Consider the following 68,872-nt stretch of genomic DNA (forward strand, 5'->3'; position numbering starts at 1 on the left):
GGGCAAAATCTATCTTAAGGAAAGCGATTTCGCACCTTGAAGCAAACCGGTTACTATTCTTTATTCTCCAACAGATACAAATTATCTCCAACATAGGGTTTGACCATGGAGAAGCATTTATGGGTGCAACCCAGGTCGGCTTGAGGCCTACCCTAACCCAACCCGAGATAGCATTCCCCCAACCCAACCTGGGCCTCGGGTTGAGGATGGTCAACACTAACCCAACTGGCCTCTAAATTTCTCAACCCTAACCCAACCCATCTAAACAAAATCAGGTCGGGTTGGTTTGTGTTCACCTTGGGCCAAATAGATAAATACAATAACCCATAGAAAATGAAGATAAAATTAGAGGACAGAGGTTGGGTTGCGGAGCCCTCAACCTTAACCCAACCTGAAATTAAATCGGGTTGGTTTTTCCCAACTCAACCCGAGGAAATGCCAACCCGACCCGAGCCAAAATCGGGTTGAACCTGTCGGGTTCGGGTTGAACCCAACCCAAGTTGCACCCCTAAGAAGCAACCACGAAGCTCTCTCTCTCTCTCTCTCTCTCTCTCTCTCTCTCTCTCTCTCTCTCTCTCTCATGCACACATGATTCCAAATGCACTTGCAAACGTCAAGAAAGATCAAGCTGCTACTTATCTTGGTTTTGCACTCCTAAAAATATCCTGACCCCAAAATGAAAATCCGTCCTGCAAAAAAAAGACAGAAATCCTTTGTTGTGACGCAGGCACAAGAAGACAAGGGAGTACGAATCCCCAAAAAATGCCAAAATTCCACTTTCTTCTCTCTCTTTTTCTGACGAAATCCCATTTTACAAGTCTTTTAGCCATTTGGAATTAGTTACTACCATAATAAATGGAAATGACATGAACATTGAGATAATTACAAAAAATTAGCATTCCAAACTTTGTCAACTTAATGACTCCCCAAAGAACACCCATGTAGTCATTCAACCAACCCAACAAATACATGTGATGCAGCTCCAATAAAAAAACAACTCACAATAATAAGAAGCCATGGTGACGGATCAAAGAACTGGCCACATAAAGAGCACAACATGCCACACAAGCATCCCTTCTCTTCTTTCTTGACTGAAGACGGGCTCACATGATCATTCCAACACCATAAAACCCCTCTTTTACTCTGTACCAAGATCAATGAGGACAGAAAATAGAGGAGAGAACCAAAAAAAACACAAGGGAAATAGAGATGCTACAGAAAAGAGACAACTAAAAGAGGAGAACGTTCAAATCCTACTGTATCTCCTTCCTCTTTCGCAGACACGTAAGAAACTCACAAAACAATGTAATAAGCAAGAAAACCGGAAAAGCCCTTCCAACCGAGTCCACTGTTATCATCCGTACTTTTCTGCATGAACATGCAGGATGGTCCAGGTAAACGATAAAAGTAGCCGGGGTTGGGCTTCTAGCCCAATTGGTTGAGGCTTTATATCTCAACCAGAGGTCATACCTTCAATCCCAGCTTACCAACCCAAAGATAAATAAACAATAAAATTGGCATTCAAATAGAAGGAAATAAATAAATTGGATACAGAATACAATCCATTCAGATAAGGCATATTCCAGCATCACAGAAAAGAATAATGCAGGGTGAACAAGGGTCCCTCCCCACATTCCACAGCAGGCAAACAAAGCATGATTTGTAGTTCTGGTGCACAGAATCTTGCCCTCCAAAGAGTTTGTTGGTGACCCAGTTTTGCCAGCAGTTAGTACCAACATTTCTGTACTAGAGACACCAATCAATCAATGTTTCTATGAAGTATTTGCACATTAATTTCTTCTCGTATATGTTTCATCATCCTCAATTTAAGACAGCTGAGAAAGTTTCTTTCACAGTTTTCTTAAGTGCAAAGTATCAATATAAGATACAAACCCAACTATAACCTTTAGAAAGACGCTAGTGCTTTACAGTTGTATGAAGAGAGAATGCAAATTTTAAAAAACAAAAGAGGAGGAATTGATCCAACTGTAGCAGGCAAAGCCGGAGACCTAATTCATAGATGAGCATCCTCCTGCCCGTTGTTCTCAGGACCTGAAAGACCAGAACATACTTGAGCTACCAACACTTTGTGATTCTTATTATCAAAGAGCAATAGTCCAAAACCCATAAAGAAGTGTGAAGGGCGTTTACCATTAGCTGCTTCATTACGGCGGGCCCAACATTTGCAAAACCTACAGAGAGGAGCAAAAAACTCGGCGAGTGGTGTTTTAGGAACAGGTAGGAGTTTCCCGATAAGAGCCAGTGGCCAACTGATAAAATGTAGATAGAGAAGCATTTCTTTAGGCACATAAGAAGGCGAAAAAAATTTCAAAATTTTTTTTTTTTGGAATTTTTTTTTGTGCACAGTAAAATGTTTCAAATTTATTGTGCATCTAACATAAGAAACAGCCAACATCAGCGACTGCATAGCCTTTAACCAACCTGATGAAACCAATTACAATGGAAGCAAGCCAAAGCTTCCAATTGAGACGAACAGTTTTCGTGAACTTCCCCAGGAACTCGATCATTAAAATCTACAGCACGGAGCAGCCTTGTGATACCAGACAAGAAATAATAGGTATTTGAATGCCCAAAACATACCAATTTAGAGTTGCTCCTACCTGTAGTACAAGAGTAAATCCAACTATCCCCATAAAGAGATGGTTTTTAGTGACTCCAGTGAAGACGTTCTTTTCCTCGGGTTTTCGAGCATTGAATTCATTAAATATCTGCAAACTAAAAAATATTAGCTGCAATTTTAACACAACTACAGCTTCGCAGGTAAAGGTCGAGTCAGTTCTCTTCTAAGGGAGAGACGAAAAATGAATACCAACCTCATTACTAGAAACCCGGATAAAGGAAATAAAATTTCAGTATAAAATAATCACGCTTGATTAAACAAATTAGTAGACAGAAAAATAAACAAGAAAGCTCGGGTGTCTGGGTGCAATCGCTGAACCTACCTGGCACAGGACAAACGTATTGAATATGAAGGTATTCTTCACTTTGTCAGCGTGATCTACGCTACCATCCTTCAAACGAAGAATACTTTTACCCCCAAAGTTGAGAGAAAGGAGTACAACCACTTGATAAAGAGCCTGCAGTTACCCAAATTTTATTATGGAAAAACTGTAAGTGTCCTCTACAAACTACAACAAACAGAGATACCTACTTGTACAATTAAGTTTCTCCACATGATATTTGTAATGAGAGGTTCCCTGAGAGAAAATACAATAAATTCAGCTTAACGTTTGACAGTAAGGATAATCATAGTTTCATTAGAAACATTGAATTATAAACACATCTGAAAAAGATAAATGGAATATGAAGCTGCAGAGAATAGTGAATGGTGGGTATCTTGTCTCAGCTTAACGTTCGACAGTAAAAATGACCATAATTTCATAAAAAATACATTGAATTATAAACACACATTTGAAACAGGTAATGGAATACAAACCTACAAAAAATAGTGATTAAAAGACACTTTACGATAGCAGTGTGAAAAAATCTTCAGTCATGACTTTGCCAGTTTATAAACCCAACTGAGAGGTGAAAAAAGTGATGGGAGAAAAGAGGAGAAGATAAAGGGAGAGATGAGTTTAGGGATAGAAAAGTGACCTAATATGAAGCATCACACTTCAAAAGACATAACATCCACCAGAGAGAGAGAGAGAGAGAGAGAGGACTATATAATCTGCTCAATCAGTGTCTTAAAATACGAATACAATGACAGCACGGGATAAGAACAAGATATTGTTCGATGATGCGGAAGCGAAATTCAAAATTTTTTCTCCAAGACCTTCTAACCAAGCACATAATCAGGTAGAAGCCGCAATGAAAAGATGATTGCGAACCTTGAGGGGGTTTGTACGTACACCACTAGGGAGTTTGTAACTGTAGACCCGTTAGATCTCAGTCCGGGTGAAATCGAGAGTGGATGGAAAGATGTTAGGGAAAGAGGAGAGAGGAGAGAACTCTTGTATCTGTAGAATAAGCCCTAAGCTCACTTATATATATATATATATATATAGAGAGAGAGAGAGAGAGGAAACTTGGTAATTCCCAAATTACCCCCAAAACCTCTACACTCTGTCAAGGGCAAACAAACAGCCCTCCCACTTTGTCTTTATTACAGTTGCTCCATTAGTAACTTAAATCACCAAAAAGCCCTGCAGGCTCAATGATAATTACCAACATGCCAAACCATACATACAATCAAACCAATGGCACAAAACTAACCCTCTAGCAATCCTAACCATCCATGCCTGACCTCAATACTGAAACCTAACAGGTGAGACCATATATATATATATATATATATATATATATATATATATAGAGAGAGAGAGAGAGGAAACTTGGTATTTCCCAAATTACCCCCAAAATCTCTACACTCTGTCAAGGGCAAACAAACAGCCCTCCCACTTCGTCTTTATTACAGTTGCTCCATTAGTAACTTAAATCACCAAAAAGCCCTGCAAGCTCAATGATAATTACCAACATGCCAAACCATACATACAGTCAAACCAATGGCACAAAACTAACCCTCTAGCAATCCTAACCATCTATGCCTGACCTCAATACTGAAAACCTAACAGGTGAGACCTCAGGGACCAATCATCACCTCAACGAGAGCATGGTACCAAATCTCCACAAGTACGACGCAACACCATTGTCCCATCTAGCCTGCCTATTCCCGAATGATATACACCGAGATGAACTGCGGTAATCCCAAAGAGCCCATATCCACCTCAGCATGCACTTGTTCATTTGTCGAGTAAATCGATGCTTTGTAAAATCATTTTCCAAAATAAGCATATCTAATTTTTTTTTTTTTGAATGGTACAGCATATCTAATTATACAAATACATTTAGAAAATAAAAGGCTAGTCCTTTTCCTCATTCCATTAGGAAAATTAAAGAAGGGGGATGGAGGCGACGGAAAAGATTTCAACTAGATGGCCAGAGGATTGGCAGTGCCCCTATTGCCTCTATCACAATTTCGGATGGTGGAAAAGATGTAGAAGGTGCTCGCAAGTCAAAGTGAAATCGAACCCCTCACTTGTTAAGCTATTTATTTTATTTTTATTTTTTATTTTTTTTTTTGGGGGGGGGAGGGGGGGTCCAAAGGGAAACCTAAGCCAGGAGTAGGGTCTTGTTCTCCTTGTAAATACCTTAACTTCAGATGGCGGGATAAATGCCGTTGGTGTCAACGTGCCAAATACTCTTCAAAATGGGTATCCCGTGCCAACTCAACCCCTCGGCCAAAGGTTGATTGTGGTGAGGACGATCATTGGCCTGACTCTGGCAAAATTTTCCCACATAGGGGTTCAGGGAGCCCTTCTTTATCTATATCGGGTAGGAAGTGGATGTACGAATGGATACCCTAAAAGCCTGCCTGATAGGCAAAAAGAAAGATCATAATGGGACCCTATAGGAGCTCTGCAGTTGGGCACAAAAATCTTGGGACATTCCATCTTTACAAAGCCCTTCTATTTTGGCGGAGAACAAGATTCTTTTTATGTTTGAAACAGAAATGCAGACATCACAGATTCTCGCTAAGGGACCTGAGGCTTTGGGTAATCACTCTCTCTCTCTCTCTCTCTCTCTCTCTCTCACCGTGGAAAAAGGAGTTTCTTCAAGGTAAGGAAGCTCATTGAATTAATTGTTATGACATCCCATTGCATGCTTGGGTTGTTTCAACGGTGGAGGCTATAGGGAGTCTCTTTGGTGAGGTGGTGGAAACCAAGATGGAAGGCAACCACCAGAATTGTATGAATTTTATCTCGGCCAAAATCATAGCCCCCCGTTGGCATTTTCCCAATTCCTGTATTAAAATCAGGATTTTAGATCAGATCTATACCATCGAGGTTGATCTTCCGGAAACTAAAAAATGTGTTTGTTCATCCATCCCTGAGTCCTCTACCTCCTTGGGCCCTTCTGGTTTGGGTATCCGCTCGCCGGCTGCACGATCCCCGACGATTCAGGGGAGGCTTTTCAGTGAGCATTCGGATCCCATGATAAATTCAAATTTCAAATCTAACCAATCAAATCTTCCGGTTGTGCCGCCCAAGGATGGACCTAAGGTAGGACTCGGAAAAGGTGTGGTGGGACCTGAAAATAGGAACCCAAGTCAATCATGTCTGTCTTTGGCGGGTCCCGAGTCAGTCAAGCCAAAACCTATTGCCCCCGGGCGGAAAGTTGCCTGGCTGGATCTGCCCATTAAGAATATCAAGACAGATGGCCTCCACTCATAAGGCATACCTCCGATTATCGAGCCCATGGCGGCTGTCATCATGGTTTAAATCTCTTGGCCAGGGTGCCAAGACAAAAAGAAAATCTCCTTGTTAATATTTTGGAGAATCTTTTGATCGCAAATTTAGGGTCAAGAAAAAAGAACAGCAGGCTTTCAAATCTGCAAAAAATTTACTTCAAATCAGCCAGGATTGGATCCGTTTACGGCTAAATCATTAGCCTTTGCCCCCAGTCAATTGTAGATATTGGCTTTTAGGGTTGGGGGACCCTTTATCCAGTTCTTTCCTTAGACGGGAGGCCTTAGTGATTAAAGAATATGCTGATGTATCCTCTATCTTATCGCTTCTTGGTTGTTGGGAAGTGGTTTATAACTCCTATTTATTCAACACGCGTTTTTGAGTTCTCTGTTTTAGCACTCTCTTCTAGGAGCGGAAGTTTTTAGGGTTTAAGATTGGTATTAAAAGGTATCTCTAGTTCAGTATCTTGAAGAGGCACACAAACCACAAGGAAGACTCCATCGGATGTTCCTGATATTATTTGTCCTCACCATCAACAAAGGAGGAATGGAAAATCTCGGTAATACAGGAGTATCTTCCTCTTGCTCTAGAGGGCGCCGCAGACGGTTGTTCATGGAAATCATGGTATTAGAAAATATCCTTAAGAGGATGCAAATGACGATCTATAATAAAGAGAGGGCTTCCATCAATGCCCCAACTCACAAAGAGTTGTCGGGAGTCTCGAGACAGGCCGTTCACTTGGTATAGCCAATGTGGGTTTGCTACGGCCAAAGACACCCATTTGTCGCTGTACAAACACCCTTTCTTTAAACTACTCCTGATTGAATAAAGGATTGTGAGGAGACTAAACTGGGAAGCTAATAAGGCTGTGGGTATCCGGCTAGTGGAGAAAGGATTGCGAGCAGAAAAAATCCTGGATTTTTGGATCAAGCTCTGGAGGATCCCCTTCTTGATATGCCGGATTTCCAAATCCAGCATATTATGGAGGAGTTGGAAAAGTGTTTGGCTTAGGCGACTTGTCTAAAAGTACAAACTGAATGACTATTTAGATGGTGATGAAAGGTCTGTTTTGATGAATGCCACACCCCCCTCCCGATTTGCAGAAATGGGAGCGGGATCTCAAGGAATTAAAGATCTTGTTCAGGTTTCTAAAGGCTTTAGAAGGGGTTTGTTGCTAGGAGAAGACAATCTTTCTAAGGGTTTTGAAAAGGAATTGAGTGTTTGGTCTAGGGGTGGTGTAAGGTCTGCCCATAGCTTGGTGCAGGAAGAAAGGGTCTTGACTCCTGTTGTGTTTGTTCGACTTTTGACTCAGGGTATGTCCTGGCCAGCTTTGTCTAATACTATGTAATGACTGGAGGGACTCCTGGTCCCCAATGTAATTTTTAGAGTACTAATGAGAATTTGTCATCTTTAAAAAAATACATTTAGAAAATAATTTGCAAAATGACCGATAAAACTAGATAAAAATGATGCGGCCGATAAAGAGAAACAAGTGCACGCCATATAGCCCAGTCATAGTGTAAATATCACGGGATCTTCCCCAACCACTTATGTTAGTCTGTATCGATCCAACTGCTTTCCCAGAAATGCACCAGTAGGACGAATCGATCACAACCGCAGGTTAGCATGCCAAAGTAGCGTGCATCAGACCTCAACTTTTTAACAAAGGGAAGGGTACCTAAGGGCACCAAGGTTACCTATGGAACCAGCTCCTTACACGGTGTTGGGTAAAAAAGATTAATCCTGCACCTGTAGGTAGTGGTCTCAAGCACGTGTCGCACCCAGTGCACACACCATGGTGTAAATCTCGGAAGCGCGTTGCTATTCAGAACTAGATATCATGCAGTTACACCATGCAGGATCAGTCCTTGGCGACTATAAGGCTCATCCGACTCATCTTGGGAATACATCATCCTGACTCTAAAACAGGTCAATCATCCTGATCACCTGGGATCAGGGCGGCCCCTAATTACCTCCTCGCACATCCCAGATGTTGAGGCATCCAATAACCTCCTCGTGATCGCCCTCATCTCGCACATCCAAGATGTCGGGGTGGTAGATCGCCTTCTCGCAATCAACCTCATCCCACAAATCTCAGATGTTGGGGCCAGTCAATGCCATGTGAGTAGCAGGCCATACCTGTTGACGATCATTAATCAGTCTCAATGATAAATTAAATTCACCTAGTTACTTAACATGTATCTCTACAATAATGCAATGATAAGCTTCAACATATTAGGCAAAAATAATTACAATTATCATCATGCTTAAAATAGCGAGCATTCACTATATCCAAGTAAAATTGACTGAAAGACCACACAAATGTCAAACAGATACAGTAGGTAACATTCTGGCAGAACCTTATATTATATTGACGACCTGTGCAACCAGCTGATCAATTCTACATGGACGATTGAAATATTAAAATTCTGTTATAATATTGTGCCTAATCTATTCATGTATTCTAACCTTCGCCCAACAGGAGTCCTGTGCATCAGGTGATCTGTGGGTGGTTCAGTAGCCAATGCAAGAGCTCCAAGTGAGTCCATGATGAGGTTAACCCAAAGAAGCTGTAAATCATAAAATAAAAAAGATGAGATTTACATAAACAGAAATCAAATAAACCAGGGATAAGAAAAAAACGATGATACCATTCAAAAAAAAAAATAGAGAGAGAGAGAGAAACGATGCTCAACCTGCACTGCATTTAAAGGAACAGTGCCAGAGGACACAGCAGCCACAACATTTATTACAAGTGCAGCAACATTAACTGTCAATTGGAACTGGATAAATTTTTGGATATTTGCGTATACAGAACGCCCCCAACGGACAACCTGGATGCAATAAATAAAATCACTCCTTATACACATGCAAAAACTAATGTGAACTTCAATACGATGTACTCATTATCTTTAGACTAACCTTCACAACTGAAGCAAAATTATCATCTAATATAATAATATCGGAACTTTCTTTCGCAACTTCTGTTCCAGAAATACCCATTGCAAGACCTATATCTGCCTACAAACCAAATGAAGAAAAGAAAATGTCATCTAGAACACAGTGAACCACTTGAGAATATCGCAGAGGAATATGAAATGATAGCTAGCAAGATTAAACCTCGTGCAGTGCAGGAGCATCATTAGTCCCATCTCCGGTCACAGCAACAACATGACCTCTTTTGCGCAATGCTTGTACAAGTAGAAGTTTGTCACTAGGAGAAGACCTTCCCATTACCTGTACATTTTATTCTCAGTTAAATTATCTCTGCTATCTCTTTTTTGAATGGTAAAATTATCCCTGCTATATTGGGCCACATAAATATGAAATCTAATGTACCAGAGTCAAGGAATCAAATTTTAGTTTCAATCAATCTAATGTACCAGAGTCAAGGAATCAAACTTTGGTTTCGATCTGGGACTTTGGTTCCCATAGAAGTGAAAGTACTTCGTGGAAGTTTATGAAAGTTAATGGGTATCTTATAAAAACACAAAAAGTTTATGGAAGCCCGTGGAAACGATGGAAATTAAAGATGAAAGTTCAGAAAAGGCTACAATAAGAACAAGCACTAGCCTAGAAACCACCACATAAGCAAGTCAATCATCTTTAATGATTTAAGAAAATCAAATAACTAGTGACATGCATTGTCCCACATGTCTAGGATAGTAAGGTTTGTAAACAAAGATATTTCATGTTTTGAAAGTTGATCATGTCATTTTTTTTTTACTTTTCAACTTACTCATCTTATTAATGGAATGAACACTAATATTTCTTGGATATACGACATTTATTTATTACATTGGTGCATAACAAGGAATCAAACTTTGGACCCCACAGAAATTTACACATGTTGGTCAAAACTGACACATGGCAGTCAAAGTTTAAAACTGATCAAAGTATGGGCATGTGCAACAATGCACTACAGTCAATCAGTTTGATTTGATTCAAATCTCTCTCTCTCTCTCTCTCTCTCTCTCTCTCTCTCTCTCTCTCTCTCTCTCTCTCTCTCTCTCTCTCTCTCTCTCTGTGGTCCAATGATCCAGCTCCACGATAGCACACCTGGCACAGCTTAGGCATGTGGGACGCAACAACTAGATGGGACTCACCATGGTGGTCCAAGGCCCAAAGATCTCGCCAGCTGGTAAGATGTTATGTGTATGATAAACCATTGGCTATCAACAATTTACAGCTATTAATCCATTTATTGAACGGCTAGGGTCTTACCAAACACGGTGTATGGATCATGTTCCATTCATGTTATGGGCCAGCTGTAGGCGGGTCCCACATTACTAATATTTTCCATGCCTCAAAAATAGAAATCCAAACCAAATAAGGCCCTAGACCAAGTATCTCCATGCAGTGTGTGTGCATATATAAATGCACTTGCACGGCTCCACCATAATAAATATGATACAGGCAGCCTATGAAAGGAATGAGTCTACCAATCAAGCTCCACCCAAACATGTGGTGCCTGGTTTCCACCAAGCATGTAATACCCACGATGATTGATTTGCTTCATTCATGTGGTATACCCCATCTCCATTAGTTCATTGCAACAATATCATATATTGATGGGACAATCCTATTTATTCAAACAATAGCCACCATGAAGTGAAAAAAAATACATACATATATATCTTGAAAAACCTAAAAGGATATATCTTGGTATATCAAAGTAGGTATGGTGTGGAAACCTATAGTTTACGAGAAAATCCCTTCTTACAGTAAGAATTGCTTCAAGATTGGCCATGATATTCACAATTGCAAAGCTATAGCAAAGAAATCCTTGGTGGAAGAGAAAGGCAAGGTTGTTGCAGTGGATGGCGGTGAAAATAACCAGAAAAAAAGTAGGTTGAAAGGCTTTGCAAAAATAAAACTCATCTGTCCCTGGGAAGATTTCAGAACCAGAACACGATACTAGTGCTACAAAATATAAACCAAACACAACCATTAAAGAACCAATAAGGGGTTTGGAGGAACCCGAAGCTATTTAACAGATGTCTACTAAAATGACCAGGGGTGGAAAGATCTACCTAAAATGATCTATATATAACAGGCTTGCTACAAGATCTCTCTCTCTCTCTCTCTCTCTCTCTCTCTCTCTCTCTCTCTCTCTCTATATATATATATATATATATATATATATATATATATAGTGGCAGTGGAAAGATCTACCAAAAATGACTAGGGGTGCTATAACCTATAAGATGTATTTTGTGGGTATTCCTAGCATATGCTGTAAATAATTGTATTATTGCAATGGGATTTGAGGTAGGCTAGTAAGTAATCCTCTCCTAATTCCTTTTCCAATTAATAAAATTTCAGGTGCCAGCCCGGGTCCCTAGATAAATTCCGGGTTAAAAAAATAATGGTCCAAAATCAATGGATAAAAACATGGTTAGGATTGTCCTTTTGGGCCATGGGCAACCGGAGGTAGCCCACCACGTGGATGGTTCAAATGAATCAAAATGGGTCTCACATGTATTCTAGGACTACGCTCCACCATATCATCGTGGAGCCTAGTTCTACCATACAAGAGGGCCTCCAACTTGGAAAAGGTTATACAAACATGCATATTGTCAACAAAACTTCTAAGAAAAAAAAGAAGGAAAGAGAAATGGTTATGATAAATGCACTCAGCTTTAACCATGAACAACAAGTTTTATGACTAGTTAACTTTTTTCCTTTGTGGGCATAAAACCATTAAAAAAGGGGGAATTCTTGATAAACAAAGGGGGCTTCATTTATCTTCTCCCAAGGGAAAATCGGCCAACATGTAAAAGTAAAGAATACAAAGCACCAATGAGCAATGTAATTGCATTGTAACATGTGATGGAATGGATGTGGAAGTATCCAATAGTGAATTAACAATGTACATGTATTGAGTGTCACAACAACACAACTGTTTGTAACCAATGAGCAATATAATTCTATAGTCACATGTGATGGCATGCATGTGGAAGTATATGGTAAGAGGGATTATCCATAGAACATATCAAATTTTCAAGCTTCCAAAAGTTCATCAGTCTACCATTGACAAAAATTTGCAAGCCCAAGTTAGATAGCTACAAGTATATGGTAAGAGGGATTTGAATGTTTGAATCATACAGATATCCTATCAGCAATTTCCTCCCTTCCAGAAGCGGATAGTGCACGAAATACCCTTCCCTCAATAAGAGTTGGCTCTGTAGCATCAGTTTCTGAATCAATTATTCCGCATTCCAAAGCTATTGCTTTTGCTGTCTGAAGATTATCTCCCGTCACCATACGTACCTAGTAGTTCACAAAAGATAAAATAAAGAAGGGAATATAATATATGAGCAATCAACAATTGACATTGTTTCAAGTTTTTCAAATAGTGCATAGCAGAATTACCACACACGCACGCTCGCAAAGACACACACACACGCGCGCGCGCGCACACACAACGCAAGTAATGAAGTATCCAAATCAAGCGAACAAATAATTCCTACATTGCAATCGATCTCAATCATGAACAAAAGAGAATTCGATCGTTAACGTGCATAAAATATAATTGGAATATGATTGCTCGTCTCTCGGGAAATAAGGAAAGAAACAAAGATCCAAGCAAATGATAAATAATGCATCCAAACTATTGATAGAGATGGCAAATGATAAATAATGCATCCAAACTATTGATGGAGATGTCACATTTCCAAACAAATGACCTATATACCTGGATAGAGAACTAAGATGCATACACTAGAATATTTCATCAACAAAACAGTCCTTCAAGATGATGAGTAGGACTCATGAGAAGTCACTCTTTAGATTTTTAGATAGAAAAAAATACTATAATGGAGACTACCAAAAAAAAAAAAAATCATAACTCGACACTAAATAATGTTGCCACAAACAAGCATGCATGTTGTTACGCATTAAAGGCTGCAAAAGACTACCTTAACACCAGCACTTGTGCACAGTCGAACAGCATCTTCGACGCCTGGTCGGCAAGGATCCTACAACAGAACAACTTCATTTAACGGAGGAATTAATAGCAGAAACACAAAAAATGTGAACAAATAAAATAAAAGATAAAGAAAGATGATACTAAAACGGAAGCAGATGGTTGCGTCGACAAATAAAACAAAAGGTTGCAAAATTTTATAAGCTTGAAGAACACAATGTTATTGATGCTGCAGAAATCAGCCACAGATCCAAGGAGCACCGTCAAAGAAGAGAAGGAAAATTTGGTAAATTATGATGAATGTTATTTGAATCTTTGGATTTTTTTAAGTTTGATTTCAGGAAGTCCCTATTTGGAAATAGGTGGGACTATTTGAAACAAAAAAGTATTCTAATTTTCAATTACAAGATTTAAGCTAGTGTAGAATGTCATTTTAAATTTGTTTCAGGAATGTGATATATCCGCCCCTTAGGATTACTTGGGACACCCAGCAGCAGTGTACGTGGCAATCAGGCCCATTGAATCCTTCTGACGTGAAGTACATCAACCCCTCTACAGTCATTGATAAACTGCTGCTGGGTGTCCCAGGTAATCAAAAGGGGCGGAGATATCACTTCCCTTGTTTTAGGGCATGTTTGGCTGTAGGGATTTTTTATTCTTAAAAAAAAAAAAACAATCCATGGAATATGAGAAAGCAGTGGTTTGGATAGCTAGTTTGACGGGGATTTTGGAATTCGCACATCAAACTTTCACTAAAAATAACTGGTTTAACTAGTTTGGCTTTTATTGCTAATGGTCCCACTAAATCCTTGGTAGAGAAAATTGAAGGAAGCCAAACCATAGAATTTAAAATCCAAGAAAATTAGAGGGTGTAATCCAAACCGTAGAAAATGAAATTCAAGGGAAAAATCAATAAAAAAAATTCCAAGGAAGTTTTACTATACATAGAAAATAAATTCTACACATGCAAACATGCCCTTAAAGTGATCAACATGTGTTAGCTTATTTATAAGTACAATTACAAAGTGGTACCTGCAAGATTTAAAGACATTTTTCTCAGTTTTTGTATGAATTTGAATTACAGCATTTAGCTTCCACTGTGTTTTCTCATCAGGAACAGCAACCCTAATAGAATGCCCTTGCTTAGATTAACTCTGAGGGGATTGCAAATACATGGACAGTTTTGAATTTTTTTCTGAACTCTGCATAGAGAGATTGAGAATAGTAGTACAAAATTGAATCTAAGCAATGCTCAAATGAAATACAACTGAACTCAACACAACTAAGCCTTTGTCCGAAACTAGTTGGGGTCGGCTAATGAATCCTTCAGAAATTTTTCATGAAGAAGGTGAAAGGATCTACCCGGCTCAAATTGACTAAATCTAATCCTGACACTAGTTGGGTTTGTCTACATGGATCAATTTCTTCCATTCAATCTTATCCAAGGTCATGTTCTCTGTTATATTCCTACCCCTCAAGTCTTTCCTCGCTGTTCCTACCCAATTGTTTTCGGTCTGCCCCTACCTTTTTTTACTCCATCAACTTGGCACGAGTCACTTCTTCTCACTGGAGCATCCAAAGGCCTACATTGGATAAGCCCAAACCATCTTAAGTGGTGCTCTCTCATCTTTTCCTCAATTGGTGCCACCCCCACCTTTTTACGGATGTCTTCATTTTTAATTCGATCTAACCTTGTGTGACCGCACATCCATCTAAGCATTCGCATCTCTGCTACACGCCTACACTCAGCTTATGCACATGCTGCTTCTTGGTGGTAGCCCAACATTCTGAGTAGTACAGCATGGCTAGCCTCACAGCTGTCTTATAAAACTTTCCCTTCAACTTGGTAGGTATTTTACGACCGCACAGAACTCCTGAAGCATGCTTCCACTTCAACCAACCTGCTCTTATTATGTGGTTAACATCCTCTTCAAACTCTCCATCCTTATGTAGGATTGAACCAAGATAATGAAAGATATCCCTCTTAGGTACCTCCTGTCTAGTCATATTTACTACATCCTCGCCCTGCCTCCTTACATTACTAAAGTTGCACTCCATATACTTTGTTTTAGTCCTGCTCAGTCTACAACCTTTGGATTCCAAAGTAGTTCTCCATAACTCTAACTTAGTTTGCGAGTAATGCAAAAAATCTGTTAATTTTTTAGAGTAATGCAAGATATTTCAATTTTGTATTGAAGGAAGGCTGGGAATGTTCCCAAAAAAATCCACCAACCAAGTAGGAGCCCAGAAATACAACTGGCCAAAATGTGGTGATAAGAATAAAAAAGAGAGGCCCATGCAGCGAACTGAGAAAAGTTGGTGAGATTTCAACAATAACACATGCCCAATTGAGGGGTTGAGCCTCTAGCTCACTGGTAAAAGGCCTTGTTCCTCTGTCCCTTTTTTCTCTTTTTGAATGGAAGGCGACTTCAACTGTCATCCAATCAGATCCCAACTGTCATACTATCAGATCCATATCCCACTGCCAGAAGGGTGGAAAGTGGGCTTGTTTCAAGAAGAGGGACAGTTGGTGATTACCGGAGGAGATAATTCAAGTGTCAATCGAAGTAATAAAGAGTTGCCTCAAATGTAAATATGGAATCAAGCATCCACGAGGAATTACAGAATGCATTTAGGATGGGGCCGAACACAGGAGAAGCTTCTCTGAAACTGAAGGCCAAACTAGATATCTGCGGGGTCAGATCCAGAAGTGAGAAGTAACGCAGCCACCCTTGAAGCAACAAATGGACATGCAAAACGAAACAACGGGCAGAGAGAAAGAAATTGAATTCAAACTTACAGGTAAATTATGACACAAAGAAAGACTGGCCAACCGGAAATAAAGTTGCAAAGGGGAAGGGAGCAAATAACAGTGACCAACAAAGACTGCACAGAATATCAAAAGATCTAGGGGTTGTGGACAAAATAAATTAATAAAGGAAGTCAAGGACCTTTTCCGAAGGAGAAAGTTAGATGCAATAATTTCTTGCAGAAGAAACTGAAGTTAATGGTAGAATCATATCTCAAATATGGGAAAAATTAAAGGAAATGAGCCAGGCCAATCTTCCACATCTGTTGGGTCAGCACGAGGAAATACTTCTAGCTTGGAATAAAAGTTTCATGAGGATCAAGAAATCTTTGTAACTTCAAAATTCCCATCCTTCAAGCATATATATTGCTGGATTTCAATGGACTTTCAAGGGGGTATGTGCCCAAATGATCCTATCCTAGAGTCAGGGACTCAGGAGATGGCTACGAATAAAGCTAAACGGAGTTAAAGCAACATGGAGCTTATGTTGGCGAGTAGGATATGAGGAGATTTCAAGACTTCCTTGTGCCAACGAGAAATCAGAGAGCACTAGGGCAGTGACAAATATGAAAAGATTCTCTGACCATCCAATTGAATGAACTAGGGAACCTCCCATTAGGGCGTGCGGGTTTCATTTGGTCAAACAACCAACTGACCATAGTTCTATGCAGATTGAATAGATTTGGTGTATCTAAGGTATGCACTTCCTAGTGGTTTGCGAAAGCAAACATCCAACCTTCTCTGATTCTTTTGAAGATAGTAGAGTGGTGGAATTCGAAATTGCATGGCTGAAAGCATCGAGTTTCAAAAGAAAGTAGCAGCGTGGTTGAATAATTTCAATGTTGAGGTTTTAAAGGCTTTGCATTTCAGTCCATATTGAGAAGTTGTTCAGAAACATTAAAATAAAAAGGAAGAATCACTTGCAAAGATCAATTTCCTCAATGTAGTAAGAGGAAAACAGGGAGTTGCTCGAAGAAGAAAGAAAAGAATGAGGGCTAGCAAGGACTGAGAGGGATGAGTTGGAGACAGAAGTCAAGTCCATTTGGATTAAAGAAGGGTCCAAAAAACATGGTCACATTCAAAGGTACTGAGCTAGAAAATGAAGGAACCACATTCAATGTCTCAAAGTTGGTGAACAGATTGTCAAAGAAAAAAGGGACCAGGAGAAGATAGTAGTTCACTCTAAATTATATAGAGGACAACCACTCACGATGGCAGGTTTTCAAAATATTCAATGTGAATAGCAAATGGTTTTGACGAGTTTGAGGAGCGGAAGTGGTATTTAACATCCCAACAGTAAATAACACAGTTTGATCAACAGATCCAGAGCCATTTAATGGTATCATAATTCATACCCATTCTGGATATTTCTTATCAACTGTTAACCTCATTCCCTGTATACCCACAAAAAAGGAAACACAATCTACAAATAATGCCATCGTCAGAAGCCACAAACAATATATATATATATATATATATATGGACACCCTATGGGGATCCAATGAAGCTGATTTTTGGTACACACCCCATCCATGATGGGGCCTTTCAAATGAATGCTTAGGATCACCCCATCAATGTGGCCCCACCCTTGGTTCCAGCACTCGAGCGCAGGAACCTCTCTCTCTCTCTCTCTCTCTCTCTCTCTCTCTCTATATATATATATATATATATATATATATATATATATAGAGAGAGAGAGAGAGAGAGAGAGAACGGTTCCTACACATGTGTAGATAAGTTATCTACACACTAGCTTAAAATACAGTGGGGGCCACATTATTTGGGTGATCCAAACCAATCATTTTTAAGGCCGTCACATAGATAGTGTGTCCACAAAAAATAAGATCCATAGGATCATCCTAACCATTCGAACTATGGAGGCAAAAAATGGACTAATTTGTGAAGGTTTAAAGACATCCATTTTACCTCCACAAATCGTAGGGTTGGGATGATCCTATGGATCTGATTTTTTGTAGACACCCTATCTATGTGAGGGCCTTTAAAATGGATGGCTTAGATCACCCAAACAATGTGGGCCCCCACTGTATTTTAAGCTAGTGTGTAGAGAACTCTCTACACATATGTGTAGGAACCGTTTTCTCATATATATATATATATATATATATATATATATATATATATATAGAGAGAGAGAGAGAGAGAGAGAACATTTCCTACACACTTGTGTAGGTAAGTTACCTACACACTACCTTAAAATACAGTGGGGGCCCACATTGTTTGGGTGATCCAAACAATTCATTTGAATGGTCCTCACATAGAAAAGGTGTCCACAAAAAATCAGATCCATAGGATCATCCTAACCATTCAAACTATGGAGGCAAAAAATGGACTAATTTGTGAAGGTTTATACACGTCCATTTTACCTCCACAAATCGTAGGGTTGGGATGATCCTATGGATCTGATTTTTTGTGGACACCCTATCTATGTGAGGACCATTCAAATGAATTGTTTGGATCACCCAAGCAATGTGGGCCCCCACTGTATTTTAAGGTAGTGTGTAGGTAACTTACCTACACAAGTGTGTAGGAAATGTTCTCTCATATATATATATAAGCTTATATGAGCTCTAGCTCACGAACCGTGAGCTAGAGTTCACAAACCACTTCTCCCATAGTTGTTTGACTCATCCAACCCATTCATTTTATAGGACCTCACATAGATAGGATGTTCCTAAGAAACCACTTCCATACCGTAACCCTAACCATTGGATCTATAGAAGCCCATTTTCTAACCATCCATTTTAAACCTCCACTTTTGCTGGGGTTAGGATGATCCAATGGACCTAATTTTTGGTACACACCCTATTTATGATGGGGCCTTGCAAATGAATATGAGCTCATGTGTTCGGATCACCACAAAAATGTGGGACCCATGTGTTTGTGGCACTCTAGCTCATATAATCGTATATGAGCTCTAGCTCACGAACCGTTTTCCTATATATATATATATATATATATATATATATATATATATATATATATATATATAGAACTTCTAACAATCGAAAACATCATAACAATATGGATGTCAATGTGTACCTTTATACCCACAATTGCTAGCAAAATTAGGTCATCCTCAGGTAACGTCCACCGTGTTAGTTCTTCTTCATCTTTCGGGACACTCTCCATTTCATATAATCTGTAGGCGAAGGCAACACAGCGCAAGCTAACTGCAGCCATATCTTCAATATTCTTCTTAAATTCAATTACCTGCAATGATTTAATAATTCAGAAAATAGACAGGAGTTGCTTTGAAACGGAATGCAGCCAAAAAAACGAAAGGATTTTGACCTTGTCTGAATCTAATGGTTGCACTGAACCATCCAGGTTGAGCGAGCTCGTACATGAGGCTAGGATCAATTCAGCAGCCCCTTTCCAATGTATATGAACTTCAGAGTCACGCTGCAATTATAATTAGATACATCATAAAATTGGTAGCAGAAATACAACTAGCTTGAGAAAACCTGGAAAGAGAGAAGCAACAATATACAAAGACTACTGGACTGAATGGACAGGACCAATAAAACATTGAACTAACAAGAAATGAATTTTTGCATTGCCAAAATCAAGGATTGAAATTTCGGTTTCGGCCTCAGCCGAAAACGAAATTTTGGTGGCAATTTCGGCTTCGGTTTAAATTTCGGTAAAAATTATTTCAGCCGAAATTTTTAAATTTCGATTTCGGTTTTAAATTTCGGTACTTCGGCCAAAATTTAAAACCATGGCCAAAATCATGGAGAGCACATGCAATATTTCCAAATACACGTCAATGCACAGATAGGTGCATACGATTGAAAAGATAAACTCCAAATGAAGCACCTTCAGGAGAAGACATCAGATAAAGGTAGGTTATGCATGGCGTAAATTATGAGTGCCTGCATTCACCCCATTAAGCATACAGAAAGGTAACAGGCTTGTGATATGTATTAGTTTATGGTGGTAACACAATTAAACTTGACATTAGGATACAAGTTCCAGCAGGTCCAGTTCCTGTGTTTTGGGGAATGAGCCATAGGGGTCCACTCATAGCAAATACATACAGCAACCAAGCACATTTAAAAAGTATGAAAATAAACTAACAAGAGACAAAACATTTCATTAATAGAACCTATTAGATATATAAATTTCCCAAGAGATATTTGACAAAAGGAAAATGATACGGAGACCTAGAGTAAGACCTAAAACGGGACCTGCAATGAGAATATGCCACGTGTTAAAGAAGAATTTATTTTTTGATGATTTCCCTAAACTTAAGGGATTGCTCACGTCACAAGTGATGTTGTGGCATGAAACAATTTGTTCGGTCCCCTTTTAGGTCCTACTCTCGGTTTCCCTAGCATTACTCTTGACAAAAATGAAAACTTCAGTATTCAAATTAATTAAAGCATTTTGCCCCCATAGACATATTCACACACATATGTGACAATGATTAAACAACATACACCACTTCACTAAATCAGCAGTATACTACACTTTGGAAGCACAAAAAATTTGTCCCCAACAACATACAGAAAAGACGCAAAAAGGAAAAATGACAACAAGAGAAGAAATAAATTGTCAGAGCTATTGAAATAAATACCAATAGTAATGCAACACCACCACGCTTTTTCTCTGAGTTGAAGGGGAAGACTTGAAGAACTGAAGTCCTTGACCTTGCATCATTAAAATCCATCCCTAGCTATCAAAGGGATGCCAAAGACGCAGATCAACACAAGACAGGAAAAGATGGAAAACTGCAACAAGAATGGCTGTACTAATGTACCTTGACCCCCCAAGAAAGGATCGCCTTTTCGGTTGGTGAACCCTTAACCTCAATAGCACCGTCACCCTGTAAAAGTTAAATGACTGAATAAACCTGAACACACACACACAGACACACACAGAGACAGAGAGACATACATACAATGTATGTATTATCTGCTATATGAGTCAGACTCAATAGAAATTGATCACTCCTTTTTCTGTCAGTAAGGTGAACTGAACCAAGAATTCATATTCTTCATCATCAATCAAAACACTTTGCCACCCAGGTTTCTATTTTCTCCACATACATAAATACATAAAATATATCAATATATGCATACACAGTTTTCCGTTCATATGAGGAAACTGTTGGTGCGCTTAAGCTCCCCAATCACATGGGTCCCACATTTTGGGGAGTGATCCAAACCATTCATTTGCAAGGCCTTATCATAGATAGGGGGTGTACCAAAAATCAGCTCCATAGGATCATCCTAACCCCTCCATTTGTGGAGGACAAAAATGGGGCAGATTTGTGTCTGTCCATTTTTGTCCTCCACAAATGGAGGGGTTAGGATGATCCTATGGAGCTGATTTTTGGTACACCCCGCATCTATGTAAGGGACTTTCAAATGAATGCTTTGGATCATCCTAACAAAGTGGGCCCCCATGTGATTGGGCGCTTAAGCTCACCATAAGTTTGGTGAGCTTAAGCGCACCAACAGTTTCCTCTATATATATATATATATATATATATATATATGGGGAAAGTGATTGTGAGCGGCCCCTCATATAAGCTTATATGAGGTGACCGCTAAAAACATGGTGGGCCCACATTTTTTGGGTGATCCGAACCGGTCATTTGATAGGCCCTGACATAGATAGGGGGTGCCCAAAAAATCAGCTCCATAGGATCATCCCAACCCTTCAAACTGCGGAGGTGAAAGAGGGGAAAATGGGCGGGTATAAATTTGCCCACTTATCCGTCCATTTTCCCCTCTTTCACCTCCACAGTACGAAGGGTTGGGATGATCCTATGGAGCTGATTTTTTGGGCACCTCTTATCTATGTCAGGGCCTATCAAATGACCGGTTCGGATCACCCCAAAAATGTGGGCCCATCATGTTTTTAGCGGTCACCTCATATAAGCTTATATGAGGGGCCGCTCACAATCACTTTCCCCTATATATATATATATATATATATATATATATATATATAGAGAGAGAGAGAGAGAGAGAGAGAGAGTTAAGTGAAGCTACACATACGTGTAGCTAACTTAGCTACACCGACGGCTTAAAATACAATGGCCCACATTATTTGGGTGATCCAAACCATTCATTTGATAGGACCTCACATTGATAGGGTGTGCCCAAAAAATCAGCTCCATTGGATGATCTCAACCCTTCAAACTGTGGAGGCAAAAATGGACATATTTGTGAAGGTTTTTACACGTCCATTTTTGCCTCCACAAATCGTAGGGTTGGGATGATCCTATGGAGCTGATTTTTTGGGCACACCCTATCTATGTGAGGGCCCATCAAATGAATGGTTTGCATCACCCAAACAATGTGGGGCCCACTGTATTTTAAGCCGTCGGTGTAGCTAAATTTGCTACACGTATGTGTAGCTACACTTTTCTCATATATATATATATATATATATATATATATATAGAGAGAGAGAGAGAGAGAGGAAAATATAGAGGAAAATGATTGCGAGCTTGAAGCTCATATAGCTTATATGAGCTTGAGGGCCCAAACACATGGGTCTCACATTTTTTGTGGTGATCCAAACCATTCATTTGCAAGGCCCCATCATAGATAGGGTGTGTACCAAAAATCAGCTCCATTGGATCATCCTAACCCCTCCAAAAGTGGAGGGCAAAATGGACAGATTTGTGGCAAACGGTGTCTGTCCATTTTGCCCTCCACTTTTGGATGGGTTAGGATGATCCTATGGAGCTGATTTTTTGTACACACCCTATCCATGTAAGGGCCTTTCAAACGAATGCTTTGGATCATCCTAACAATGTGGGCCCACATGTGTTTGGGCACTCAAGCTCATATAAGCTATATGAGCTTCAAGCTCACAATCATTTTCCTCACACACACACACATATATATATATATGTGTGTGTGTGTGTGTGTGTGTGTGTGTGTGTGTGTGTGTGTGTGTCTACAGATAGAGAGAGATACATATAATACATGTATATCTAAGTAGATTCAAACTGAAGTTACTGCATCATAGGTAGAGGACAGTTGTAGCTAAAGAGGGAAAGAAAAAAATAAACACACAATGGAATGGAATCACATATGCATCAGGAGACATGGAGAGGGTTTCAGCCAACATTTTTCATTGCATAGTTTCAATCATCAAACTTTAACATTCATTACTTCCCCGATACAACCTAGCAAGGACTCAAAACTGGGAGGACCACAGTTGGCAATGAGGAGTTCCAGTTTGCTACTATATTGAAGTGTATTTATTCTATCAACATTGTAGGTGAAAAGATTATTCAATGACTAGTCGTAGACTTTTGGTCTTATCAGAATTTAACAGTAAAGTATTATTATGAGGTAATATTAGACAACTAACATTAGAGCTTCATTCTGCATTTTAAATAGCTTCATCTCTCAGGATACCACAACCATAGAAACAAAGACTAAAATTTTAGTTTGAGAGGGAGAGAGGGCAATAACCATTAGAACTGTGAACGAGCTAGACACACTGTTATTCCAATGCCGAAGTATGATGCCTCTGCACCTCGGTAGAAACACCATCAGATTCATTATCATGGAAGGAAAGTTGAGACACTTCATTTCCATTTTTGTTTTTTCCTTCCATTTTTGTTTTTTTACTCATGTTAATTCATTTGGGACAGCTAAGAGCCAGTGAAACCCGGTCCAGACTAACAGAGAACGCTGTGGCATCAGTCAGTGAAACATTTATAACAGTGACACAAATTCATATGCAGCACTTGGTGTTTTTATCAGGATCATTTGAATTTTAGCTCAAATAAACAAAAAGCAGATTTACCTCAGGCATAAAAACGCTGCCAGTGGTATTCTGTGCAATGCCTTCAATCAATAGGGCGTGTGCAATAGAATGTATAAGTTGAGAGTCATTCGGTTGATTTACTGGTATTCCACAAACAAATGCCCTGACAATAGTCATCTGTAACAGAAAAGTAAAACTATAACTATTAAAATGGATATTTTATGGACCTCTAATGCCAACCCAAAAAAGAAATGCGGAAGAAAAAATAAAAATCAACTCCAACCATAACAAAAGTTACAAAAAGTTCGACACAGTACTCCACCAAAAAATGCAAACTAAGAAGTGATAAGTCAAGACACAATTCTAAACATAGAAAAGGATGCGGACAAAGAACAAAAAGAAGAAGAAGAAAACAAAAAGATAACACTGAATCTACTTAAGCCTCGCCTCATTCAAGGTTAGTGTTCCAGTCTTATCACTACATATGGTAGTCGCAGAGCCCATAGTTTCACAAGCTGATAGCCTTCGAACCTGTACCTCAACCAGTACTAAACTCATTAACAATGTTAACCCATGCATTTTTTTTTATTTGCATTAACCCATGCATTGTTGAATGTAAATTCAAGAAAAATACGTGCCAGGGCCTTGTCCAACATCATCTTCCGCATAGAGTATGCAAGGCTGTATATAGAATCAAAACACAAAATAATTATATAAACAACAGAGTTTAAGTGAGCACATCATACAATTAATTCAATATAAATAAGAAAATAGTACATATACTTACGTCAAGGTCACTGCCAAAGGAAGCCCTTCAGGCACTGCAACAACTACAATAGTAACCTAAATCACAAGTACATATTTATTCAGCATCTTATCACAAAGTCATTCACATAAAAAGCATCTAAGGACAGACTACAGACCGCTATAGTCACAATCTTAACAACTCCATCTAATGTTGCACTAAACCCTGTCTTCCTTCCTTGAAATTGAGGACTTCCATCAGTGTTTTTTGAATAACCAGTGAAGTATCTGAGAAAATTTGAAGAGATCCAGAATTTGATTAAAAAAAGGGTAAATAAAATAGCATGCCTGACAATAATACAACTAGTAAGTTCTTTGATTACCTGACCAAAAGAACAAGAAGAACGAACACAGCTACAAGGAGTCCAACTATGCCAATGAAAGTTGCAACACCATTTAAGCGGACCTATTTTAACACATAAATGAAAAGCCTATAAAGCAAGACAGGAAGTGATAGTAAAAGAACAGGAAATAGAAAGTATTAGAAAAACAAACCTGTAAGGGAGTTTCTTCACCATTATCCTCAGAAATACTGGCCATCAATAATCCCCACTCGGTATTTATTCCAACACCAGTTACCTGGATAAAGTTTTCATCAGTTGTGGAAGACAAGAGCTAATAAGCATGATAGACAGAGACCTTCAGTACACCAGGAACAGCCAAGGTGTTTATTTTTCATGATAAAACCACAAGAGGAACGTAGTAGGTATTACCATTAAAATCATCGAAGATACAAAATTGAAAAAGATATATTCATAGATAACCAAGTGAAAAATAGCAGCCATCATAAAGTATAGAGTGATTCCTGTTATTATCAAAATAGGGTGAGAAGACTTCTACCTAAGGTTCCCACCCTCTCTGCCAGGGTCATACTCCCTGATAACTATGAGAAAAATAAGAGTCCATCTATAAGATAAAAGTGACTCCAGTTATTATCAAAATGAGCAGAATCGGCAGGGAGGACATCTACTGAAGGTGCACATCTTATTAATGTCAAGGCAATTGCTCCCTTCAGAGCTATGTCACAAATATCTCCGATATTTTCAAAATATGATGTTTTTATCGCGACATTTTGGTAAAACAACAAAACCCAGAAAAAATCCCAAGATTTTAAAAATATAGCGATATTTACATTTTTATCATAAAATATCGCGATAATATCAAAATATTATCCCGATATTACGTTATTTTATTTTATATTTTTTATTAAATTTTATATAATTATATATTTTTAAAATAATTGAATTTTTATCGTTTTTTTCCAGATATAAACACAAAAAATAAAAAAAATCAATACATCCTGAGATTTTCCCTTGCCGAGAAATTCCCGAGAACAATATTTGTGACATAGCATCCAAGTGAAGGAACATCTTTACTGAATTATTCATAAATACTTTTCACAGCATGACACAGTGCTAACAAACTGTTCAAAACAAATACCAACCAACAGGATAGCGATACATCCTCCTCGCCCATAGGCTTGTGAATGAATTTGAAGAACACAGCTACAATGTGCACTTTCTTTTCTTAATCTACTTATGAATGTTTATTTCTACAAGAAATATTGAAACTAAAATATCTCCCTTCAGAGCTATGTCACAAATATCTCCGATATTTTCAAAATATGATGTTTTTATCGTGACATTTTGGTAAAATGACAAAATCCAGAAATAATCCAAAGATTTTAAAAATATAGAGATATTTTCATTTTTATCATAAAATATCGCGATAATATCAAAATATTTTTATCGTTTTTTCCAGATATAAACACACAAAAATAAAAAAAAATCAATATATCCTGAGATTTTCCCTTGCCGAGAAATTATCGAGAACAATATTTGTGACAAAGCGTCCGAGTGAAGGAACATCTTTTCTGAATTATTCATAAATACTTTTCACAGCATGACACAGTGCTAACATACTGCGCAAAACAAATACCAACCAACAGGATAGCAAGACATCCTCCTCACCCGCAGGCTTGTAAATGAATGTGAAGAACACAGCTACAATGTGCACTTTCTTTTCTCAATCTACTCATGAATTTTTATTTCTACAAGAAATATTGAGACTACCTTCTCCAAGTCAAACTTTACAGAATACAATGGACAGAAGAATATGGAAATAAGTGCAACACGAGCCTGGTGGTCTTAAAGAAATATCTTTAAATGACTCAGCAAAAATCACTACAAAACAATACATGATCTGTAACCGCTATTTTGAATATAAGAACACTGAACTAAACCTCGACAAAACACTTCACTATTAAAATGGGGGACTGGAATTTGTCACCACAGAATTAGTCTCAATTGTCTACAATGTAAACGGAGATGTTTTCATGCTGGGGTGATCTACCAGAAAAGAAATGGATAAGAAGCCCTCACATCCAATTTGAATTGAAGTACATGCCAACAATAATTTTCAGGTAGATAAATATATGGGAGTTGATATTCCTAGCCCCTTATTTGTGGCTCCCACCCTTCTCTTGAGTTTCATAGTCTTTTAGTTAACATTTTCTTAAAGTGATGAATATGCCCCTCCATTAAATTCTAATTTTGGGCCTCACCGCCAATTTTCTCCCATCTCGTGCTTGCTAATTCGATGATGTTATTTTTTAAAGTGGTGAATATAGAAGACATAAGACATGCGACTTTTGTAAGTGTAGAAAAGTAGGAGTAATTAACAACAACGGATATAACATCTTATAACATACAGCACTCTCTCAAAACTTAAATTTCAAATAAGCAACATAACAAACAAGAAAATTGATAGTTAATTTGACAAGAATGACATCCTGAAGCAAAATATAGTTACTTCGATGAATAGAAATATTCATGAAGCATCAGGTACTGGTTAATGTTGGGCATAAATAGGTATGCAGGTATCATAGGTTCAAGATTAAGATGTGTCTAAAGACAACACAAGTCCATAAAAAAGCCCTCTTTTTCGTTTGTAGGTAACAAAATGCCCTCTTTATTGTAGGAACAGGAACTATACTCCATACAGTTGCGAGATGCGAGATCGTATAGCGATCAGTCAGCAATGTCATAAAGAGAAAACTATTGTAATAATGCTTACCAACATAGTACCATAGCCATCAGCCACCTTGCACCCGGACACAAGAAATGGTGCCTTCTGATCCTTGTGGACCTATAATATAATATTGTATTAAGAATCATTTCTCACATTCTTTATGAGATGATAGTAAAGAAAGTAATAAGAGCTTACGATCTTGCTTTCCCCAGTCATACTGGATTCATCAATCGCAAGTGAGTGGCCAGCAATTAAAATACCATCCGCAGGGACCTAGACAAAAGTTTCCACATAGCCAGCAAAATCATAATATGAAAATGCAAATGTTTAATAGAAAAAATCCATACTACTTAATGTTCACTTACTTGATCACCAATTTTGAGAGGCACAACATCACCAACAACGATGTCGAATATTGAAATATCAATTCTTCTTCCACCTCTAATAACCTGCATATTGGACACAGCACATGTATTTATAAAATAAAATAAAAAGAAATTAGCTAACACATTAATAAGAAGAAGGAAAAACAAGTAAAACATCCTCACGTTGTTAGAGCACACACCTCCAACCGAATATTCCGCTTCTCCTCATTTAAGTTTTGAAACTGAAGCGACTGTCTGTAATCACTGGTAGCTACGAGGAAAAAAATAATAACAACAATTAGTATATTAAAGCTAACAATTTCTTTTTCACAACAGCTTAGAGTGTTCAATATTCTTTTGACATGTATCAAAATCTATCATGAAGAAAAATCATCAGACAAGATGTAAGATAGTCTTCCTCGCCATGGTTTCCTTAGCAACAATAGTTTGCTCAATGTTATTCTCTCAATAACATGATCTTCATACCATTATATAACCAAAGCAGCCAAACAGCTTAGAATTTCTTCAGCTTGGAAGATAGAGATGAATGCTTTAGTGAAAGGAAGTAAAAAATATAAGACAAGAACAAGCAAATAGAAACTAAGACAGTGACAAGCAGCACAGAAGGAAAAAAAGTACAAGAAACTAAAAAGAGTTAGGTATTGATAAATGCGAAGAACACCCTTTCGAGCCAAAGAATTCGCCATATCCTACTGCTTGAAGAAATATGCATGAGGGTAGGAAATAATCCTTTGTAAAATCCCCGAACAAGTCCATGGTATCATTCACTACGCCGAGGACACTCATTGCACCAAGCCTGGAGTCGTGTTGACAGAGACATTGTTGTGGACACATGTGAACATGATTTTAGAGATCCACACTAGAAATAGCAAAATAACTACAAGTTTCCTTATTTCTTTATACTTGACTTCCTATTAAAGTGGGCCTAAGATATTATTATCTAATATGATATTTAATAAGAGTATTTGACTTCACCTGCCCATTTGCTTTAGCTTTTAGCCTTTAGCGCTTTGTCTGACTTCACCTGCCCATTTGCTTTAGCTTTAGCCTTTAGGGCTTTGTCTTACACGTGAATTGGTTTTGTTACTTTTACCATGTTACTGCTGCTATTGCTCAACATGAACCTTGCTACTGCTGCTTGGAGGGAATGAACGTTTCTACTGGTTTTAGCTCTTGGGATGTTGGGAGCCTCGTACGAGACTGATGCTCGAAGCTCTTCTTGGCAGGACGTTGTTGTTGCTGCTTGAAGTTCTTTAGGGGATGTTTCTCTTCTTCTTCAATGGACAATTTTTCCCCTTTTCCATTTTCTTTTTTATTCTATATTTTTCCCTTTTTCTCTAATCCTTCTTCAATGGAATATAATTTTCCTTCGTTTTTTCCTCTTTAATGCATTTTCCCCTTTCCCTGCTTCTAGCCGAGTCCATGTTCTAGTTTCTTTTTCTTTTTTTGTTTTGGTGTTTTGGTGGAGACGGGAAGTGGGGCGGGGTGCCGTGTCCGACACTTCGTGATCATATCAACACATGACACTCGTGTCCATGTCCATAGATCATAGATTGTTATTAATGCAAGACAACAGTTGCTTTTGTTTTTTGCTCCACAACCAATCAAAATGCATGGCTTGAATAGCAAATGAAAGATGCTAGGATGCATTTCTCTTCTCTCTTAGTCTTTAGATTACAATTATATTACCAATCAGACAAAAAAGTGCTATTAAGTGACTAGACCAGCACTCATCGGTAGGCTGACAAAGTAATGCAATGAAAAACTTGTTTAGGTAGTATCCAATCGAACGAAGTTGCATAAACTTCAAAATCAATGCAAATAATGATGTATCGATGCGCCATACATATATATATATATATATATATATATATATGTATGAGGAAAGTGAAGCTACACCACCGGTGTAGCTAACTTAGCTACACCGCCGGCTTAAAATACAATGGGCCCACTTTGTTTTGGTGGATCCAAACCATTCATTTGATAGGCTCTTACATTGATAGGGTGTGCCCAAAAAATCAGCTAGGTATATATATATATATATATATATATATATATATATATATATATGAGAAAACGGTTCCTACACATATGTGTAGATAAGTTATCTACACACTAGCTTAAAATACAGTGGGGGCCACATTATTTGGGTGATCCAAACCATTCATTTTTAAGGCCCTCACATAGATAGGGTGTCCACAAAAAATCAGATCCATAGGATCATCCTAACCATTCAAACTGTGGAGGCAAAAAGTGGACTAATTTGTGAAGGTTTAAAGACATCCATTTTACCTCCACAAATCGTAGGGTTGGGATGATCCTATGGATCTGATTTTTTGTAGACACCCTATCTATGTGAGGGCCTTTAAAATGGATGGCTTGGATCACCCAAACAATGTGGGCCCCCACTGTATTTTAAGCTAGTGCGTAGAGAACTCTCTACACATATGTGTAGGAACCGTTTTCTCTCTCTCTCTCTACACATATGTGTAGGAACCGTTTTCTCTCTCTCTCTCTCTCTCTCTCTCTCTCTCTCTCTCTCTCTCTATCTATATATATATATATATATATATATATAGAGAGAGAGAGAGAGAGAGAGAGTTAAGTGAAGCTACACATACGTGTAGCTAACTTAGCTACACCGACGGCTTAAAATACAGTGGGCCCACATTATTTGGGTGATCCAAACCATTCATTTGATAGGACCTCACATTGATAGGGTGTGCCCAAAAAATCAGCTCCATTGGATGATCTCAACCCTTCAAACTATGGAGGCAAAAATGGACAGATTTGTGAAGGTTTTTACACGTCCATTTTTGCCTCCACAAATCGTAGGGTTGGGATGATCCTATGGAGCTGATTTTTTGGGCACACCCTATCTATGTGAGAGCCCATCAAATGAATGGTTTGCATCACCCAAACAATGTGGGGCCCACTGTATTTTAAGCCGTCGGTGTAGCTAAGTTAGCTACACGTATGTGTAGCTACACTTTTCTCATATATATATATATATATATATAAAATTATGCAAGAATATTAATTATTGAACCGTAAAATCAAAAGGACGATATTGCATATCAAACTGGTACAGCAAGTGTTATCCTTATCTTAAGTTCCATACCTGTAAAAACTATAACAATAATAACAGCAAGCGCAATGCTTCCGCCATCATACCATCCTTCTTTGATTCCCTAAAACAAAAATCATTAGAGATTCAACACTTCAGTTGTAACAAGAAACATACAAGATACAACACCAAGTAGCATCATGCAGAAGATTCATAACAAGAAACCCTCTGTAGCCAAGCAAACCAATAGACAAAAAGGAGATGAGAAGACAACGTATCATAGATAATTATCAAGAACATCTTTTGTCGGCAATTTCGTAAGATATTTTAAAATTTTGAGGTTCTAATTAGAATAGTCTGAAAAAACTTTTAGAAAAAATATAAATAAGCAAAGTGAAGAGGTAAAATAATAAATGAATAAAAGAAATAATATAAATAAATAAAGTGAAGAATCTTTCAAAAAAGTGAAGTAAAATAATAAATGAATAAAATTAAAATCAATATTAATATAAAATATATCAGGACATCTTCTAGGGAGATCTTTCATAAACCTCTTTTGAAAATGTAATATAAAATCTCAGAGTCAGATATTTTGTCACCATGAAGTATGAACAGAATTAAAATATACATAAACAAAGTGGGGATGAGATTTAAAATGCCAAACTCGGTAGAAATGGAACATAATAAAGTGCAGTTGGGAGAACACCTAGAGCTCCTCAACAAGATAACCCTTGTTGGTTGGGTTTATAATTCTTTTTCACAATTTTTCAAATTTTACATTTCTTAGTTATTTTATGTCCATTCGATACTTGTATGTATCAACTTTCTCCCTATTCTATTTAATTATTTAATTGTAAAATTAACCATATAGAAATCACAAATCATCGTTTCATTCTTGATTAGACCACACCAAAGTCATTGGCCTAAACAAGTTGAGCTATGCGTCGCCATGGACAGAACTCGGATAGATAAATACATATAGGGGAAAATGTTTCTGGTCCGTCGGACCAGATTAAATATATGGTTCGTCGACCAAAAATAGGGTGGGCCCACGTTGTTTCGGTGATCCAAACCATTCATCTGATGAGCCCTGACATAGATAGGGTGTGCCCAAAAAATCATCTCCATAGGATCATCCTAACCCTTCAATTTGTGGAGGTAAAAATGGATGTGGGCCCATCCTATTTCTGGTCAACGGACTAGATAACTTATCTGGTCCGACGGACCAGAAAAAAAAAAAAAAAAAAAAAAAATATATATATATATATATATATATATATATCTGTGTGTGTGTGTGTGTGAGGAAATGAAGTATGTGCAGCTGCACAGATAAGCTATCTGCACATGGCTCACAAACCATAGTGGGGGCCACATTTTTTGGGGGATCCAAAGCATTCATTTGGAAGGCCTTCCATGGATAGGCTGTGTACCAAAAATCAGCCCTATAGGATCATCCTAACCCAATCAAAGTTGGAGGGGGAAATGGACAGACATTGTTTCTGCGCATCCCCCCCCCCCCCCCCCCAATGGCAGGGTTAGGATGATCCTAAAGGGCTGATTTTTGGTATACACCCTATCCATGGAAGGGCCTTCCAAATGAATGCTTTGGATCCCCCCAAAAATGTGGCCCCCACTATGGTTTGTGCAGCCATGCACAAATAGTTTATCTATGCAGCTGCACATACTTCATTTCCTCTATATGCGTGTGTGCGTGTGCGCGTGTGTGTGCGTGTGTGTGTGTGCGCGTGTGCGTGCGTGTGTGTATTCAAATTAGGGGATCTAGGAGCAGTATTACTTACCAATCCAATTTATTTGACTTCTTAATTGGGTTTGGTTATTGTATTATATGACTATATATAAGAGGAGGTGATCAAACCTGGGATAGGAAATAGGCTAGGAATTTCAATTGTAATGACTATAGCCAAGCTATGAGTGTTACTCCATGCAAATGTTATAAGATCCTATGGCCCCAAGATTCCCGGCATAAAGCTTTGCCGTGACAATAAAAAAACAGCTAGGAATTTCAATTGTGATGACTATAATCAAGCTATGAGTGCTACACTGCGCAAATGTTCTAAAGATCCAATACGCCCAAGATTTCCCAGCATAAAGTTTTTCCATGACCAAATTCCAAAACAATTTAAAAAATCAACATGAAAATATTGTGAAAATTACTTTAAGATTAGTAGATTACCATTCAAAATAAAATTACTTTATAATGAACACAATATTAAGTAGAATATTAAGAAGAGGAGGAAGATGAAGTCTAGAACAGTTCCCTGTTCCATAATTACAAGAATAATGACTTTTATACATATCATGGTCAGATGACCAACATACCCCTTCAGCCCTCCTAAAACAATTCATCTATTTTCAATACTCCCCCTCAAACTGACGTGTTTTACTACCATAAGGCCGTTTGCGAATACCTGCTACTTGTTTTTTACAGGATACATAATAGGGATATATATCCCCATCCTCGACTTTTCACGCATATAAAATGGTAGTCTATATCAAAATGTGTTGCCCTAGCATGAAAGAATGGGTTCTGAGATAGTTTGATAGCACTCTAGTTATCACAGTATAGCACATTACTCTTAACCAAGGTTTTAAATTTCGGTTTCGGAATGCGTTTCGGTCCTCACCGAAACCAAAATTTCAGCCGAAATTTCCGAAATCTGACAAAATCTTCTTAACGCCTATTTTATAGGGTATATAATTTCGGCTGAAATTTCGTGATAATATTAAATAATGAATTAAAATCAGATTTTTTTTAGATATTCCTTAAATTTCGGCCTGAAATTTCAATCGAAATTTCGACCAATTTCAGTCGAAATTTCGTAACGTTTCGATTTCACTCAATTTCAGTTTCGGTTTCGGTCTCAACCGAAAACCGAAATTTCGAATTTCGGTCGAAATTTAAAACCTTGCTCATGTAAGTTCAACTGTAGCGGATGCCATGGACTTGTACCCTGTCTCTGTACTTTACCTAGCTACAATCCTTTGCTTTTTGCTACTTCAAGACATTAGATAGTCACTACAAATGCAATATCCTGACATTGATCTGTGTGTATCAGGTTCATCCGCCCAGTCTGAATAGTCAAACACCCCGACTGTCTTATCATGGTGTTTCCTGTAGAGCAATTCATGATCCAAGGTGCCTGTAATGTACCTCGGTAGCCTGTAAATACTTCTCACTGGGATTATTCGATATTGACAAACCGATTCACTGCATGGGTTAAGTTAGGTCTGGTGACGGTCATATATTGGAGTGTTCCAACCATGCTCTTACACGCGTGAGGATCATGAAACTTGTCCTCTTTCACTGATTTTCTTGTTTTGGTATAGTTGAGGTGTACCAGCCAACTTGCAATTCATCATTTTAAACTTGTGGAGGTCTATGACACACTTCTTTGGCTCAGGCATATCCTCTTCTTGGATCTTTCAATCACTATTCCCAAGAAAGTATTTCAGCCCAACTAGGTCATTCCTATCGAATGTATTTGGATCTCGGACCTATCACTCCTATTATGATTATGTCACTAAAACCAGGCGGGACGGCTAGCGAATGCCATGTGTATGTATGTAGGCGGAACAGGTGCTAGTGAATGCCATGTGTAAGACAGAAAGACCAAACTCTTGAGAGTTGTAGTCGGCCACCATCACTTTGTAAAAGTAAATAAGGAATCAAACTTCGATGTTGGTCTTAGAAACCACAGAAGTGGGTACTTTTAAAAATGCTAGAATAAGCACAAATGCACACCTAGAAACCATCACATAAGAAAGACAACCATCCATAATGGCTTAACTAGGGGTCTGTTTGGTTGCACAAAAGTCGGCATGGCTTAGAGGTTTTGCTTGGCATTTGGATGCCACGTCAGCAAAACCCGTTGTTTGGTTGCCAATAGAGCATTGAAACCCCTGGAGACTAACAAGGAAAGTCTCTTGGTTAATCATTCTTTGCTTGGTGATGTGCCACCCTTGTCTCCTCCCAACAAAATCCAAGCAAAAACCACCAAAATGGGTAATGACACCCCCTACCACTACGGCACTACTCTACAAGGCTGACAACCAAACACTACTTACTACTATACTACGAGGTAAGCTCTAGGGAAAGCTAAGGCTTGTCTCCCCCATGTAGACTACTTACACCACTACTCTATGAGGTAAATACCTGCAAGAAAACAGAGCCCTAATGAAATGTAAGCACATGTTAAGAAAAGTAAGGTTCACTCTAAACACAAATATTTCACTTGTTTTGAAAGATGATGATGGTGTCATTTCTTTTACTTCTCAGCTTATTCATCTTATTAATGGAATGAGCATTAGTATTTCACTATTTCCTAGATAAATGAGGTTTTTGGTTATGTGAGTGCATAGAAAGGAATCAAACTTCAAACTTCGATCACCACAAAAGTTGGCAAGTCACCCGATATTGATGTATCGGTAGAAGTTTAAAACCATAGATGTGCCATTAAAAAAAATAAAAAATGTTTAAAACCATAGATGTAACATAGGTGTGCCATATTGCTCAGTAACAAGTGTATGAAAAGAAGAAAAATCTGAAAAGATATCAGATTTGAGACGAAGAAAATAAATCCAAGTATAATTTTATTTTTATTTTGAAAGTTGACATATTTCATTAATTCTCAGAAAGAGCATCCGGGACAAGCGGTCCCGGATGCATTACAGGAGAATAACATGAAAATTGGCACAGGTATACCTGTAACCAATGAAGTACATTTACAGAACAAAACGCCAAATGATTCCTTTCCTCCCTCCTCTAACCTATCTTACTTATATTATCCATTACATATTTAGAGGTTTTCATCTCACAACCTTTTCCGATCCTCAGTTCCTTGAGCGTATAATGACGGAGATTCCCAGCCCAGAGTGCCTCCATTCAGCGAAAGACTAGTCTCTCAAGCTAATCATGGGACTTCAACCTTCTTCTAGTGCAACTGGGATCTTAAATCCAAGTATAATAGAAATAATCATCAACAAAAATAACATAATAACAAGAACCATATCAAGAATGAAAACAATATTTTAATATTTTTATTGGAAATACAAGGAAGTTCCCAATGCATACCTAGTAGTTGACAACTTTCTTTCGTTTTCTTTTTTGAATGTTCTAAAATACCTAGTTGACAACTGGGACAGTTGAAACCTGGAAACTTTTTAAAATGAGGAAGGAAATAAACGACCAGAAACTAGAAATCATAAAGTGTTAGAATTGGTGTGGGGCAGGCAATGATGCTACACCAACAATGAAGGTGAGGAGACTGTTGCAAAAAAGAATTTGACACTAGGACACTCATGTGAAGGCAGCAACTCTGAAGTTTCCGTCAAGAAGCACAAGTTTCCACAAACAATACCTTTAGCGAGGAGCTCCACTGTTCACAAATCTGTCATAAGAGCATGGGTGGGGATAAGGATAAAGTAGCAACCAGATGGGATGTAAATTCGGAAACAGAAAGAGATTTGCATTGAAATACTTGGAACAACATACAAATCAGGAACATGAAGAAGTGGAAATGGATGCAGTACCAACAAAGGTGATAGAAAGGAAGATTGATCCTATGTGATGATACGAGGAGAATCGAAATAAGGACGAATGGAGGATATGTTACCCGAGTTATTGTTATTGACAATGTGATGTTTGCACTCCAACTATGGCGCCCAAAGCGTATGATGGAGAAGTGAGGGATATGCCTCGCATATAGTGAGCAAAGCGATCGTTGAGCCTCCTCAAGATTGAGGCTCATAGCTATAATATCAATCCAGTACAGTATGATTGTGGTAGCCACAGATATTTGACAGTCATAGAATACTGGGGTCGATGAAGCGACACGATATGGCCTCAGTGTACTTGGAGCCCAATGGAACTGAGGATTAGTAGGAAGAATCCCACCTTGAGGGCGTTGGGGTCCACCATATGCTGGTCATGCAAGATGGAGAACATGTCATACACCCTGAAATGTAGGTTGCTAGTACTGGGGTGGAAAATACCCACGCTCTAACCATTGCCTCAGCCACAACCTCATCCATAGGTGGTGTTGCTGGATGAGTAGAGCACCTCCAAGGTGTCATGTCATACTAATCTGAGTCGTGGACTTAAAAGGAGCTACCCAATAACTCAGTTGCAGACATCATACCCTCCAGCTGAAAAAGAAAATCCAAAAGCACGAAAATCCTCATCAAGGAATTTCTAATCATAAGAGACTTGGTGAAGGTAGAATAGTCAGCAACAAAGGACTGAAGCGTGTATCGGACCTTATCTATGGTTGCAACCTGGTGTTGGATAGTTGAGAACAGATCAAAGAGGGTCTTCCTCTTCATGAGATATTTGAATATGGTTAGTTCCCCTTTTTGTTGTTCTGTGGTGCAACCTGAAGCTGTATAAATCAGGCCTCCGATCGCCCCAGATAGAAGTGGAGGGCCCTCCAAAATTCTTGGACCTAGCATAGAACCTTGGCCTTGGTGACAATGTGGAATTAATTGAATCATAGGCAGTATTGTGTTCCCACTGTGGCAAAAGGCCAATTTCAGTGGGAACTCCTTTAGTCTCTCCCTCTGATCTTTTTTACTTTAATAAGTTCATCGGGAGTGACGTCGACCAATCCATAGAAGAAAGTTGTCACGCGAAAGTTTGATAATGGAGAACATGTGATAGGAAAAGGATGAAGTGTAGCGGGCATGGGAGGAAAGAAGAGCCATTACGAAGAGTGACAAATAGGAGACAAGAAATCAAAGGTAGAATGGAGGAAAATAGGAAAGGAAAAAGGATAGAAGAAATGATAGCAAAAAATGGCATCAAAAAGGAAGGGAATGGGGAGGGCAAAATCCAATGGAGATGGGGCACAGAGCTGGTTACGGAAAATTTGACTTTGAGAGAGATTAGCTCAATCTCTCTCAATAAGATTGGAAAGTAGTAAACATGGCCAAATCTAGTTTTAGTTTGAAGCGGTCTTATACACAAAATTGAATAGGAATGCAATCCCTAGCAAGGTTAGATTGAGGAACTACTCCCAAAATTTCAAATATGCACACAGAGTGAAATCAAATGCAAACTCCAATAGAGTGAGGATTCTTTAAGAAATCAGCTCAATCGCTCTATTACAGTTTACAACTAAGGGTTTTAGTATCAGATCTGAATAGGATGCCCAAAAACAGAACTCTTAATGGTTTCATCTATTAGGGTTTTCGTGAAAAAGAGCAGAGAGATTAAAACCCTAAAACCTAATGATAAAAACCGTAAACCCTAAACCATAAAATGAGAAAATAAATAAAAGCTCAAAAAATCCTAATAGATGAACTACAAAAAAGAGCTTAGGTTTTGCGTACTTACAATGTTTTCTTTGAGAATGATCCGAGAGAGGTGAGGGAAGGCGAGGAAGATAGAAGCAACTTCGATCCAGAGAGCTTTTCCGCCCAAATCACGTGGGAGTGAGGGTTTTGGATTTCTCCCAAATCAAGCAAGAGAGGGAGATTGAGCTTTCGTCTGCTTTTTTCGCCCCAAAAATCGACCACTCCAACACAGAGGGATTTCGCGTGAGAGAGGAAACCCTTGAACCAGTAGAAACCCTAGTGTGGAGACAAAACCCTCGAACCAGATAGAGAAAAGAACTCGCATTTGGATTTGGATTTGCGAGACCCTCGCGTGGAGTCTTTTTTGTTTTGATTTGAATGTCCCAAATAAAACTCATCCAACGGCGGAAAGTCTTTCGGCGCTAAATGAAGTCTCTGGAGTAGATAGCTTATCTACTCTAGGGAGTAGGAACTCTTTTCTCTCTCTCTCTCTCTCTCTCTCTCTCTCTCTCTCTCTCTCACACACACACACACACACACACACATATATATATATCCTAATTCCATTGGTACTATTTAAAAACATACAAAAAATGTGAAAAGTTTAGAAGAAAGTCCAAGTCAAAAGTAACTGTCCAGCAGTCTTATTTCACTTGAATTGTTCGTAGAAGCTTGTGCTCGTGCTAAAACAGTAGTTATATGAGACACATTTGGGAAAGAAACATAAAGTTTCCACAATGGATAAGTATGTTGGCACTCCACTAGCTCCACACAGTACATTTCACCATAATCGTCCTACTAATTTATTGACCACCATAAAGAATGCCAATCCTACTAGCACAACTTACTAGATAAGGAAGACTTGATTGAACAATGTTGAATGAATATAATATCATCAACTTGCCAATAAAGCATGAACTCAACAAAAGTAGTTATATTGGCCAACTTGTCTCGAAAGCGTTAAATAATTTTTGCATCAATCTTTTACCCTTCTTAATCCTTTATCATAGGACATGGACTCAAAGGCCCTAGCTGATAAGATTAAGGAAGCACGAACTAATTATTTGGCATTGTAAACACCTTAACAGTGCAAAGTGATGTGTCGTCCTCAAGCAAAGCATACAACAACTCGGTATACTAGCAACTAACTCAATAATGGCCATGTTGTTGCACATTAAAGTAGCTCTTACTAAGACTAGCAAATGAAATCAATGTCAACAAATGAGGGTTTGAGTCTCTATCAGTGTTTAAAAACGCAGATGTGACGCAGAACGCAGCCAAGGAAAATCCCTGTCGACTCGGCACGGACGCGATCATAACTCGGGAGAGTCAAAGGAGTTTTTATTGATTCTGTAGGACAAAATGCGGAATGCGGATGTTGTGCAACTCGGAACAATGCCAGGGTAAAAGGGAGCGATTCGGCCGAGTTCCGAGTCGAGACAATGAGCTTTTAGACACTGGTCTCTATAGCATCTATCATTGCATTACAATAAAAATGGGGGTCATGAACCAACAACGAAGTCGTGTGATGGCAAGGGAAAAAAGGCCTTTATGTCATGATTTATAAGCTGGTTATTCGACAACAGACAAAAGGTTGGCTCCACAAATTTTTACAACATAGTAACATATTAAATAAGACCGGAATGGACAAAAGGATTGAACTGCACTAACCCACCAATGCAAAAGTGCAAAACATGACATAAAGGTTGCATCAATGATACAGATATTTCATGCCAATTGAGAGATTGCCGCCATTAAACAATAAACATAGTCAATACTGACAAAACATGCTAAGATCACACTCACCTCTGTCTTTATGCCCAAAGCCAATGATGCTGCTGCAGCTACCACCAAGATGATAAGTGTTAAGTCTTGCCAAGCTTCCCAAAGGAAAATCTACAATCAATAAAACAAGTGACGTGATAATGCACTTAGCAACATAATCTCCATAGATGAAGACAGTAATGGACACGAAAATGGCAGTTAGAAACTCCATGTTAGGCCAAAGCATACCCAGAAACTCCGTCCTTTTTTTCGAGGATATGTGTTTACTCCAAATGCATTCCTTCGACGCAATATCTCGCTATCATCACCACCACATCCTTTCTCTAGGTTCGTTTTTAACAATTTCCCTATCCCTTTAACCTGATGAAGCAACATGATTAGAAAAAGCAATACATAAAGGGATGGAGTGGGGAAACAAAATAGGAAGAAACAAGTGAAAAAGTTTAAGATGTTATGTGGACTTGCCCCCCCATATTCTTGTAAAGCAGAAAAATCTTGATCCCTAGTCATTGCAGCAAGTTGCTCTAGTCCAATTCCATAACCACCACCGGGCACAGGTAATCCTACTGAAGTACCTAGAGATAAGTGAAAAGCCATGCCTGAGCGTAGTGGGGGTAAAATCATAGTGGCATAGGCAGCAAATTTAAAAAAGACTCCGTGGTGTCCAAAATGGGCATGTTAAATCATGCAATTAGATAAATGGTACCACGTTAATAGGACTATCTTAAACTAGTAGAAAGTAGTAACCTAAAAGGTCTCCAGTACAACAAGGGAAATGATTTTAGCACTCCACTTTTTTGATATGTGGAGAAAGCTTCTTGTCTTTTAGTGTTTAAAGGGCTGCCAGAAGGTTATTTGCAGTTCCCAAAAAGCTGACAACCCCAATTAAAAACTGTTAAAGTATAAAAGATAAATAATGCCCTTCTCCAACAGCTTAAGCTTTTGGAGAAGTTGGTAAGTTAACATGGTATCAAAGCCAAAGGTCTCAAGCTCAAACCTCCCGGATAGCAAAAATCCACATGCGATGGTCAGCCCAAAAGTGGGACCACATGTGCCACGTGTTTGCCAAGTGGGCCACACATGCAGGGGAGTGTTAAAGTATAAAAGATAAATAACGCCTTTCTCCAACAGCTTAAGCTTTGGAGAAGTTGGTAAGTTAACAAAAACAAAAAGACATTCTACATTCAGCACATATCAAAACAGTGCAGTGCGAAAATCATTTCCCAACAACAAATATGACATGAAGACCAAAAATAGGAGAACTTATATGATGTCGAAGCGGACATGCTCATATTCAAGGTACGACGGAAGTACCGCCCTTGATATATGATCCAAACAGCAGCCTCTTAAAAACTGTGCTTGTGTCGGATCAAATATTAAGGGCGGTACCTTGAGTGCATGTCCACTCGGGCATCATATAATTTCTCCCAAAAATAATCTAACTTCATAATGGAGGTAGAAAATGTTAAATTATTGATTGCAATAAAAGGGCATCATAGACATTTCTCTTCAAACTACATAAAATTCAAGAATAATGTAATTTTTACCCAAACTTTACCACAAACATCCTCAATGAATAATGGAATGATCTGAAGTCATATTTCAAATTTTGAAGTTACTCAAGGAAAGGGGCCTGAATGCAGTAAATTTTTGCCAGTTCTCTTAACCATGACTGTTGGGCACAAAGTACCAACATACAAGGGAAGACCACAATATATTAATAATTTAATATAAACTATCACTTTAATGAGGAAAATTCAGCAAATAACTAGGCTTGTTCAGTTTCGGAGCTCACCATCTCTACATATTTGGATGGAAGTTCCAATTCATCAATGCTTCATGGAATCATGGTTAAGCATCAAGTTTAGAGCAGAGTAATACTCTGAAGCTTCTTGCCCTAAATAAGCTGCTATGATACCTGGATACTTTGCATACATGTTTTTAAATTTCGGCTGAAATTTCAGAATTCGGTTGGGACTGAAACCGAAATCCCCAAAACCCAAAATTTCCCAATTTTTGGCTTAATTTTGGAAAAATGAATTTTTTTTTCCACAATTTTTCTAATTTTTCGAAATTTTGGTAATTTCGGCCGAAATTTTGAATTCAAAATGTAATTCATTTTTTTTCCTGAATTTCGGGATTTCGGCCGAAATTTAAAACCTTGCTTGCATAAGCCCAACATACCGTATCCGACACACTATGAAACCGATAATCGAACTCGGAAACTCACATACTTCATGGATATCTCAATTGTACAAAATAACTATAATGTGTGAAACATGTGTTACTCTCTTCAAATTAATTATAATAATTTTTGCTTGTTAGTGCCTCATATTTGCAATTATAATTTTAAACATGTGTCATATATAGATGCAGTTTTAAATTTATTATTAGTTTCACCTTCTAAGTTGAATCTAGTAAAGTTTATGATATTTTATGTATACATGTCGTGTCTTGTCTCGTGATATGGGACACCCATATCACTATCCGTGTCATACGAATTTGGAAATGCAAATTCAAATCTACATTTGTGTATCATACAAACGCTGATGAAGACATTTTTTAAAGCTAACAATAGCGAGATGCATTTGTTTGAAAACGAATCTTCAAATAATTCCAAGTTTCCAATCACCTCGCCATTATAATTGTTAAAGACTTACAGTAATTTTCTCTTAGCAGACACCCAAACATCTCAAATCTAAAATGGTACTTTCTCAATTTTTCACATCAAAAGCTCTAATACTAGCCTTGAACAACACCAAAAAATCAAATAAAACCACCAAAATGCATGTTAAACTCTCATCTAACAAATTCTAGTTTTCCTGATCAAATTTGCTACCATAAGAAGTATGTTTATACTGGCGTTGTCAGCAGCAAATCATCCTCCACCACCACCACACCAAGAAAAAAATGAATATCAAGCCCCTAATCTAAGATTTGGTGAAGACAATCAAACCCGTTGAGTTGAACTTGTTACTCTGAAGTAACACCGTCTTTTGAATCAGTGACTCTAGTCTAGGGCTTTGATACCATGAAGATAGAGTTTTAATTATAAAAACATGAGGGAAGAATCATAGTAGTCCAGCATCTCTAATTAGTGCTAACGGAGACTACAATAAAAAAAACTAATCCAAATCCAACTATTAGTGAATGGGAAGGCCTCATTATGCCTACGTACAATGTGAATACAGGACATGTGCCACAGCACAAAAGTAAACAGAAAGCCACTCAATATACAATATCACTAAATGATAATAATTCCCAGGTGTTTTTTTCTGTTCTGTAAGACATAGGATTTCATCATAACAGAAAGCAAAAATTCAATGTTAAATTTGATTTGCATTATTTCATCGACATATAAACAAAATATGCACGAATCCAAGGATTTCCTGCCTAAAATACCCTGAAACAATAAGCAAGATTGAAATAAATATACTACCCACTACACAAAAACAAACACAAATATCGTGAATAACATTATATTTCTAAAAACAATAATTATACAATGGTTGGCCCAAGACAAACAGTACTTTGCTCAGGCCAGAGCACCCAGACAGGTGGCCCTCTCTTTAATGCTTCGTTTGGTTGCTAGTAAAAAACAAAAATCCAAAAGGGAGGTAACATCAGCATTACCTTGGAAGTCTCCCATGCCATTTTCTAGGGAATGGTGCTCTCTCTCTTTCTCGCTCTTCCTTCTCTCTCTCTCTCTACTCATAATGACACCCTTGTCTAATAAATGCTTGTTCCCTCCCTTGTCTCCTCCCTTTTTCCACAAAAATTCAATGGAATTTTGTTTCACTTGCAACCAAACGAAGCATAAGTGATCCAAGCCATTCATCAAGAAGGCCGCATCATAGATAGACCATGCCTCAAAATCTAATGACTGAGCGATATTTATTTATTTTTGAAAGATCCCAACAGGTTATTCCTAACCATCAAATCAATGGAATATTTGCCGCTAAATGCAGAACACTATATATTTTACTTAAATGTTCACTTCTGCAACCAATCCGGACGCTAGTTTCACCCGTTGAGGAAGACTTTTTGTCACAACCCATCCAAGGTGGGGCAAGGAGATGAACAGTCTAGAACATCAAGTGATGGAAACTGCGAGTTTGTTTAACCAGCCCAAGTGGAAACAAAGGTTCGGCTAAGCAATTATAATTTCTCATGACAGAGAAACAAACAAAAGTGTTCTCGTAAAAATAAAATAATTAAAAAATAAAAATAACATGATAAGATAACTTCTATTAATTCTAAGAGAACAACAATATGCTCTAAATTTGAATTATGGGTCAATTGGATCGAAAGAATTTTGAAGATATAGTAAAGTACCATGTGGAACTCTTTGCCCAGCCTCTTTGAAAAGAAAAGCTGCCTGATGCAGTAAGAAGACTACGTCAAAAAGCAAAGAAAATAATATTAACTGTATAAACACCAAATTTATTTGCCTACAAAACCATTACTCGTATGACTTGAGCATGTGCCCTAATCTTCCTTCTTATGTTTTCCTTTTCTTCTTCCTTTCTCAAGTCCAAAGTGTACCGAAATCGACGAGAAGCATTTAGCACAAGGGTCGCTTGCTGTGTAGAAAAGAAAATCAATTAATATAAAGTAATAGAGACAATAAAAAAGAAAGCTTCAGTTTGAAAGAATCATTCAAAACCTCTTCAGTAGTATTCATTCATAAGTCAAATTACACTCCTAAATAAGACTGAAGCTTACAAATCCTAAAACAGCCAAGAATATCAGAATTTAAAGGAGGGCAAATATTTGAGTCCCAAACCCAGCTTACCCTACATTTTGAAAGCAATGATACCAAACATATTTAAATGAACAAGCACCTTCATTATCTTGAAATAGTTATAAAAAACTTATTTTCAAAAACAGCCTAAAGGTTTGTCGAGGATGCATGTGATATGTAATAATGTTTTGATATGCCTGATTGTCTTCAAATGAGATGTTAGAACTTCGGTCCTACAGATGATATTTATGAAGTGACATGCTCCCCTATTTGTATAAGAGGGCTTTGGTACTCTACTTTAGCATCTGAATAATCAATCAAGAGACAACCTCTTGGGGATATAGGAGCTCTAATCATCTGAAGTGCCCCATCATGTCTTATCGTTACATATTTGTCAAGTCCTCTTCATTGCAAAGTGGCCAGGGAGGTTTGGGGTAAGCTTCTAACAAGGTTCGGCATGCATTGGATATTCCCTGAAACTCTAATTCAGCTTATTCAAGGGTGGTCGCTGGTGCCTTGGAGGAAAAAAGGGAAAGTTTTGTGGAATATTGCTCTTTTAGCCACCATTTGGGTCTTATGGAAGGAAAAGAATGCAAGACTTTTCAAAGGGCATTCCAGGGGTCCTGCCTTTTTATTTACGAAGGTGATAGCCTTTATAATGTCATGGGTGAAAACCCTTCCACCCTTTAGATTTGTATCCGCTTATGACCTTTGGGAAGGATGGAAAGAAGTTTGCATGTGTGGGAAAAAAAAAGCAAAAGGTTCTACAAGTATGGGAACCGCCACCATCAGGTTGTCTTAAGCTAAATTTTGATGGATCTAGCTTGGGCAATCCGGGTCCCTCTGGAATCGGCGGTGTGCTAGAAGGACAAAGAGGGAGTAGTTTGCGCCTTTGCATATCCTATTGGGGTGGCAGATGCAGCAGAAGCTAAGGTTAGAGCAGCTCATCAAGGCATTAAACTATTGGCCTCTAGATGTGAAGAGAATGTGGTGGTTGAAGGAGATTCATCAAATGTTATTCAATGGTTGAAAGGAGCCCAAAGACACCCATAAAGATTTGACAGCTTCTTTGATGAGATATGTGATTGTACGAGATCTATGTCAGTTTCCTTTAGACATGTATGGTGTTCGGCTAATGAGGTGGCCAATAGCATGGCAAGATTAGGGGTGTTGAGAGAGTCTTTAGTATTATTTGACTCCCTCCCACCATGATTTATGTTTTGCTTATGTATCTTGAAATTGTGCTTTTTCTATTGTCTTGTACTTTGACCATCTCGGTCTTCTTTAATCAAATTCCTCAAGGGCAATCAATACTTCCAGAAAAGAAACAAAATGCTGTTGTTGTGTCAAAAGTTTACTTAGTAAAGCACCCCACTCATAATCGAGAATAAAATATTCATTTGAATGCCGTCCTTGGCATCTATGAAAGAGAGAGATCAATGCTTGTAGTGGCCTCTAAGATCATTTTTGAATCACGACATTAAAATTCTTTAAGATCATCAAGGAAGTCACCCAACTGGTCTTACCATTCCTCACATATACTAGTATACAATGTATCTCAGAATATAAATATATTATATTGTGTGTCAATGAATTGCCAATACCTAGAGATAAAAATGCTTTATCCTAAGTCATGGCCGTAATATGCTTATATCAACTGCATTAACCTCACCTATATCGCTTGTTTGGATAGATCAGTGATGACGATGATGGGATGAAATGAAGAAGAAATGGAGATGACTCGAGAAATATGTGGAGGACAGAGACCTCCTCTCTCTTATATCATAGACAACATATTAAAGTGACCATAATATCGAGGCCGATAATATTTCCCACTACGGAGTTGAAAGCACGGGAATCGAGACTTTTGACTTTCTTCCATCTTGATGACAGGCAGGGATGGTTTTTTAGATGTGGTCTGGTCTTTTCTTTGCTCGTTTCTTTTTTTACCATCACGGTCGCTTTGTAAAACAAAATGTGCGTAAATCGAACAAAACAGAGATACGGTTATAATGCTTCTGCGAACGTGAAAGTTCCACATTGCCTGTGACACGAAATCTCTTCCAATAAAGAAACGGAGAAACAAAACAAACTAACGTCTCCAATCTGCAAAAACATCTTTCCAATTCAACCAAACCCATTAATCATAGCTTCCAAATAAAAATCTGTACAGAACTAGATACAATGCAATCACATTCAAATAGGAGAAAAACAAGAACACAATAATCGCTCGATCGGCAAACCTCCAACACAAGCATACAACAAGCAGATATACAATCACATTGTGCGAAACAAAGAACATACACCATCTGTACAAAACTAGATACAGCGCAATCACATTCAACGATTAGAAAAACAAGTATCCGCAAATCGCTCAACTAGCAAACCTCCAATACAAGAACAGAAGCAGATGTAAGAACATTCTATCAACAACATAAAAGAGAAATAAAAAAACAATAAACAGAAACAAAAAAAATAAAAATCAAGCACATTAACCAACCCTCCATCTTTTGAGTCTCTCAGGGGCCGCTTTCTTCGGCGGAGGGATTTCAAAAGTGTACTCATCCTCATCCTCCTCTGCCCCTCGTATTTCTCGACCGCACTCCTCGTCTGAACCCCCACGGTACCGACGTTTAGCCGATGACGACGATGTTGTATTTTCCTTCATGACTGTTCGCAGGGGAGATGATACCGGGCGTTAATTCCGTGATCGATCCCTACACTTTTAAGGTAGGGTTTCTTATCAAACAAACACTCTACATGCAATGTCGGTGGCTTTTACAACAGAAAAGAAAAAAGGCCAAGTTCTCGAGACCTACTTTTTTTCCAGTTTGAAGTTTCTGGAAAAGGTTTAATTTCGTGCTTTTTCACACACTTTGTGAAAAAACAAGATGATTTGAACCGGTGTGGTTTAAGTTTTCAGTTCCCTCTAAATCATGGAGAGGGGAAAAAAATTCTTAGGAAAAAGCTTACAGGCGGAAATATTTACTCTGGAATCCAAACGGGAGAAAAAGAGAGGAGTTTTTGTAATCCTTACCGGAGCAGGGATTTCTGAGGTTTCCGCAGAAACTCTGTGAAGGAAAATGGTCAGAATGTGGCGTTCTTTATCCCACTGCGGAGAGTTTGTCAAATGAAAGCGTGAATGACGATACGGAGGAAGTTTCCGCGAGGCTTCCTCCTATTGAAGAGTGGAGTCTATTTATAGATAATGACCAAACGATGTCAGTTTTCTCATTTCCGTGTAATTGGGGGTAGTGAAATGTACACCCTTGGATGGAAAAATATTTACTTATCAGGAAGGATGAAATGGTGCAAAACCGAAAGGAGGTTGAATATTTTTCTCTATTGGTAATTCCACCCACTTTGATTTTGATTGCTCAGTGCGTAGCTTCCTCATGCCTTTCGTTTGTTAATGGGAAGTGATCTACTATTTCTTTTTTTCTTAAATAACCTCGTGTTAACGGTAAATGAGATCTTAATGGTTTGTATTATATGCCGAACAAGTATTCTTTTTAAGGCAATGAGCACCGATGTCTGTCGCTTGTCGTTTCTTTTTTAAATGGCTGTTGACAGCTTTCTCTCTCTCTCTCTCTAACCTTTGGTGGGGAAGTTCATTATTTAAATCTTTGTACGAGGTAGGCCACAACAACCGGTACATCTCTCTCCTCCCAGGAAATTTTAGCGGGGGCCTAACAACTGAAACATTTAGATGGGGCTGATAAATTTGCCCTCCCTTTTTCCCGGTTCTTTATCCGCAGCCACACACACTCTCTCTCTCTCTCTCTCTCTCTCTCTCTCTCTCTCTCAGTGCAATTCATCTATGACTGTTGTTCGAAAGTGGGCCCATCATTTACACCAATGGGGGCATTGTTGGATGGCTGAATTATTTATCTTATAGAAATAGAAATTGCAGAGTGACTTTCTTCTCCAGTTATTTAAAAGCGAAAGAATATTTTAAGGGAAGTATATGTACTACCTCATATAAGGTGGACATTACACGTAATTCCATGCAGGAACAATACATTTTTAGATGGTGTACACTTTAAAATGATCACTGCCTTTCTAAGATAAGAATAAGAAATACATGAACATGACCTAGAAGGTGGCATGTTTAATGGACTTCTTAGAGGGTGACATATTGATCAATGGGGACTTTATCTTTTATTTATTCCTCCAAACAATGGTGATTTTCTCATGATAACCCACCACCGTCCAGTTTAGCCTAGAAATTGAAAAGTTGAATATACTACTATTCTAGTAAACAAAATAAAATTAGTCGTATCGAAGTCGATGGTTTAATCGAAAACAATACGGAAGACACTTTCAATATCATTTAATCAAGAAAATATTGCCTACATTCTCCACTACCTGTCCAAGTTTTTTTTTTTTTTTTTAAAGTAATAATCAACCAAATAGTAGGCGATAACTAACCTCTTTTATAGTGACCGAGCTTAGCACAGAGAATTTATATGATGGGTGGCCGTGAAAACACATGAAGTCTAAAAAAGTAGGTACGTCCCACTTTTTCTTGATGATCCAAACTGTTCATCTGTTTGGGCACAACGTAAATAGGTTTTGCCCCAAAAATCATTTCCATAAGATGATCTTAACCCTCCGATCTGAACTGATCTGAAAATGGTGATTTCCAAAAATCATTTATGTAATCTTCTACAGATTGGAGGGTTAGGATGATCCTATGGAAATGTTTTTTGGGGCACAACCTATTTGCGTTGTGCCCATACAGATGAACGGTTTGGATCATAAAAAAAAGTGGGCCGTACCTATTTTTTTTTAGACTTCACGTGTTTTCACGGGCACCCATCATATAAATTCTCGCTTAGCATATTTCAATGGTAAATTTTTTAAATGATTGCCTTCATTATATTGGTCTTTGAGCATTTTGACGACATGGATCGTGTTAGGTATCTTGCTATGCTCATGAATATATCGTTGATGCAGAGTCTAACCAGCAAAGTGTGGTAAGTTAACGTATAATCTTTGATTTTTTTGAACTGATGTGAATTTTATTGAAATGAAACAGAGCAAGCTCCATGACCTAAACAAGTTATAAATGTTAGTTTCTTCATAGTTATTAAATATCTTATATATGCAAATTTAAAATAACTATTTAATTCCTTATAGATGTAAATTTCTGTAGCTATTAATATATGGTCATGTTTGGCAACCATGAATTTATTTTCCATAAAATATTAGTTTATCAAGCGGGGATCGATGGTTGGGAAGGGTGGGAGATGAAGAGAGGTGAGAACATATATATCCAAACATGGCCAATACTTTTAGCTCTGGTTCTATTCCTAACTCATAATACTTTTGTTCATAAAATTATGTAGTTTTTGCATGAAGAATGTTCAGGCATGGCGCTTGTAGTTTCCTTGTAACTACAAACCTAAAACAATAGTTAACAATGTTGTTTTAAATAAGTCTAGCATTATTTAGAGATTAAATAATTGGTTTGTTTCCTTCCTATCATTTTCTACAAGGAATGTTGCTGAGTCTGTTATAAAATAGGGGGTTTTTGCAAAAGAAAACCTCTACTTGCTTTATTTTTGGTAAAAAGAGTCGTCTAATTTGACAATTTGCAAATAGAATCATCGCATTTGTTCGAATCTTGACCAAAATACCCATGGTTTATTTTTTGAGTCATATAAGACCTAAATGACCTTATATGTGAAAAAATATTTTGGTCTTTTTACAAGATATTTTTTCTCTTTTCAGATATATGGACATTTTGGTCATTTTATTTTATTTCTACCATAGTAATTTGAGGCATGCTAAATTGAAGGGCACCCTTGCATAAGTGGGCTTAAAGGGCGCCCCATTGGCTTAAAAGGGTACGGTTGTGCATTTATTATGGCTGTAAGTCAATGTGTATTAGATGCACAACCGTCCATTTCAGCCAATGAGGGCGCCCTTTCAGCCCATTTCTGCATGTGCGCCCTTCATTTTAGAATAACTCTAGTAATTTTGGTCACAAAATTAATGTCATGACCTGATTTGCAAATTTCACTCAAAGGCGATGACTATATTTACACCTGGTCAAACTGGAAGAATCTTTTTTTAAACAAAGCAGAGAGCAGAAGACTTCTTTTACAAAAGAAACCCAACAAAGTTAGGGAAATGTTATCACCATTACTGTATTTTGATGAGGGCACTCTTCACTTTATTCAAAGTATGGTATGGCCCGCACCATAGGATGATCCAAACCGTCCATTAGATGTGCCACAGCCTAAATAAGTTGTGCCCCAAAATTTATTTTCATAGGTTGATCCTACCCCTCCGATCTATAGAGGGTTAGGATCAACCCTCTAACATTCAGATCAGAAGGTTAGGTTCACCCTATGAAAATGATTTTTGGGCACTACATATTTAGGCTGTGGCCATCTAATGGACGGTTTGGATCATCCTATGGTGCGGGCCATACCGTACTTTTAATAAAGTGAGAGTGCCCTCATCATAATACAGTAGTGCTATAACATTTCCCATTGCATTCCAAAACTAGTGGGAAGCCTAACCCGATTTAACAGGTCTGTCGGTTGGACTCGTGTCGATCTCGTGAGGCATGGGGTTCTTTTTTATTTTATTTTTTTAATAAAATAATGGTGTAATGGGGTATGGAGGGTTTCAGACTTTCAGCTAGATTTAAGTATAAAAAGAGCATCTACTTAGCTTTCTAAGTAAATACACCCTATCCAGTCCGGGGTGAGGTTAGTCATAATTCATAAATACACTAGAGGGAGCTGTCCCAAGTAACAAAAAGGGAAAATATAGCACTTCCCAATATTCATTGTAGGGGTTCATCTTCGTGAGAATTTATATGATGGGTGGCCGTGAAAACACGTAAAGTCTAAAAAAGTAGGTACGCTCACTTTTTTCGATGATCCAAACCGTTCATCTGTTTGGGCACAATGTAAATAAGTTGTGCCCCAAAAATCATTTCCATAGGATGATTCTAACCCTCTGATCTTAACTGATCTGAATATGGAGATTTCCTATGGAACTTATCAGTTCAGTTCAAATCAATCAGATCAGAGGGTTAGGATCATCCTATGGAACTGATTTTTGGGGCACAACCTATTTACGTTGTGCCCAAACAGATGAACGGTTTGGATCATAAAAAAAAGTGGGCCGTACCTAGTTTTTTCAGACTTCACGTGTTTTCACGGCCACCCATCATATTCTCCATCTTCGTTGTGTAGCTCTAATCGAGGGTGAAAGATGGAAAGTGATATATTATCCTCCTTTTATTCCCCAGGCCACCCCCTTCGTGTAAAAAGAGTAGTCATAAATACCTTAGAGGGGGCTAGCCCAAATTATTATTATTATTATTATTTTGTGTGTGTGTGGGGGGGGGGGGGGGGGGGGGCAAATGTATCACTTCCCCGTTACATTTTAGTGTACTTCGACGTACATGTGAGCACCATATAAAAACTCCTCTTGATCAAACTGAAGAGATTTGCTAGGGACACGCACAATCACATAAGGAATTTCGCAGCTGGACACTCAACTCCTAGTTGCATACCTAGGCAAGCCCCCGCATAGGACAATAACAATGCTTCACTTAACTCATTAATAACAAGGATACATAATTAGTTTAAAGAGACAATGCAACGCCCCAACCCCACTATGTAGATATTATCTGGTTCTGGGTCATCTATCCTCTCCGTTGGTTTTGTTTTCCAGCGGCACTAACCGTGCCCGACCCACTTCGCAGGGCCCGCCCCTTGGAGATGCTGAAAATGCGTCTACACAGGGAGAGGATAAATCCACATATATAGCCCTATAACTTTTCCTCCCTTTCCGATGTGGGATCTTTCAGATAATCTGATAATGTATGGTGGCCATAGGCCCATAGGGGAAAAGAAGACACACCACAGCTTGGCCTGATGCATGCAGTAGAGATTTTTCTCCAAAGCTGTCCATTCTCTTAAGGGTTCATAACCTTTTAAATATTACCTTCGTAAGTAAACCAAGCAAGCGAAAGCTCTAATACAAACCGATGTGGGCTGAAGTTCAAATGCAAGAAAGAGTGAGAACTTCAAAAGAACAAAAAGTTGAAGGTAAGTCACTTTTTCCAAATAATATGAGGAATTCTAAACTAAAAGGCGTCCATGTGAAAATCCAATTGCAGGGGTGCCCCATTAGATCCACATCACTCCAATGGATCGGTCCGATTCCAAATGGGTTGAGGTTTCTGAGATTCAAAGAATTTTCTGACTTTGCCATCCACGTATGTCCTTCTAACTAGCTACAAGTAACAATCAGCATCTAATGGAAAGGAGATCAAATTAACAAAAAAATATATATCTTTTTTTTGGTTAAGAAAACTGGGATTGACCCTCTGACCACCGGGTTGAGGAACAAAGCCTTGACCACTGAGCTAGAGGCTCGATCCCAATTATTTTGGATCTGTCAATTAAGATCATCACAAATCAACAATGTTCGCAAACATAACACATTTAGGATCATCGGATATCAACAATGCTCACAAGCACAACGTATAACACATGGTGGGCCATCATAGCGTTCGCTATTACTTTCCGCCTTTGATGGCACGATTTGTTATATATATATATATATATATATATATATACTAGTAAAAAACCCGTGCGATGCACGGGCCGACAAAGAACGGTACGGACCACATGATAGGTTGATCCAAACCGTCCATGTGATGGAACACAACATAAATAGGTTGTGCCCCAAAAATCATTTCCATAGGCCGATCCTAGCCTTCCAATCTATAGATGTTTCCATAATTCCTCTTATCTTAAATCGGATGGTCAAGATCACCCTCTAGTTTTTTAATTAAAAAACCATAAAGAAGGGGGGTAAGATTGAAATTATACGGCTTTAATGGATGCCTTTGTTAAAAGCATAAAGGAGGGGTAGGATTGAAATTATATGATCTAATGGGTGCCTTTGTTAAAAGCATAAAGGAGGGGGGTAGGATTGCAATTATATGAGTTGAATGGGGGCATTTGTTCAAAAAGGTAAAAAAAATGTGAGGTGTAATTCTCACCGATTTTTTTGAAAAATCGAAAAAAATCTCTCTTTTCATCCCGGCTTATTATAGTAGATGAAATAAGGAAATTAATGCCCTAGGAAACTTTATGCCTTCATTCGAATATTTCTTTCTTTATTAATGAATACAAAGGCCTATAGTGTGAAATTTTGAACTGAATGTGGAACAATTGAACAACCAATTCAAAAATGGCAGACACCTAATCCACTGTTGGTTGTTGATTAGTTGTTGGTTCCACATCAGAAAGCAGTGAAGTCAAGATCTACTAGTTGTGGGTAGTATCCCACTATCCCACTGGCTTGAAGAGACATCGCGTGCGTAAGATAAAACACCACAAAGGCCATATATTTTATATGGTGTCTGCGTGTGAAGTTGAGTATGTTTTTGAAAAGTACGGTGGCCCCACTTGATAGGATGTTTGAAACTGTTATTTTCTTGTGGACCCACTTAATAGGATGATCCAAACCATTCAATTATTGTGCCACAAGGTAAATAGGTTGTACCCCGAAAATCATTGCCATAGAATGATCCTAACCCTCCGATCAGCATCTTATGAGTGTTAGGATCATCCCTATTAAGATGATTTACGATACAACCTATTTAAGTTGTGGCCCAACAAATGAACGGTGTTGAACATCCAATGAGCTACGCTTATTAACGGGATACACTCATACACCATATTTAAGGTGCGGCCTAACAAAGAAACGGTTTTGACAATCATATTAGGCTATTAGCTGTGCCTATAAAAGCATAGGCTTTTGATTTTATGAACAAAACTCCACGTTGCCTTAAATGGGAGAGCCTTGTGTATATTATATTGGATCAATTACTGTTGCATGCTGGAGAGTTGAAAAAATGACGAGAAAATGTTGAGTTTTGAAAAAATACTAACAAATGCTACTTTATTAAAAAAAATGTTGCTATGGACGAAAATACCCCTCAACTTACTTTAATCTTTCTCTTCTCTTCTTGGTTTTTTTCATTTTACTCTTTTACTTGCAGGTTTTACACTCTTTTATTTCTAGGTTTTACTCCGACGCATTTTGTGTGAAACGACGAGATTTTCCGGCGATAGAAGCCTTCTTCTCTGGCAAAAACATCTCATTTCTCTGGCAGCAGATGCTCATTTGTCCTGAGGGATTCTGAGGATCAACAACTATGCCTTTCTTGAAAGCCAAGAGCACTGATCTATCAGTGTTTATATCGTCATGTGAGCAGAGGAATAAAATAGAATAGGAAGATGAGAAGGAGAAATTGGATTATGGCCATGTTGAGAAACCCCATTTGATAATTTTTTGTTGTGTTACTGTGGCTAATGGAAAACTCTACTACCTCTCTTAAATTATAAACTTGTAAAAGAGATGCTATGGCAAAGTCATATGTTCATCATTTTCGTGCTATCCAATGGACATCAAATGATTAGTTATTTTCAGAGATCTCCCCCTCTTCTTCTCAACGCAAAAACAGGTACTCGAAGTCAAAACAGGATATTCGAAGCCAAAAATTACTTGGTCGAAGTGAAAAATGTGTTTCCTGTAACATTCGCCGTTGTGTTTTTTCGCTTCGACTAAAGTTTTTTAGGCTTCGAATAACTGGTTTTTTTGCTTCGACTAACATGTTTTTGGCTGACCAAGTAATTTTTGGCTTCGAATATCCTGTTTTGACTTCGAGTACCTGTTTTTGTGTTGAGAAGAAGATGGGGGGATCTCTGAAAATAACTAATCATTTGATGTCCATTGGATAGCACGAAAATGATGAACATATGACTTTGCCATAGCATCTCTTTTACAAGTTTAGAAGTTAAGAGAGGTAGTGGAGTTTTCCATTAGCCACAGTAACACAACAAAAAATTATCAAATGGGGTTTCTCAACATGTTCATAATCCAATTTCTCCTTCTCATCTTCCCATTCTATTTTATTCCTCTGCTCACATGACGATATAAACACTGATAGATCGGTGCTCTTGGCTTTCAAGAAAGGCATAGTTGTCGATCTTCAGAATCCCTCAGGACAAAGGAGCATCTGCTGCCAGATAAATGAGATGTTTCGCCGAAGAAGAAGGGTTCTATCGCAGGAAAATCTCGTCGTTTCACACAAAATGCGTTGGAGTAAAACCTAGAAATGAAAGAGTGTAAAACCTGCAAGCAAAAGAGTAAAATGGTAAAACCAAGAAGAGAAAGATTAAAGTAAGTTGAGGGGTATTTTCGTCCCTAGCAACATTTCTTTTAATAAAGTAGCATTTGTTAGTGTTTTTTCAAAACTCAACATTTTCTCGTCATTTTTTCAACTCTCCAGCATGCAACAGTAATTGATCCTATTTACAATTGGGATCTCCGCGTACATCTCGTGAAGGAAAGAAACGAAATAAATGTGAAGAGAAATAAATGGACAGAGATTTGACGTTGCGAGGACATGATTTCTATCGCAGACATGAGACAGGAGAATCTTGTGATTCATGGCTCCCATCTGAAGAGCCATTTGCGGAATAGCAATTGTAATTTGTAAGTTTGTAACTAGCTATCTGTGACAGGCCCACTGTACTTTATAAAAAAGGAATTGCGGGGGCCCTTAGCAAAAGACATTTCCGGGAACGAGCCAAGTCATTAATAATGAAAAAATCTGTTGAAAGGTGGGTCTATGTGGCTGCTCTCTCACGCAACGCCTTTTGTGATGGACCCAGTCACCCAGCAAATGCCTTCTGAAATTATTAACTTTAGGGGCAGATAAAAGATACAATTTTTAAGGGGCGGTGATATTTTCAAACCCCCCCCCCCCCATTACGCATGCGCCCCCCTTTAAAGTGATTTGACGTGTTAGAGTTGCCCAGTGTTTGTAAAGATAGATATTTTTGAAGTGGTGAGTACTTTTCACCAACTACTGTTTCATACTTAGATAACCAAGTGATTACAAGAGATATGCAAGGAGTGATAAGATCAAAACCAATAGAAACAATACACATGATTGCAGATAACAACAAAAAACCTAGCAAGAAGATAGCACAAACGATGTTGCCAAAGAGACGTCAGCAGCTTGGGCTCGTTGAGTCGCTCTCTGAGTCACGTAATTTTTCGTGATACACGTGTACTGAATATATATCTCGAGTTTATCCACGTTACAAGTGGAGCGTATGCGTAATGTCGGGGGATATCATCTCCCTTTTTAAGGTGTCCGTATCTAAATCATTCATTGTTGGGCCTCACTAAGGGTTCGTGTTCAAGAAGAGAGAGTAATAGCTGTGAGACTAAGTATTTGTGGGGCCTATCTTTTACAAAGATCTAATTGTTAGGCCCCTCTAAAGGTTGAGAGAGATGTAGGCTGTGAATCACGAGAAATTATGTGATGAGTGGGCATATAAACACGTACTCATCATCCGATCCTTGATATTTGAACCAACATCAGCTGAATTTTTAAGAAGCTGCTGTTGGATTAAGTACTTCATTGTACTACCTTCACGTGTTTACACTCCCATTCATCATATAATTTCTCATGAATCAATATCAAGGTTTTAAATTTAGACCGAAATCCGATTTCGATCAACAACGAAATTGAAACGTTCGAAATTCCCCAACTGTACCGAATTTCGGCTCGGTCGAAATTTCAATATAATAATAATATTTTATTTCTTTACGGAATTTTAGCTGAAATTACAGAAATTTCCGTAGAAAAATCAGCTGTTTCGATAACTTCTAGCCAATTTCCACCGAAATTTCAGGATTTCAGAGAAAATTTCGGTTTCAGTGAAGCCCGAAATTATAGCCGAAACCAAAATTTAAAACCTTGATCAATATAAAAGGGGTGAATTTATATGTAAAATATCACAATAGCCAAAAAAAGGGGGGGTTTAACTTGGGAACCCTAAACGGTATTTTTTTATGAACCAATGGATCCTAGAAGGTGGGTGGGAATCTCAAACTGGATTGTCCGGAATTATGGTTGCCGTAATCGTGTCTACCCTCTCCTGAATGATGGGTTGGTAAGGTCTTGGTGGAGTGGCAAAAGCGCGTCGTCTCGTTTAGGCGCGTTACGCGTGACTCAATCGGTTGCGCGTGCTTTCACATCTCAAATAATCAAATACGTTGATTTTTTCTTCCCAAAATTCACGCGTTGAGCAGGAGATTATAGTCAACACAATTGACACTTGTACAACTACTTTGATAATAAGATGCTACAATTAAGGGGATTCCCCACCATCCTATTTTGATAATGAGACTACCCTCCTTGTTCTGCACACTTTAATTAGTTTTTTGGAGTTAAATTCTGTTGTTTTCATTTACTACGTGGCTGGTCTCACATGCGACAGACTAGACCCTAGCAAATCTCATATTTTGCACACTCTAATTAGTTTTTTGGAGTTAAATTCTGTTGTTTTCATTTACCACGTGGCTGGTTTCACATGCGACAGACTAGACCCTAGCAAATCTCATATTTTAAACATATAATTTCAAAACAAAGCCAAGTAATCTCTCAATATATACTGCTAGAAGATTTTTCACCCAACCAATACGAAGCTATAGGAAAATTCAGACGATGAAAGGTGATCGGCGGAATAGCAGGAAATAAATCATAATTTAATTTTGATATTGAATTTATTTTCTAATTGCAGGCTGAATTTCACATAATGCCTCATTGGTCGGGTTGAGAGACCGACTGACCAAGTCAGTGTTTTTTTACATACGGTTGCCTATGATAGCTTTAGTAGAGATGGCATTCATTTGAGAGGAGAGTGGTATCTGCACAACTATGTTTTGATAATGGGACAATTCACCTTAGTGTACTCTTATATTATCTAATTGGTTGCTTGAGCCTTGGTTTCAGGTGTTTACCTCGAAGAGTAGTACTAAAGTAGTCACCGTACTGGTAGGAGACAAGCCATGGATTTATCTGGAACTTACATCGTTAAATAGTGGCAAGTAGTTTGGTTGTCAATCAGGTAGAGTAATAGTGGGGACTTGGGAGTGTCATTACCAGTAGAGAGAGAGCATCATTTCAAAAAAAATAAAATCAAGAGGAAACAAGTGTGACACGTCAACAAACACGCAATGATTAAGCAGGAGAGAATTTCGTAGTTTCAATGCTATACGCTATACTGACAATCAAACAAGGAGTTTTGCTGATGTGGCACCCAAATGCCAAGCAAAACACCTAAGCCAATTACTCTAAAAGCTTAAGCTAGAGTTGGTGCTATTTAATTTAATCATTTATACTTCAACACTTCTCACGTGTAACCATGGTTTTAAATTTCGACCGGATTTCGGTCGAGAACGAAATCGAAATGGGGAATACATGAAATGGTATAAAATTTCGGTCGAAGATTTGAAATTTCGTTTCCCTGTAAATTTCGGCCGAAATTTTAGGGATTTCACCAGATTTTCTTCCGTTAAATAGTACTCTTGAAATTTCAGTTTCGGCTATCACACGTTGGTAATCTTTTCCTGATTTTTTGGGTTTTAGTTTCCTTACAACGACAAAACTACCCCTCCAATTTCGACCCAAATGTGAGACGATAAAGATACTGACAAAACTACCCCTCCAAAAAATATTGCACTGTTCCTGAAATTTCGAATTTCACTAAAAGTCAAAGTGTTTTTTTTAAAATACTTTCGTCCGAAATTAAATACTGAATATAATATTTTTTTTAATCGGTGCATGGGATTTCGACCGAAATTTCGGTTTCACCGGGTCCGAAATGCATCCTGAAACTGAAATTTAAAACCTTGAGTGTAACCCTTTTTTTGGATTGGCCATAGACGTGGATTTTTAATATCAAGGAGTTGTTGGGTTTTTAACCCAAGACATGTCCTATAAGTAATTGCTCTCATAACATGAAAAACAACCAATTACCCCAAAAGCTTACTCAATTGGTGCTGGTTCTATTAATCATTTATACTGAGTATTTGCCAGGGACCACCACATAAGGCACTTCACGGGTGGGCTGTCGCATGAGAGAGTGCAACAGACGGTCGGCGAAATGCCTTCTGCGATGGTCCCCCAGCAAATCCTTTTTAAGACAACCAAAGGCAAGGGAGTTGTATCAGCTTTTGACAACCCGTAAAAAAAAAATGAAACATGTACATGAGACATAAGGTGTTAACAAAATATGGTCGTGGATAAATCAATATTAATTTGAATTTCAAATATGGTCGCGGGGATATCAGTATTAATTTGAAATTCAAATCCATGGAAAAGAGTATATATTTTGGTCATTGTCAAATGACGTTTGTAAAGTTATATAGATGTTGACTAGTCTTTAGTGGTTGGGTCTAATCCTTGTGAGTACGGCAAACGGATAAAGACATTTTTATTATTTTATACAATTTGGCCATTGGATGAGTGACATTTGGCAGTTTGGTACGTTATGTCAGTTGGTTTGACTACGAAATTTGACTAGACCAGTATCATCATGTTCAAAATAAATCGTTCTTTCGATCCATTGTATTCTAATATATATTCCATGAAAGGGAATGGCTCGGCTAAGGTGGGATAGCCGAACTTCAAAAAATCAACAAAAAGAAAATAGATAAATAAAGATAAATGAGTTAAAAAAGAAAAAAAAGAAAGGAAAAGAGAATACTTTTTAAGTATGACCCGATCCTACCTAATATGTCTAATAGAATCAATTTGATTCCTACTTCATGCATTTTATCTAGTGTATTGTATGGTCATTTTTTAAATGGATCATATCGTGGAACAATAAAAAAAGGATATTCACATCCAATTGTGGATGATTCAATCATTTCGACAGAGGATTCCATAGGAATGATTTGGATAAATAGGATTCTTAGTATCCTCCCCAATCTTTCTGATTGTCAAGAATTTGAATATAAAATGGACGCATTTAATAAAGAATTAGTATCGCCAGACATTGATCATTCCTTGAACTCAATCAGTGATTTAGCTGAAGAATCAAGACTTAGTTTGAATTTGAAAGGACTTACTTTATTGGCCGAATAAAGAAGACTTGACTCGGATAATAAAATGAGACGCTTGAAAGGGGGTAATTTATAACAAACTTTTCGCATTGTTGATTCCTAGGTGTAGTGCTTCTTTCTCCATGCCGCCTATTGGTCTGGTCCTAGGGGAGTCGGATTTAGTAAGATAAATTCTCCCCTCCCTCCCCCATTTCCTTCTCCCTCTCTCTCTTCCCGTCTCTCCTACAACACTTTTAAAACCATTACTTACGCTGCCTCTCCGGTGGGTAGGGGTGCAACTCAGGCCGGGTTGAGGTCAACCCGTCCCAAACTAGACCCGACTGAAGTTCAACCCGTCCCAACCCGAGCTTTTAAGTTTAAAAAAAATGATAAAAAAGTGTCGGGTATCACTCGGATTGGGTTGCCCAAACCCTCAACCCAACCCGACCCGACCCCAACCTAGATTGGGAAAACTCAACCCGGGTCCGAACCCGACCTGAACTCAACCCGACATTTTTTTTTGTGTTGAACCCGACCCGAGTTGCACCCCTATAATGGTGGGGCCCAACAATTGATTTATTTAAATCTATGAATAAAGTAGGCCACACCCGTACTTATTCTCACAACCAATATCTTCTTTCTTCGAACACGGCCCAACAACAATGGATGGTTTAGATCCTTGAAGAAAGAAGACACCATAAAAATGTATTTTTGTTTAAAATATTCACTTGGGATTACTTTGCTCGAAGATGCAAACTGTTCATTTGTTGAGACCCGCAAGCCACTAAAAATAAAATAAAATCCCTAACATGATCCTACTCTTCGATCAGTCATCCGTGGAGTTTCATATATGATGTCGTCGTCTTAGATCGGAGGGATAGGATCACCGAGATGATCTTTTGGGAAAACCTATTTACGTTGAAGCTCGACAAATGAACGGTTTGGATCATCAAACAAAGTGGCCCAGTGAATTTTCTAAAATATACATGTTATATGATGTATGCATGTAAGTGAGGTGGGCCCCAATATATATTGGGTATGTGCATGGGCGAGCATACATCCAATGGAACTGATTTACTAGACCGTGACCCATGAATTAGTTCCATTGGATGATCCTAATCCTCTACTCCATAGATAAACTACACCATATAGATATGTTGATTAAAGTGGTAGATCATCCAATGGAGATGATTTTCGTGGTACAACTTATTTACGTTGGGGCCTACCAACTGAATGGTTTAGATCTTTGAACAAGGTGGGCCTCACTCTAGTTTAAAAAAATACATGCACCTTCATAGATACACCATATAATGCATAGTTATTAGTAAATTCATTGCGGCCCTAATTCCAATATCCAAACCGTTCATTTGATGGGCCCAATGTAAATAGGCGTTTCCCTAAGATCATCTCGATATGATGATCTCAACGCTCCCATATGTAGATGCTGATCTGAGGGTTTGAATCATCCGAGAGAGAGAGAGAGAGAGAGAGAGAGAGAGAGGGAGGGGGGGGGACTGGATCACTGGATGTACAAAAATGTTGGACAGTTTGTGGCTTCACACCCGGTAAAGGGACTGAATTTATCCCACATGGGTGATTTTATCACCGCCTCTTGTTTAAATAATAAAAGACAAAGTGAGTTAGTGCAACTATCAAAATATTGTAGTGCCAATATCAGTAGCCTAAAAACATATATGCAAGAGAGAAAAAAACTATGGTAGTGCCAATATTTGTGTTAGTTGAGCTACTCGTTTGGTAGGTGCACACCACAAGTGACATACCCACACGGTGCACAACGGTTTAATTAAATTGAATCTTTTCTTTGCTAGGATTGCAGGAAAAAAAAAAAAAATTCTTCTATAGATTTTTTCCGTCTTCATGATTAACAGTGAATAGATATAGTTATGACATATTTGGAGGGATATCATTAAAAATTGAAGGTCCATCTAGATAAAACTTGAAGTGCTGGGGATCAAGTTACCTTTACATTTGTCATCAAACAATTGAAAAATAAGAATTCTTGCTGTTGGAGTAAAGGATAGTCAACAAGGGCGTTCTAGTGCCTTGTAGATTCTTATCCAAGACTTGTATCATTTGATGATACCATGTGAATCTCTAGAAACATGTGAAGTGACTGGCTAACCCAATCACGAAAGTTCATAAGAGGACTGGAGCAGGATTTTTTGAGGACACCCTATCTAAGTGAGGGCCAATCAAATGAATGGTCTGGATCACCCAGATAATGTGGGCCTCCACTGTATTTTAAGCTAGTGTGTAGATAACTTATCTACACTTGTGTGTAGAAATCGTTTTCTCTTTTTTGAAATATTTTTCTTTTCCATACTTTTTGAGAAAAGTCCTGCAATCCAAACGGGGCCTATAACTGGAAAAGAGATCACCATGCTTGGCTTTCCTTTTGAACTTAAAATTTGGAGGGTTCAAGTGAGCCAAGATCAGTCCCTTATTTATTACATCAATTTCCGACCATCTTAAGAATCCTAGTATTCTTGTTGACTATTCACAACATGAAATAATATTCCATGGAAAAAACAGTTTTTAGGGAATTTTGTTGCTATCTCTATAGTCAGTTCTCTCTCTTTCCTTCCTTCCCAGCCCACTCACACAATTGGGGCCATGAAAATTTGATGGAATATTTTTTTCATGGTTGCCAACACATGGCCTAGAAAAAGGGAGCTTGGCAATGGAAATTCCATGGAATATTTTTTTTTTATGGTTGCCAAACATGGCCTAAAAAAGGGGTCTTTCCAAGTTGGGGGAAATGATCCCTTCCTGGTGGGGGAAGGGATGTATCTAATCTTACCAGAAAACTATCATAATCATGTGGCCTTACTACTTGCTTTTACGCGCTTTCGGTTAAGATGCTCAACAGTTGGATTAAGCTGAGTATATTTTTAAGTAAAAAGAGGAAAAAAGAAAACAAAAGAAAACTTTCCAAGTTGGGAGAGATTATCTCTCCCTTCATGGCGCAGGGATGTATGTAATCTTATATGGGAACTTTCACAATCATGTGAACTTCTAAGTGTATTTAGTTAGAATTCACGCACTTAGTCTTTCACTGCAAAAGATAGAATTTTGGACATATTTGTGGTGACTCCACTTATAATGTTCCTTGTTGATTCTATGCCCTGTTTGGATTGCAAGATTTTCTGGAAAAGTTTGGAAAGGAAATTTTTTTCTAAAACTTCATACATTTTTACATGTATAAATAAATAACTAACATTAAACTAATCCTATTTAATTTTTATTTAGAGGGACCTTCAATTTATGATGATATCTCTGTAAATAAAAAATGATACTATTTCCCTCTCAATTGAGGAAAGTAAATATTTTTCTAATAAAAATTTTCCATGGGAATTTTTTCTTTCAATCCAAACGGGGACAAAATGGGTTGGTGACGCTATCTTGTCCCTGGAACTCTAATAAAAGTAGGGTACTGATAAATTCGCACCCCTAATAGGATAATTCTCACCCCCCCTTTAACATGAATTCCCACACCGCAAAATAATTCATGTTAAAGGGGTGCGAATTATCCTACAGGGGTATGAATTTATCGTCGCCCTAAAATTAATATGAGTCCTTTTGCATATCAGTTGCCGCATTAGTGACATTCACGCGTTATATGAACCGACTTAATGCGTGAATGTGTTTTACAGAGGTTTGCTAGGGACCATTGCAGAAGGCATTTCGCGCCTCGGCTGTTGCCTGCAGGCTTAGATTTTGTCTTATTCATTTAATTCATTTGAAGTGGCTGCTCTCACATGCAACAGCCCAGGTGTGAAATGCATTCCGCGATGGTCGCTAGCAAATCCAGTTTCATAGAGGCTTTCTAGTTTCTAGTAGTTTTAGGAAAAGTAGTATGGATTATTATGAATGAGATACACACTCATATATCATCACAATTAGGTGCTTTATTTAAATTAGGTTTCTCATTCATAGGAGATGTATCTTATACTGTTAGGAACACCACCAAAAATGTGTTAGGATTTTGTATTCTTTTATCGTTGAGATTCTAATAAATAACTACAACTCTCAAACCATGGTAAAGTGATAGTTTTATCATTCCTTTTGGCTCAGTTTAGTTGCAATCCTTGGGGTGGAAGGTGAAGGACAATAATGTAGTGAAAAAGAGATTGGAAGTTGCGTAGAAGTGGAGTAGAAGTGAAGTGAGTGAAAGTTAGGGGCTTTTTGGTTGCTGAATGGAAAAGGGAAGGTGAAGTGAAACAGCCATGGGGCTCCACTATCATTCATCACGATAGTGGTTGAGGCCCATGGTTTTGGTAATGTGTTACGTGCCTAATCGGCCGTAACGGAAATAAACAAAACGAAAATAGAGAAAAGATGGGGGCGAGAGGTTGATTCGAGGCAACCGGACCTCCTAATGGCTCAAATTGAGAGGAGCCATGACTCTCCAAAACAAAGTCTCCTTGGTTGTTGTAAAAATCTTATCTTCTTTCATTTCATTGAAATTAAGAATTTAAATACAAACACAAAGAGAGCCACATCATCAACCCATTTACCCCAATAACATGACACATAATTAAAACTAACACCCTTAACCCTAACATAAATAGCCATCTAATAACTACTTGTAACTACAACACATACACCATAAGAGCTACGTATCATTCCTTCCCCCTACAAACGACCTTGTCCTCAAGGTCGAACACGTTAATCCACTGGGATCCCAAATCATAATGGAAATTATTTTTCCGAGCAACTAAATTAAAATTGGACTTCTATCTTAAAAAATAACTGTTGTGATCTTGCGAACTCCACTTTCAAAATCCACCGTGATAAAGCTCGAAAAGAAATATGACTTTTTATCTTTTTGGGCATCAATTCTCGCAGTTCTTTGCGCATTTCCTTGATCTCCATTTTGATTTTTTTCAAGCTTTCCGCAAATTGTCATTGTTCTTCCATCATTTTCAAAGCCAGTGCTTTAATCTCTTGCAAATCTTCACATATCAATTCCTAGAACTCCGAAGCAGCCATCGCACAAGATCGACGGCTCTGATACCACTTGTCACGTGCCTAATCGGCCGTAACGGAGATAAACAAAAAGAAAATAAAGAAAAGTTGGGGGAGAGAGGTTGATTCGAGGCAACCGGACCTCCTAATGGCTCAAATTGAGAGGAGCCAAGACTCTCCAAAAACTAAGTCTCCTTTTGTTGTTGTAAAAATCTTCTCTTCTTTCATTTCATTGAAATTGAGAATTTAAATACAAACACAAAGAGAGCCACATCATCAACCCATTTACCCCACTAACATGACACATAATTAAAACTAACACCCATAACCCTAACATAAATAACCATCTAATAACTACTTGTAACTACAGCACATACACCATGAGAGGTACATATCATAATGGCATTTCACCCCTTGCAGTTTCCAAGTTAGCTTTTAAAGGCTGTTACAATTCTAAAGATACACCTAAACAGCCTATTTGAAAAACTTGGTTAATAAAGTATGATGTCATATCAAAACAAGGGATATTGCCGTTTTCATTTCCCTTGAAAAAGATAAAAAATAAAGTGATATGATATATTTGTCAATTTTTTCACTTGGGACAGCCCCCCTCCAGCGTAAAGTCATACATACGCTGTAGGAGGGTGTCCCAAGTAAAAAAAAGGTGAATATACGACTTCCCAAAATAAAACCATGCATTTTAAAGCTTTGAACTACACCCACAACTTGCTAGGTTGATGGTGAGAGATTCATTGCTTGTGGATGAAGAGAAGCATATCGACAGTTATAACATTTAGGTTTCTTGCCGACTACTTTTGGATTTACGCGCTTCTTCACTTTTAATACCATCAAAGAAAGGCTTAGAATTCTCATATAGAAAGCGAGAAAAGAAATTTAGAGCTTACTTGAAAGGACACGGATTCCTACTCATCTCATGCTCTTTTTTCAAAGGAAAGACGTGCCTGATGTTAAGAGAATATTGATTTAGTTCTTGATCCCATGTTCGATAATTGTACTTTGTGTATTGAATCAGAATAAAAAGATAATATAAAATATAAAGGGTATTGGGAATCCGAGCTTTGCGTTTGTGCTATGACAAGCAAAAACCGGAAAATAGCCCAAAGTCTAATATAGATTGCCATCCTTGGAAGTATCTCCCATGTTTGGTTGACCGGACTATGGTGGAAAAAAAAAATGCTTTGTTTGGTTGCTTGAACGGTTGGGAAGAAAAAATTTCTTCTACAAGCTTATTTTTGGTTCCTGTGATTATTTTGGTTCCTGGGAGTACATTTTTTTCCTTCCTGGGATTTCGTACGGGGTTATTTTGGTTCCTGGGATTATTTTGGGCCACCCACCAAACGGGGGTTGATATCCCATAATTAGCTAACAATAATGCCTCATATGGCTATTATTTAGCTAACAATAATGTGGCTATGGTTTCGTGTCGTAAAGAAGAGTACTAATTCAACTTAATCAGCAGATTTATAGCCGACCAAGGGTGGTGGAAGGAATTGTTCAATGGTCACTCTTATGGCCAACTTGATTGGGATACATTTGAAATAGAATGATGGGACACATGATAGGAAAGATTGCGTTTAGATTGTGCCTTGACCTTTGAAACCATAGTAGCAAACTTACATATTAATAATAGAAAATGGTTGGTTTTTAAAATAAAAATAAAAATCAAGAGACTGAATTGCATTTCCAACACTGCATTGCCTGTGGAACAAATGGGTGGATTGTCACTTCGGATCCAAGTCATCATCCGCGCATTTTCAAACAGCCTTGAATTTTATCACTGCTATTAGCCAGCAAAAGTTCCCTCACCTTAAGATCTTAGAGATGGCCAAATCCACATTGTCTACCTCAAAATTTCACTATTTGGATGCCGGGGTTTTTTTTTTTTTCCTGGGATTTATGTGGGTAAAGGTAGGAGACAAAAGAGGGGACAAGCATTGATTAGAGAAAGATATTATGATGAGTGGAGAGAGAGAAAGAGAGAACACCCTTTTCAAGACAAGATTTTGCTGATGTCAGCAAGAAAAAGCTGATGTGACCACTAAACCTTTACCCACATAAATCCTGGGAACAAAAAAAACCCAGCAACCAAACAGAGCATATAAAAATTTGGTCGACCGAGTCCCACCACAGTAAAGCCAGCTCTATGGCCCACATAAAGGCTTTTATTAGCTGTCGTGTGATCGAAAACTTCTCATCATGATTTCTCAAGTAATGCGATCTAACAACGTAATCAATGGTGGTGATCAACTCTATGGTCCTGTGTGAGATAAGAACATCACAAGACAACTAACGTGGTTTGGTCACTGACATTTCACTCCTTTAGAGACAGAAATGTATGCCCTCATCAAATTTAATAAAAAGCTTTTATCACAAGAGAAATTTGATCTCAAATGTATTCTACACGTAGAATCCTCTTTTCATGCATGTGAAATTTGTGTATTCTACACGTAGAATCCTCTTTTCATGCATGTGAAATTTGTTAAGAATACCAATAACGACTCCACAGAAATTTCGATTAAAGGTTTCACTACTAGATCGTTTGTTTTGTACTCTCACTAGATCAAACGTTCAGAGAAGAATGTGCAACTTAATATATAAAAGTATGTATAATTATTTCTTGGCTGCACCAATTGGTCTAATGGTTGAACCACAACCTGTAATTACAGGCTTCATAACGATGAACTTTCTCATGTATATGAATAGGCCTATCTCTTGGTGATGTACAGCATACGCTGTTGTTTGATGCTGCTCTCCCTAGACATCTACAAGCAGGATTATAACTAGTTGTGCCTGTTTTATACAGAAAACAAAATCCATTATTGCCCTCAAACACCACTAGGTTGCATTCGTCTACCATTCTCTGCCATAATTTTGTTATGATCCTAAGTGGTATAAGCGCCCCGCGTTCTATTACGTATTGGTTAGGTACATATCGTATCATAACTGCTTTCACAGATCGCCCCTTCCATGACTCGAGCACAGCCATCACAGAAGGGGTGACCTATGAAAAGAGC

At 38.1% G+C, this 68,872-nt stretch overlaps 1 protein-coding gene and 1 long non-coding RNA gene across 11 annotated transcripts; both read right to left on the minus strand.

The window, feature by feature from the left end:
- Positions 1–1,498: 1,498 nt before the first annotated feature.
- LOC143879764 (calcium-transporting ATPase 5, plasma membrane-type-like) lies at positions 1,499–48,090 on the minus strand. 10 transcript variants are annotated; one of them, XM_077382312.1, is made up of 35 exons: positions 47,935–48,090; positions 47,503–47,619; positions 44,620–44,736; positions 44,489–44,531; positions 40,619–40,728; positions 40,382–40,513; positions 40,175–40,264; positions 31,112–31,181; positions 28,170–28,240; positions 27,970–28,053; positions 27,800–27,877; positions 27,650–27,721; positions 25,070–25,153; positions 24,898–24,980; positions 24,694–24,802; positions 24,558–24,613; positions 24,409–24,451; positions 24,218–24,301; positions 23,810–23,947; positions 20,793–20,858; positions 20,610–20,708; positions 19,322–19,432; positions 19,070–19,240; positions 13,193–13,252; positions 12,381–12,545; positions 9,393–9,509; positions 9,195–9,293; positions 8,969–9,106; positions 8,742–8,842; positions 3,173–3,218; positions 2,964–3,098; positions 2,622–2,729; positions 2,443–2,534; positions 2,152–2,270; positions 1,499–2,052 (listed from the first exon to the last, which is right to left on the minus strand). In XM_077382312.1, the coding sequence occupies exons 2-35, from the start codon at positions 47,563–47,565 to the stop codon at positions 2,015–2,017; spliced, it is 3,192 nt and encodes a 1,063-aa protein (XP_077238427.1). In that variant the 5' UTR covers positions 47,566–47,619; positions 47,935–48,090; the 3' UTR covers positions 1,499–2,014. The 10 variants fall into 10 exon arrangements, with proteins under 10 accessions (XP_077238427.1, XP_077238422.1, XP_077238430.1 ...); XM_077382307.1 differs by having other exon boundaries at positions 47,398–47,619; XM_077382315.1 differs by having other exon boundaries at positions 47,503–47,567; positions 47,935–48,085.
- Positions 35,652–38,862, minus strand: LOC143879765 (uncharacterized). The gene is made up of 2 exons (XR_013251388.1): positions 36,150–38,862; positions 35,652–36,025 (listed from the first exon to the last, which is right to left on the minus strand). It is a non-coding gene; the product is annotated as an uncharacterized LOC143879765 (long non-coding RNA).
- Positions 48,091–68,872: the final 20,782 nt, after the last annotated feature.

Source organism: Tasmannia lanceolata, unplaced genomic scaffold (genome assembly GCF_043159265.1).
Source record: "Tasmannia lanceolata isolate RefF3 unplaced genomic scaffold, GAP_Taslan_0.1 ptg000006l, whole genome shotgun sequence".
Taxonomy (NCBI): domain Eukaryota; kingdom Viridiplantae; phylum Streptophyta; class Magnoliopsida; order Canellales; family Winteraceae; genus Tasmannia; species Tasmannia lanceolata.

Bases quoted from the DNA above. Each gene is read 5' to 3' on its own strand.
- LOC143879764 (XM_077382307.1), bottom strand. From the start codon at position 47,565: ATGAAGGAAAATACAACATCGTCGTCATCGGCTAAACGTCGGTACCGT. The intron at 24,614-24,693 runs GTCTGTAGTCTG...CTTGTGATTTAG, and splicing joins TTAAGATTGTGACTATAGCG to GTTACTATTGTAGTTGTTGC. The intron at 20,859-23,809 runs GTAAATCTGCTT...TAACTTTTACAG, and splicing joins GCAGCGTTTTTATGCCTGAG to GGTGACGGTGCTATTGAGGT.